The 68,739-nt window shown below is 45.9% G+C and overlaps 5 protein-coding genes and 1 long non-coding RNA gene across 9 annotated transcripts; 3 read left to right on the top strand and 3 right to left on the bottom strand.

Moving 5' to 3' along the window:
- Positions 1 to 16,116: 16,116 nt before the first annotated feature.
- Positions 16,117 to 32,202, bottom strand: LOC134509002 (protein spire homolog 1-like). The gene is given in 16 exon segments (XM_063321397.1): positions 16,117 to 16,361; positions 17,524 to 17,666; positions 18,079 to 18,106; positions 18,947 to 19,011; positions 20,356 to 20,487; positions 21,681 to 21,832; positions 22,381 to 22,456; positions 23,802 to 23,923; positions 24,381 to 24,510; positions 24,999 to 25,067; positions 27,175 to 27,336; positions 30,238 to 30,303; positions 30,578 to 30,703; positions 31,454 to 31,618; positions 32,120 to 32,167; positions 32,170 to 32,202. Coding segments are annotated over 16 exon segments (1,689 nt in total). The 3' UTR covers positions 16,117 to 16,189.
- A 2,374-nt stretch (positions 32,203 to 34,576) lies between these two features.
- Positions 34,577 to 40,566, top strand: NEPRO (nucleolus and neural progenitor protein). Its single transcript, XM_063351055.1, has 9 exons — positions 34,577 to 34,680; positions 34,838 to 34,992; positions 35,775 to 35,851; positions 35,962 to 36,093; positions 36,438 to 36,515; positions 37,444 to 37,805; positions 38,543 to 38,604; positions 39,039 to 39,289; positions 39,740 to 40,566. Exons 1-9 carry the CDS (start codon positions 34,590 to 34,592, stop codon positions 40,134 to 40,136), a joined length of 1,605 nt encoding a protein of 534 aa, XP_063207125.1. The 5' UTR covers positions 34,577 to 34,589; the 3' UTR covers positions 40,137 to 40,566.
- A 301-nt stretch (positions 40,567 to 40,867) lies between these two features.
- On the bottom strand, positions 40,868 to 44,049 carry TAF13 (TATA-box binding protein associated factor 13). The gene is made up of 4 exons (XM_063351070.1): positions 43,959 to 44,049; positions 43,675 to 43,753; positions 42,658 to 42,755; positions 40,868 to 41,748 (listed from the first exon to the last, which is right to left on the bottom strand). The coding sequence occupies exons 1-4, from the start codon at positions 43,983 to 43,985 to the stop codon at positions 41,578 to 41,580; spliced, it is 375 nt and encodes a 124-aa protein (XP_063207140.1). The 5' UTR covers positions 43,986 to 44,049; the 3' UTR covers positions 40,868 to 41,577.
- A 48-nt stretch (positions 44,050 to 44,097) lies between these two features.
- On the top strand, positions 44,098 to 50,761 carry LOC134522846 (uncharacterized). 2 transcript variants are annotated; one of them, XR_010073151.1, is made up of 5 exons: positions 44,098 to 44,263; positions 45,428 to 45,517; positions 47,526 to 47,658; positions 48,256 to 48,348; positions 50,630 to 50,761. It is a non-coding gene; the product is annotated as an uncharacterized LOC134522846 (long non-coding RNA). The 2 variants fall into 2 exon arrangements; XR_010073150.1 differs by lacking the exons at positions 44,098 to 44,263; positions 45,428 to 45,517 and having other exon boundaries at positions 46,025 to 47,658.
- Positions 50,762 to 51,411: 650 nt separating this feature from the next.
- Positions 51,412 to 55,336, bottom strand: GTPBP8 (GTP binding protein 8 (putative)). Of its 3 annotated transcripts, none has more exons than XR_010073145.1 (7): positions 55,035 to 55,336; positions 54,752 to 54,850; positions 54,110 to 54,240; positions 53,657 to 53,756; positions 53,113 to 53,231; positions 52,578 to 52,748; positions 51,412 to 52,010 (listed from the first exon to the last, which is right to left on the bottom strand). XR_010073145.1 is itself a non-coding variant. In XM_063351023.1 (7 exons), exons 1-6 carry the CDS (start codon positions 55,311 to 55,313, stop codon positions 52,664 to 52,666), a joined length of 813 nt encoding a protein of 270 aa, XP_063207093.1. In that variant the 5' UTR covers positions 55,314 to 55,336; the 3' UTR covers positions 51,412 to 52,010; positions 52,622 to 52,663. The 3 variants fall into 3 exon arrangements, 1 of the variants encoding a protein (XP_063207093.1); XR_010073147.1 differs by having other exon boundaries at positions 52,607 to 52,748; XM_063351023.1 differs by having other exon boundaries at positions 52,622 to 52,748.
- A 210-nt stretch (positions 55,337 to 55,546) lies between these two features.
- On the top strand, positions 55,547 to 66,372 carry LOC134508961 (cell surface glycoprotein CD200 receptor 1-B-like). The gene is made up of 6 exons (XM_063321263.1): positions 55,547 to 55,634; positions 55,734 to 55,826; positions 63,201 to 63,509; positions 64,276 to 64,521; positions 65,347 to 65,449; positions 66,273 to 66,372. The coding sequence occupies exons 2-6, from the start codon at positions 55,739 to 55,741 to the stop codon at positions 66,355 to 66,357; spliced, it is 831 nt and encodes a 276-aa protein (XP_063177333.1). The 5' UTR covers positions 55,547 to 55,634; positions 55,734 to 55,738; the 3' UTR covers positions 66,358 to 66,372.
- Positions 66,373 to 68,739: the final 2,367 nt, after the last annotated feature.

Below are 68,739 nucleotides of genomic sequence, written 5' to 3'. Positions count from 1 at the left end.
ATCCTACAAGCAGGTGTGCAATTCACTGTAACACTGTCCCAAAAGCTTAGTGACTGCATTTGCTGCAAACAGGGTTCTGGCCCGGGCCCCACGCGGTTCAACAGCTTGCCTGACCACAGGAGTAGAGATAATAGGGAACACAACATCAGGCATATTGCAGAGAAATCAGGATAACATTCATGTGCACCACTGAGCTGGGAGGAGTTGCAGCCATGGGGTCTGTGTGGAGGGGAAGGCAGCAGCAGATTTCAAAACAATCTAGATAAATTGGAGAATTGGTCTCAAATCAGCAGGATGGAAATCACACAAGAGCGAGCGCAAAATACCACAGCGAGGTGTTGGAACTCAAATGCAAAATGGGGACTAATTGGATAAAGAGCACCGCTGCAGGAAAGGCTCCAGGGATCGCAGACAAAAACTTAGTCAACACTGTCATGCTGTTTCAAAACCTGCCAGTCTCTTGATGGGATCCATTAATGAGAGATTCATCGGCCAGGCATGGGAGAAAATGACTGTGCTTGCTGTTGGCCCTGGGGATGCATCAGCTGGGGACACCGGGCACAGCACTCTCCAAACTGGGTAAACAAACTGGGGAGCGCTCCGAGGTGCAAGAGCAAGCACGATAAAAGCTTTAGAAAACATAATCTATGAGGGCAGATTGAAAGAATTGGGTTTGTTTAGTCTGGAGAAAACTAAGAGGGAAAATAACAGCCTTTCAGTACATAAGGGCTTGTCCTAAAGACTGTGGAGTCCAAGGGAGGAGTACGAGGAAAAATGGGATTTGTTTTCAGCAAAGACTTAGGCCAACAGAGCCAGAAAAATGCCTGTCAGAGATGGCTCAGGTGTAACGAATCTTGCTTCAGAAGATGAGGGCACCTACAGGACCATAACCAAGCACTCAGCGGTGTACTCCTTCCCCGTCCCGCTCTCCGAGTGAGCCTGCAGCGTTACTTACAGCCCATCTCTGACTTCCAGCAAGGCAAGGGAATTAGGTTATCCTGAGGAGAAAGTTTTCCATAAAGTGATCATCCATCACCCTTGCCTCCCCACTCTAACTCATCACGTCCCCAGGCCCCTCTGAACACCCCAAATTCTCAGTCGGTTTCCAAAGTTCATTTGTGCTCTATTATTTATTTCTGTGCAGTCGACTCATGAGACCCCAGCAGAGAGATCCAGGAGGTCTCAAATTGCCATGCATGTACTAAGTAACAATACCCATCCCAAAGACCTCACTGTTTAAATAGATGGGGCAGAGGAAAATTACTTCCCACTAAAAGATGTGGGGGCTACAGAGGGTGCATCAGGAGAAGCCAAGAGAAAGGGACCTGTTTAACCTGGAGCAGAGAAGGCTAAGGGGGAATCTACTTGCAGTCTTCAGTTATCTAAAGGAGGTTAAAGAGAAGACAGAGCCAGACTGCACCTGGAGGAGGCCAGTGAGAGGACAAGAAACAAGGGGCACAGGTTGCAACAAGAGAAATGCTCATTGGAGCTAAGGAAAAAAAGTCTTGTCTGGGAGGATGTTTCGGCATTGGAACAGGTTTCCCAGAGAGACTGGAAAATCCCCATCCTTGGAGATTTTCAAAACTCAACTGAACAGAGTCCTGGACAACACGATCTAACTTTGAAAATAGCCTTCCTCTGAGTGGGGGCCAAGGCTGGAGCCCTGCCAAGGTCCTGTCCCACCTGAGGTATTCTGTGACAGGTACACTGTGAATGCCACAGAAGCCACCTATGCAACTGAACCCTGCCACTGATGCTTCGTACAGCACCGTCTCTGCCACGCCGGACTCTCTTCATACAGGCATTTCTGTCCCTTTGCCCCATGAGCCTTTCTTTGGTCTTTATGTTCTGCAAAGCTGGATCCCCACTGTTTGCATCAGGCCTCAACCCATTGTAAAGCGCTATGTAATAACAACATGTCTTGATCGTGATTCACAACAATAGCTACCACCCAAGTTCTTGGCTCGCTGCGCAGTCCAATATCTAACGGCGTTCAGTTCAACCCAATATTATCTGCATCCCTCACCCCCTCCGACTCCGGCTTCAGAGCCTGGCCAGCGTTGAGCCCATGCTGTTCATGTTCGCAAACCCTAAGCACCCTGACTGCTGCTTGGAATGAAGAGGGAGCACTTGGAGATGAACTTTTAGCAGTGCAAGCTCTAGGGAAGGCTGAAGTCCTTGCTTGTCTGTCACTGATTTATTGATGCCTCCCTAATTGTGGAATGCCAACCATACATGGAGATCTGCAGAAAGAAAGGACTTGGCTTGAAGGAAAGAGAGGTCATAGCAGGCAAATCAGGCACAGGCACCAAGAAATGTTTTTGTTTTGTTCTGTTTTGTTTTTTTTCTTTGCTGCTGCAGTGAATGTAATAAATGTGCATCTGCTGAGCTGTTTCTACTGACAGAGTTTTCCCTTGTTCCAGATTTGGCCTTAACTCTTCTCAGTAATCCTGATTAGCAGTGATCTGCCCAGCAAGGGTATGTGTGCATGTGTATGAGACAGGGACAGACAGCGCTCATTTCTAAAGCAGACTTTTTGTTCATCTTCTGCCAGCCATTTTTTGGACAGAGGTATTTTTTCCCTTCATTCTTTTGGATCCTAATGTAAGCATGAATTTGAAAATGATCTGTAGAAGTAAGATTTAATAAGCTCACTGACATAGTCACACACCAAGAAGGGAAAAAAAAAAAAAAAGAGAACAAAAATCACAGACCTTTTCTCTAGACCTTCTTCTTTACAAAAGTGGGTACTTTTTTATTAAAAGTTCATCTATAGCAAACACTAGAGAACAACATTTGTAAATTTTGGAGAGTGTAATCTGCAATAGTTCCTCTTGTACCACTGTAACACACATCTTTTGCGCCCTCTTCTTCACTTTCCTCTCTTGAGATGGAGCAGAGCTCTGGTTTAGCAGCCGGCATCTGTTGCCTATTACAGCGGCTTAAGATTTTACCTCTGAGGAGCAGAGGGGGAGCAGACTGGGGTCCCTGTATGTAGCTGCACACATCTCTTCTCTGGCACTTCACTCCACACGCCATCACTCCTCCCTTCTAGATTTGCTCTTCCAGACCCTCCTCAGACCAGCCCTCTCCCCCATTAGTCCTCTTCATGCACCATGCCTGGGAGACAGATCCTGTTGTTTCATCCCAGTACCAGAGCTAAAGAGCGTTGATTTGATGGCACACCAGAGAAAATGTGCAGTCTACTTCGGATTAATCATACTAATCGAACATTTTGAATCTAGCCTGCTGTGGCATGGCTGCACGCAGCATCCAAATTAGGGTCTACAGCAGACAAGCTGTCGTTAGATTGAGGTTTCTGAGTCACGCTATTGAAGCAACACTCGTTGTGAAGCATTTTGTTAATAACTTTTGTTGCAGAACCTTATCCCGACAAACAGTCTGAAAATGATACCACTCATAATTGCACTTACATCTTGTAGCACAGGGTTATTTTGTCATTTATTTATGTCAAGTGGCTGGCGTTTTTTGCTATTTTAAGCCTTCTTCACTGTAATCTGAAGGCTTGCTCCTGTCCTGCTTTGGTTGCTGTAATATAGCTCTGTTTATCGAAGCAGGTTTTCCCCCAGTGCGCAGACCTGAAAGTTCAAGCCTGGGTTCTAGTTCGGGTATAGAGCAAGTTGGCTGACAGAAGTTCAAATAAGGTGGAGAGAGCAGGTCACAGATGTGGCTGACCAAAGCAGAGACTCTACACAACTTAAGACACATTGGTTTGAGTACGGCTGGTGCTGGGGAGGCTGTAAGGAGGGAACGGCCTCTTGCAGCGCAGGCGCAAGGAGCAGCAGCAGCAGCAGGCTGTGTGTGGCAAAGTCTGCGCAGCACCTTCCTGCACTAAACTTGGACCCAGTCTCTGGAAATCTCTCACATTCCCCTGGCAACAGATTCACTTTCCAAAACAAAATGAACTAAAACAGAATCATTTCCTATGAATGAAGTCGGGACGGAACATAAAACACAGGCGGGGAAATATATATATGTGACATACTTGAACCAGCAGAGAGAATGATTTCATCTAGCATCCAGCTGACTAGTAAAGAGAGTCAGCAGCCCCCGAGGAGAAAGCCATTAACACACAAACACGTTTTATGCTGGCCAAGGTGAGAAAGGAAGGGCTGTAGGTACTGAGGTGACAGCTACTTTAGGATCAAAGGAGAAGGCTGAGAGGAAACTATAAAACTTAACTTCAGATCTGGATGTGGGAGGCTGTGTGAACAGAGGGGAAAACTTAATTAAATGTGGCAAACAATGACTATTTTTTTCTGGGGAAGGAGCAGCGATGATTTCACTTCCAAGATACTACACCTGAGCAAACATTATCCAAAGATGGCTTGAATTAGGACTTTGCTGCCAGTATGGTAATACAGATCTAACCTTGACTTCAAAGCCTAAGAAAAGTAATTGCGGGGGGAGGCTCTAGTTTGCCAGCGGTGCTCAGTATCCCTTCACTCTTCTGCAGAGCAGCTGGAATGGACAGTTGCTGAGCATTGCTGAAGATGTGGCCATCTCATTCACGCCCATCATTTCTGACAAGACCAAAAGGAAAGAAAGAAATAAGGTGGCACCAGTGCTGAGGCGGGTGGCCCAGAACATCAGCCAGGTGAACTGTTATAGCTAACATAGCTCAGGGAGAAAACATGAGCATCAACAGCATAGGGTGGCCTACAGGTCACCAGATGTAGGCCTCATCACCATGACAAGTCTCCTGCAAACCATCAAGCCAGGAAGCAACCACCAGATTTCAACCACAGCCCAGGCTTTGGTGGTAATGGGGGATTTTATGCACACAGCTAGTTGCTGGGACAGGAAGGCAGCAAGACATGGTTTGCCCAAGCAAGATCACACCAGTGAAGAGAAAGGAAAAGGAGTACAAGAAAAGAACAGCTTGACTTAGACTGTTGCTGTTGACCTTGAGCATAAAGAGGTTATGTATAGGTAGTGAATCTAGGCTGGATTACTAAGAATTAGTATACAAGCATAGTAAAAGCAAGGAAAGTTAAAATCGGAAAGTCAAAATCAGAATGTCTTGGAAAAAAAAAGAGCTGGGGAATTATAGACTAATGAATTTAATTTCAATTACAGGAAAAATTCTGGAATGAATAATGAAAAAAGCTATTTGTAAGGAACTGGAATGTAATGGGATGAGTAACAACCAATATTAGCTTCATAGTCTAGTCTTGACAAACCCATCTAATTTCCTTTTAAAACAAGGAGACAGACCTCGCAGGCTAGTAAGGAGAAGCAGATGTCAGTATCCTGACTTGAGTAAGTCCTTCAACACTGTCTTGCATGAAATTCTCCTAAACCAGCAAGGAATGTGTGGTCTATCTAGTGCAGAGCAGACACAGAACTGGTACCCAGAAGTCTGTGAACAGGACTTCACTCTCCATGTACAGGAACCTATTCAACAGAGATGTACAGGTTTCTCTTAAACTCCAGTCTCTTGGTGACTTGGACTGTCAACCAGAAGAAGGATGATTAAATTTGAAGGGTGCCCAAAGCTGGAAGGATCTGCAAGTACATAGAAGACAGGATTAGACTTTAAAAAAACCCCAACGCAACAGCCTGACAAAATAAAGAGTCAGTCAGGGAAAAAAAAGAAAGGACACAGTAGGAATCCATGCAAGACTCCACACTGAGGAATAACTGACTGCACAAATATGGATATGGAACTACTGGAGCTGAGGTTTAGCGCAGATTAAAAACTGAACTGTTTGTCATCAGTGTCATGCTCTTGGAAAAGCCAAAAAAAGATGTGAGCTAATTAGACACAGTGCAGAAGAAAACAAGAATAACAAGAGGTCTAGAGAACATGATCTGGGAGGAAAATATGAAAGACTTGGTAAAGGTTAGCCTTAAGAAAAGAAGACCAAGGATAAACACATGTCTTTAAGGTCATGAAAGATTGCAGTAAGGGGAGAAAGGCACTGGTCAGTTCTACCTACCCAAAATGAAGAGGTTAAGAAATAATAACAGTCTTAAACTGCAGTAAGAAGGATTCGAACTTGATGTTAAAAAAATATTAGGGCAAATAGATGGAAGCAATGCATCAAGTGTCTGGGCATGAAGCCTCCCTAAGTGGACCTTCAAGAACAGATTGGATAGCTGTCAGGAATGACAGATGCATCCTGACTCAGGGATCTAGGGGAGGGAAACAGAGGTTTGGGGGTAGTCAGCACCTCTTCTGGGGGAGATGGACTGATGATGAGAGCTGGACAGGGTCCACTGTAAGTGGAGGGCCTTGTTAGGAGTAATCAGTGGGACAGGCAGGGCAGAGTACTAGAATGTTTCTCCTTCCCCCTTCCTCAGTCTGCTCCCCCAAACTTTCTTTCCTCTCTGCACAGGGCCTGTTTCCGCTTACTCCCCTTGCAGTCCCTTATCTGCAGTAGGTGTCACTGATCGTTTTGTGCTTCCCCAGCTGCTGCTGCTGCACGCCTGAAGAGCAGGAAGGGCCCCGTGCAGACTAACCTTGTCCCAGGGAGGTGGAGGATGCAGGGCCAGATGGGAAAGCACCGAAAACCCTGGAGGCTTGTGGCTCCCAGTGCCAATGGTGGTATGGGGTGGGGAGACACCTATTGCTGCTGCAAAAGGAAAACTCTTTGCAGCCAGCACTGCCAGTGGGGACAGGAACCGGGGGATATGCCTGCAGGGGGTGAGAAACTGGTGGTTTGCCTTCACACGTCCCCAGCAGCAACCAGCGCCTGTCTCCTCTGGCCTAAGGAAAGAGAAAGATTGCAAGTCTGGCACCCAAGGCAACTGCTCATGTTGTTGGTGCCTTAGAGCATGTTACAGATCCCGCTGACAGGATTTTCTCACAACAGGCAGCTATCAAAGGCAATCTGCATCTTTAGCCTGATCTTAACAAGGTTCTTCCCTTGGTTACAGAGCACCAATGTAAACAGAAGATGACTGGTGACCACAGGAGAGATAGGTTGGATAAACTGAAGACCAGATAATTGAAAGCTACCATTGTGTTACTTCTGTTCCACAAAAATCTGCATTTGTGAATGGATTTGCACTACAGGGAAGCATAGTTTTAGGAGTAGAAGATATTATAAACCTACATATCATCCTTGGATGGCACAGTAGGGGTTGTTAGGTGTTCATACGCACAGATAAGTTGCAGGCACACCTCTACTATCACTCACAACCACCTTTTCCTCCGTGTTCTCATTCTAAATTCAAATTGCACCCTATGCTCTGCCCTGACAACCAAACGCTTCAGGACCTCTTAATTGTGCTTTCTGTTATTTGGGCTCAGAATAAAATTTTTCCCCGCTGACATGATGGTATAGGCTCAGCATTTCAGCTGGCAAGTGGCAACTGAATCAGTTGGAACTGCAGGTTCCAGCAATGAATGAAAAGCTAGCCCCTTAAGTGTTTAACATTAATAATGACTCTAACGTTCAACAGAAAACTTAGGATACGATTTTCAGCTTGTGTAAATTGGCTGATTTAGATTTCATTGAAAGTAACAGTGCCAGCACATCAACTAAGCAACCTGGCCCTGTAAGCCCAAATAATCTAAATTATTTACTTTCAAAGAAAGATTGGTTCTGTTTTCTTTGCCTTTCGGGTGCTCACAGATCATTTGTTCAATGGTAGTCTCATGTGCGTTGCTAAATATTACTAATAATCATTTTGCATTGCATTAGCAACTCAGCAGAAATGCACTTGGCTAGTACATTGGACTTCTTTCCTGGTATGTTTTTACTGGCAAAACCCATCTCTGAGTACTTATTTTCATTCAGCTGAACATTGGTCATATACACAAAAGGACCAAGAGACATCATGACACCCTATGTATAGTAGACTATATTTCTATAGGTCAAATCCTCTTCTAGCGTCAATCAACATTAAAAATCAGTGGAGGTGCAATGATTTCACAGACATAGGAGCCAGGTCAAATAATCTTTGTCTCACACTCCTGCCTGATGGGCCATGCCCAGAGCACATGGCATAGCGCTGCCCCTCCTGCTTCACCTTAGGCACCAACACCATACGCTTTGTTACCATGCGATTCCTTAGTCTCGACCCCTGTCGGGTCCCCATCTCCTCTGCGAGGATGCTTTCCCCACATGCTGGGGTAAATAAGCGGGTTCAGCCAAACCCTGGTGCAGCCAGGGAGAAGTGACAAATGCTTTCTTGGTGTCAGAAGTGGCCCCCTCGTCAGAAATCAGAAGAATCATCTCCCGGTTACAGTAGCCTTCAGATACATTGATCCAACTTCAACCCCCAAATAAAGACACTGGGAGTGATATATTGGCTATTCTGTTTCGGTGACTGACCACTCGAGAGCAAGAATGCAGCTCCCAGAGGCGCGACACAAGGGCTTGAAGAGGTTGGCTGTATTTTCGTCCACTTAAAACTGGGAGAGGTGAATAGCTGCTGAAAGTGGGGAGGAGATTGATGGCTTTGGAAACTGCAAGGCCCTCTCCCTATGTGGGACAGCTTTGGTACAGACAGTCAGCTTCAAGCCTGACCTTGCCCTCCCTGACCTGTCAGTAACCTCAACACTGACCTTGGAAGGACCACACTTCTCCTGGGATAAGAACAGTTTAGGGAATAGGGGGAAAATTGGAGTGGTGATCAGGTCAAGATTATTTTATTTTCCAGGAGAAGACAGGCTATGAGGTATGTAGAAGCTTGATGGCCTTCTCATGCTTTGGTATTCATGGCACAGCAACCTCACGCTGCTCACACAGCATTAGCCCCAAACATGGTGTGAGACTGACTACCTCATTACGTTTCTGCTTGGAGCGCCTTTGCTGAGTCCCCATGTTCATCGCACTTTGGCTGCCATGACAGCAGTCAGACCGCATCCCTGATGGAATTTGTCGAGTCTCTCCTTCAAAAGTCATCGAGATCCAAAACAGGCTCTTTCCAGACCCAAAATATTTCAGCAGCATGAGCCCCAAACCCATCTTATTGCTCCCTGCTTCCCCCTGCAAGGAAATGCCCCCCTTCCCTAGGAACTGCCTCCCCCCTGCTTTCCCTTTCTCATAACCAGCCGTCCTCCACCGTCCTGTTTCTGTAAAACACTCAGCACACACGGCAGCTGAGGGGGAGGGACCGAGGGGCTGGTGGAAGCCACTCAGATTTCACATTTATTTAATAGCTGTGGCTGTGCTTGTTTGATTTATCTTCACACATACATTTGACAGATACGGTCTCATAAAAACTCCACAGAGCAAAAACACGAAAAAGGCCTGCAGCCATACTGTGTTAGCATGCAGCCTGGCTCCAGCTCCGGAGCTAGGCAGAGATCAAGCTCCCTGCAGCTGGCAACACCCCTCAGATGGGAAACTTTTGAGTTTGCAATACCCAAAAATGCAGGGTGCTCAAGCATCGCTGAACCTGAGTTCCCCAGGTATCTGGGCAAAAAATAAAAAAGGTGCTGATTTCCTCTTATTTTGAAATGTCCCACTGCACTTTATATAAATTGCTTAGTTCAAATAAACTTACATTTGGGTGGCTAATCTCATCCTTCCCCCAAATCCTGTGGGATACAGCAGTGTTCAGAATATCTGAAGGAAGCTTATGATTTTCATAGCTCTTCCAAAAAACCTCTCCCAAGTCACAGCGCTTAAAGAGTGAGCTTGCTTTACCCTTACCTTGCAAGGACATTATAAGCTTGATGTATTTGTATTGCTCCTAACGTTCCCTTAAAAAACCGAGGTCTCATTAAATGAGTTGGGTTCATACTGCCATGGTTCCGATAAACACATTTTCACTGGAGTGGAACTGTGCCTTTGTACAATTTGTGCATAAAGCGGCTACTATATAGTTTGGGATACTGGCTCCACAAAAGCACAACCAACTTTAACATATGCATATTTCACAGTGGGTTTTTTTTTTAAACAGGAGCACACCTGAAACTCTCATTTCCAGCGTCAAGAGAGGCAAAATGAAATAACTGTAAATGAAGTCACAAGCGTGTTAATGTTGCTCAAAGGTAGGACTCCAGCTGCATTCAGGTGGTGTTTTATTATGCGTATAAATAACAGCCCCTCCACTTCTCAGCGCTGGCAGCACGGTCTGGAAGAAGGAGCTCAGGGCCGAGACTGAAAGACCCTGTGTTCCAACCTGCTGCTGCGGTGGCCGCTTCGTTTCTTTATACATTACTCCCACTTATAAAATAAAGTTCTTCATACTTAACAATCACGCAGAGATAGGATAGATCTTGCTCTGTTAACAGAAGCGAATGTGAAGGCCTGTGTATCCGGCCCACAATTATCTTGGCTGGTTAAAAACACTGTAGAAGATTAGTGGGAGAAATTGCGACTGCTTCTCTGTGGGCAAATAAGGTACTTGTGGTTCTCCCTCTCATTAGGGATGGTTTTCCCCAGCTACAGAAATGTCATCTTTTCTGTTTTAGGTAAATAACTACGGAGGATGCAATGAAGGTTTGGAAGCCTCATGTTTTCCTGACTTTGGATAATGTGGTTTTGTTTATGGTTTTCTCGTCTATCACTGATCTCCTAGCTGCGGTGCGGAGTCAGTGATGCTCTTGGTGCCATACCCACCCAGTTTTCATAGTCACACTGAGCAGCGTCACCCCAGTCACAATCCATAGGTGCAGCTCAGTGGCTGGCAGGGAGTTATTTTCCAAAGGCGAGGAATTTCAGGCAATGGTTCCCTCTCTCATTAGGGACAGTTTTTCCCAGCTATGGAAATGCCGTCTTTTGTGTTTTAAGCAAATACCTAAGAAGTTTGCAGACACCCTGCCTTCATGATACACTCACCAGCTCTCCTGTTTTCCGAGGACACTAGACAAGGGTTGCAGATACTGCTCATCATGACCTGTCTTCTTCCCCCCCCCTTACTCTGTTGCTGGCAGATGAAAAACTTAATTCACCTTCATTAGTAGTTTCAAGGGGTGGAAGGACATGCTCCCAGACCGAGGGCCAGCTTCACACCACAGACTCCTCCTTTCTGGATTCTGCGCCACTTGAAGAGACATCACTTGTGGGCAATGTATTAATTACAACACCTGTTGCTGTACACATTGTTAGGCACAAGCACCACACACATTGGGCAGTGTCTGGGCTTGGACACTCAAAGCCTTGACCTGTGACAAACTGAGAGTGAAGACCCATGGTCTGATACGACTCCTTTCAGAAACAGGCCAGCCTTTGCCAGAGGTGGGACATGACAAGCTCCCTCAGAAAGCTGCAGGCAACATGGAAAGTCAGGTCCCTGGAGCACTCAAAGTGAAATAACCATATATGAGATCCGGCTACCACAAGGACGGGGACTGTATCTCCTACGTATAAACGCAGAAAAGGACCCACCCTCACACTGGCAACATTGCCACCGGTATATAGCATTTCTATCCCTCCTTTTTCATTCTGGATAGCTACAGAGCCGCAAGGAAGGTACTAACAAGCAGTTAAGGAATTCAGCCTGCTGGTTGGCTATGCAGGACTTGGGAGCTGGAGGGTGAAAGTGATGCATGGAAATTAAGTTAATTTTAAACCGCAGGCAAGAGAAGAGACTTGCTAGCAGTTACTTAAGAGAAGCTGCTGACTGTTTAAATACCATTAAGAAGATTAATGTCGGCCCGCAGAACCACTGAAAAATTAGGGCTGAAAGGGACCTTGAAAGGTCAGACCAGTCCATCCCGCTAACCCAAGGCAGGATCACCTAAACCTCGGACATCCCTGACAGATGTTGCTTAACTTGATCTTAAAGCTCTCCACTCCCCAGGCAGCCTATTCTTTATTAGCCCTGTCATTAGAAAGTTTTTCCTAACATCTAAATTGAGTCTTTCCTGCTGTGACTTAAGCCTTCTTTTTTCTTTTTTTCCTCTTCTCCATCACAGACAAGGAGCAAAGATTATGTCCTTTTATGTGCTTAAAGACTTCAGTTCTCTCCTCCTTTGGGTTAGAGAATTTCAGTTCTCTCAGGCTTCCCCGGTAGGTAATGGTTTCTGGACTTCCGCTCACTCTCTCTGCTCTCCGCTGGGCTGGATCCAATTACCCCACATGTCCCCTCAACTTATTTTCCATCACCTCAACACCATGACATAGCTGACTCGCATTCAGCTTTTGATCCTTTTTCTGAAGAATTGCTACTTAACCCATCACTCCCTCCTCAGTACTTGGGGAGTTCATGTTGCTGCTCAAGTGTACGACTTTCCACTTATCCTAATTCAGCTGCCTCTTGTTTCTTCCAGACCATTTCCCCAATTTGCCCCCATAGGTTTTAGATCGAGTCCTGCCCAACACCACATCTACGGTTTCATTTCATGCGTAAAATATGACGCCCTTATGTTTATTCTTCATAACAAAAGAAAAAACAAAACATTAAGCCAAACTGAATCGGATGCAGGGTGAAACCCCACTCAAAACCACCGTTCACCTGAACAAGAAGTTGCTGGCAGCAGCACCCTGGGTGAGGTTATTCAAGTAGCTTTGCACCTACTTTCTACACCAGCATGTTGTCCCAAATGGCTTCAAGCACCAAACACCAAACAACCTGGACATCAACACCAGGTTACTGCAGCCTGGCCTCTCTTGCTCCCAGCTCCACCTAACACCTCCTTTGGGGTTTGCTGTGTCTCCCTCCCAGCTCTCTTTGGCACACGCACCCTCTTTTTCCCCCTCACCCCAGCCACTCCTCGCCTCCCCACCACAGTCAGAGAATCACAGAATGGTTTGGGTTGGAAGGGATCTTGAAGATCACCTAGTTCCAACATGGCAGGGACACCTCCCACTAGACCAGGCTGCTCAAAGCCCGATCCAGCCTGGCCTTGAACACTTCCAGGGATGGGGCATCCACAGCTTCCCTGGGCAACGTGTGCCGGTGTCTTGCCACCGTCAGAGTGAAAAATTTCTTCCTGATATCTAATTTACATCTACCCTCTTCCAGCTTGAAGCCATTACCCCTCGTCCTATCACTACATGCCCCTGTAAGAAGTCCTCTCCAGTAGGCCCCCTTCAGATACTGGAAAGCCCGATGGGACCTTCCCTGGACCAGGGCTCAGGGGAGTGCAGCGGAAGAGACAAAAATAAATAAATAAATAAATAAATAAATATGGTAAAAATATCTTTTATTTCCCAGAAGTGGCGAAGGACGGGGCCCGGCCAGCAACTTAGCCCGTAAACCCGGCACCGCCGGGCAGGCTGGGGGTAACCACCTGCGCCCGCCCGCCAGACCCTCTGCCGCCTCCACGGGGCCCGCCGGCCGCCCGCGACGGGCAGCGCGGCCCGTGTGTGCCCCCTACCGGAGCGGCGGTTGGCTGCCGGGCGCGGAGCCCGCGGGAGCCGTTGGAACCGGCGGGAGCCGTTAGGCCGGGCGGGCGAGGCTCCCGCCTCAGGCTGCCTCCCCGGGGCGGCCGGGCCCTGCCTCGCTGGCAGGCGTGAGGGCGAGGCGCGGAACTTCGCCTCCTCCGTACCGCCTGGCTGGAGTGAGCCGCCCGGCGGGTCACTGCTCGGAGGCCCCCCCCCGCCGCCGAAATGAAAGGTGCCCCGGCTCAGTCCTGACCGCCCCCGGCTGGCTTCAAGGAGCAGCGGGCACAGAGTTGAGCCGGGGAGGAAACAAGATGAAAGTAATCTCGCCCAGGCAGATCTCCCTCCTCTGCTCCCAGTGCCCCGGTCCAGGCTCCTGCCGTTAGCAGTAGTAACAATGAAGACTACTTTTCCCATTTTCCAGTCATGATTCACTACTGGGATAGGGCTAAAGACTGCAGCTGTGCTTTAAGGGATGAGGGGCTGTGTGAAGGGACCCAACGCCAGAGCCCGGAGACGGGCCACTATCTGCAGCGGTGGGAGAATGCAAAAAGGATCCCGTGTTCAAAGACAAGTTTCAGCCAAACACAACACCAATAACTAGAATCAGTTGACTCTGAGCAGGCTCTGGTCCATATGATGAGAGGAACCAGCAAAAGACAGATCAAGTCCTGCCACACACTTGCAGAGGGAAGACTTTCCTCCAAACCGTCACCTTTCAGGGGCTCTGAATAGAAGAGGTTTTGAACAGTCACTTCCCCATCCCTGGGAAGTGCTGCTCTTGGTGCCAGATCTGTTCCATAAGGGAATCCCCCACTCTGCACCCTGGCTTCAGGCTGCCTGTACCTGCTCCACCCTGTGCTCCATGGTTCCCAAGTAAGGCCTAATCTCTGATCCATCCCTCCCAAGGGCTCTCCTCAGCCAGGGAAAGGAGATGGCCAGGCTCTTTTGGCTGTGTTTAAACAGATGCACATTTCCAGTAAGCCTGCCCCTACAAGCTGTCATGACCTGCCCTGGCCAGGAGCAACAGTTATGCGCCAGCGTTAAGAAGGACTAGGTGTCACTCCTGTACAGGGAACAGAGGTTTTACTAGCCCACTCAGGGGCTAATGCAACCAATATAGTAGAGAGGAGCAATGGGAACATGGGTTTTCCTGACAGCTCGCTAGATCAGGGACAGACAGGGAAGGTCAGGCAGCTCCTTAGCATCCATCCACACCTCCGTTTCTTCTGAACTGAAGGCATCTCCTCACCCTGCTCATGGTCACAAGGTAGGAAAAGGGGAAGCCAGTAAAAAGAGCCCATGTGGCAACACAGCAGATACGCAAGAGACAGAACTGCCTTTGCGCTCCAGGTGAACTGAAGCCTACCGTGGTGCCATACAGATACTGTCTCTCCATACTGATAACCGTCGCTCCATACCACTGCACCCAGGCTCTGAGAAACATTTTGGCCTTGCACATTAATCAAAACAGGCTGATCTCAGCTCATTTCTTGCTCTATCTAAACAACCTCACTCAGCAAGCACCCAAAAGCACCTCATGCCCCCGGCCCCACGCTGTGCCCATCATGCCAGCAAGCACAGCTGTGGCTTGGCTGCCATTCCCTGCAGCCTGCAAGGAGCCCACCTGCCTGGTATGGATGTGCCTCCCAGCAGCACCAGCGATTAGCACATGCAGGAGAGGACCTGGGCAGGCAGGCTGCACCCCTCCTAATTGACTGAAGGAAGAGGAACACTTGAACGTGCTCCAAAAGGAAGTACAAGCTCCAGCTTCCCCGCATTCATTTACTTGCGGAGCTTGCCCAAACCTGCAAGTAGGCACCAGCTTGCAGACAGGCAGTTTGGAGGAAGCAGAGTTAGGCCAGCACAAGTCAGCTGGAGGTATTGACCCTCCTGGCAGTTTGGATGCAGACCTTGGGGCTCAGCTTAAACATGTCTTTCTTCCCTTCTCCTCTATCTAGAAGAGCTGGCCCTTCCCAGCCATTATTTTCTTCAGCATGACTCATTCCACCTACAAGTCCATTGTATCCTTCAACACCCTGGATCCTTCAACAACCTGGAAAACACACCAGGGAGAACTCCATCAGAGCACCTACACCACTTCCATACAGGCAACTCCTGGGGAGAAAAAGACAAACTATCAAATATCCAATTTTTGGGTTTAAGCACACAAAGAATTTACCAAAACATTCTTTATTTTTCTAGAATGTCGTATGTTGTAATAGTCCAGTTTAACTTCAGGGAAAGTTTAAGGCCAATAAAAAAGAGCAAGAATTTATTGAGAACAACCATCTGCCCCTCAGGTGATGATGGCATTGACACATACTAGGTACTTCAGTGACATGCACCAGAGTGCTCTGGTAGCAAAGCACGGATTGCGCACAGATGAAAAACAAATCAAGAGCTAGCTTCCTGAGCAAGCAGACTGAGCAGGCCACCTGACAGCCATCACTACAGCATTGCATGCAGAGCAGTGAGTTTTAAGCGCTTTTTAGTGAGTTACCAGAAAAATACACGGTGATGCGATCACATAACCGAGAGGTCCACTTTCCAAGCCTCTCAGGAACAGAGGTTTTAGGTTAAAAGTTTGCCTGTTCTCATTACATAGGGTGAAGTCTGCTCAGCAATGAATGCAAACAGTGCCACAGAACAATGACAACTGCAGGTGCAAAGGAGGAAATGCTAGAGGCGTGATAGTGCTTCAACATTTATTTTTCCCAAAGACACAGACAAGAATTAAAACAGCTCTAAAAACCACAATGCTTTATAATACTTCACAATGCATAAATACTAACTGTGCTTCCTGCTTAGACTAGCCAGCAGGGCGGTCTTTTATTCAGGCCTTTATAGGTCTTTGTAGGTGCATAAAGCGGTTTCATTTACTTCAGGTACGGAACAAGTGACAGGAGAGATGTATGGTAGAGTCATTCCAGTTTGGTTCAAGGCCAGGAAATTCTCCTGAGAGGGATGCTCTGCTGCTGACTGGAAGCCATGTTCAACAGATACCGCTCACATCGCATACAGATGTCTGCAGTCAGCCAGTCTGCCATGGTCCCTGCGTAACAGCACAGAGGCTGTGCTAGGCAATGGGGTTCCAAAATAACAGGTATACTGGAGTGGGAGAGGGAAAAAGAAAAAGCAGGAAAGCTGACCCAGATTTCTGTTAGAGGGTACGGTGCTCTTCCACCCTTCCCCCACACCTGATCCAACACTGCTAAGTGATTTAGCTAAATGCATGAGTTCAACAGAGCAGTCAACTCCGCTTAGGAAAGCTACTAAGCACCAGAACAGCTTCACTTAAGACACCTTCTCTCTATTGACAGTATGTCAGCCAAAGACCTAACAGATATCTGTGGTTGTTCCAAGGTTATGGCTGCATCCTTATGCTGCAGGATTTTTTTTTTTTTTTTTGCCATTCTGAAGTATGGCAGTAATGCAGTCACTCAGACCTCTTCTGCAGCACCTGCATTGTAAGACAGACCAAACCACTGCCCCACACAGTTAACTTCAGTGGCCAAAAATCAGGGGCAGTGTTCACTACTGAAGTACAAGCCTTTGAACCAGAAATTGGTGTGCCTATTTACTTTGGCTACATTAAAGAATGGTTTCAGAGATAAAAGATACCTGTTCCCCCAGTGGAATATATAACTGATTTGGAAAGACGAGAACAGATAATGCATGTTTCAAGACCTACGTATTGCACTTATACCCACAAGGTCTATCTTTTCCACCCAGAACTCTTTTTGAAATAGTTCCCTTTCTGTGGACAAAAAGGAAAGGGTGTCTGTGTGTGTGGAGGGACTGAGAAACCATTTGTGGCATTACTCTTCAATCCATTATACCTCAGACCATTAGCATAGTTTATTTCTAGGTATAAAGGGGCTACTCCTGGGTTGTAGTGACAGACTCACAGCTGTGGGGGACAAAATATAATGGGGTCTCGAAATTCTCATATAAATTTAAGCTGTCACAAGGAACCATCTATATCTGGGCTAATATAGACACTTCTGAATCTATATCAGACACCTGATAGCTAAAAAGCAAAATGGATTTCAGAGAACCTACACGTCCTCACTTTTGGTCATCTAAAATCCACAATACTTCCAGAGAACTCTAGACTAGCTAGACCAGTGGCTAAACCAGTCGTTCAGCATAACATTCAGCTGACCAGCATAATACTACATATTGTTGTCTGCATGTTTGTATATGCAAGTCTACAAGTAGCTTGTAACATCTTTCAAAGTAAAAGCAGAACATCCCTGTCCCAGCTTACCCAAAACACTCCCAGTGCTCTATTTCATGCAGCAACTCTGAGCTCTTCTGCTCTTGAGTAGCAGGGTCCTCTTCTCTGGAGAGTCTCAAAAGTTTTAAGAAGTGAAGCGGGAGATGTATACACGTTCTGAAGGGCATGGACATCTAGAATCACAACACAAGTCACCTGAGTTCTCACGGAAACACATCCTCCTCCTTACCAGGAAAATTTGCATGGCATGCAATTGATTTATTGGTGCACTTAGAAGATAGATATTAATGCAGTGAACTTCCTGACCCTTGTATAAATAGACCACAGAGTAATCCCAACCTCTTTATACAGGACGAAAGAAAGAGGAACTAGAGTTGTTTTAGCTGCATGTGACAAGAGATGTCTGGGGCACGATGGCTCCTTTTGCACTTTGTAATATTCCCTCTTCTATTTTCTTGTCAACAAGCTAGAGGGTAGATTTGAGGTATCAGTGAGGTGAAGGAAAGCTTCCTAAGACTAGGTGAGGTGCAGGGGAAATAGAAAATGAAAAAAAACCTCATATGCTGTTCTAAAGGTTAGACTTGCCTTGATGCAGCAGTCGCAGCAGACAACACTAAGAGAAAGAAGTTCCCAGTATTATCATTTGATTAAAGCTCAGCAGATACCAATATTGCAGCTAAGGGTGACTTTCCCAAGCAAGTCTTAATTTGTGATTGTGGCACAATCACTTGATGGCAAAGTGAGCAAGCTTAGAATTCCCCTATTCCGTTTGCTATCCCTCTTATTTATGCTAGTTTAGACCATCTGAAATGTGTCAACATCCATAGCTTGAAGGCTTTATCTGCCAGTGCCCATTATTTTTCACACAGCACTACCATCAGACAGTTACTCAATTCCCAGTAGTTGTTTACTTGTTGCTTGTAATCAATTCAGTGCTTCACCACTGCTTCAAATAAATTTAAGTGAGCCTTACTGAGCCTGAAGTAACTCTTTTCCTCTCCCACAAACAGAAAACCTCTGACAAATAAGTGGATACAAGTAGGTCCAACTCCATTCCCAGTCACAGGGTCTGGAATTCACTTTTCCAGTCCTCAACAGAAGATTCTGGTGAGGAGCCTCTCCTGGAATGTGCTCAAGCCCTTGACTGAAGTTAAATCCAACATTTCGAGCAAAATGCGAGAGTGATCTCTGAAAGAAATTAATCTTGCACAGTAAATTTGGTTATTGCTAGCTTAATACTAAGAGTTAAAATTGAGATACCACTTCAGAGGCAAGTTTTTCCACATCCTCTGCAGCTGTAGACACTTCAGCCTGGCTTGTGCAGTAAGGCAAAACTGAAGGGCTCAGCAACCTGTTCCTATCCAGTACTGCAACCATTTGAATACTGAGTATTGTCAGTACTGTTGTTCTACTCTTTTCTCCCTCCTCATTCAGTTCTTTTGTACCAGCTCACCTGCTGCAGAGGTAACAGCTGTAAGGCCACTTAAGAAACATCTGCTTATGGCAGCTGAAACAGATCTGTGGAAAGGAAAGTTACTTGTGAATGTCAATGGGAAATATCTTTGTACCAACACCATCTACTGCCTGCCAAAGAGCAAGCACACAAACCAGCCTTCTAAAGGCTTTAGATCCACATACAATAACAGAGGTCCAATAAAGGATAGCAAAGACACAGGAATTAAAAGCTAAAAAGGCAAAAAAAAGTCTTACTTGTAGGCCAGTGTTTTTATGATGCAGAGGTTTGGGGCAGCTGCCAGACAACAGGAGTTTAAAAAAAGGCTCTTGAGAAAACAATAGCTGTATTGTGCAAGAGTGTAACAGTAGCTAGTTAAGAGAGAGGGAAGAAGAGAGACATTCTTTGAGGTAGACTGCAGCAATCCCAAAGAGATTAAGTCAGGGCAAATTTGAATCCAATCCTGAAGCAAAAAATGAGTCATAAGGAAGCTGATGAGTCGCTTGAACTTTTTAAAAGAGAACACATTCATACACAGCTGGCAGTCAGAATTGATATTATCTTGAGAAGCAAAGCTTGAGAAAGCTAAAAAAACTTCAGCAGCAAGAACACAAAGAAGGTAAGACAGCCATTTTAGAATAGGCAGAGAGCACGCAAGTTAAAGCAGGGTCAGTAAGTAAGATGAGAAAATAAAAACATGGATTTAGTCTCAGTAGCATCAGACAGATTGTGGAAGTAGCATAGCTCCGCTAGCAGAACCCTTTGGCTCTGTCTATACTGCTAAATAAGCGAGGGCAAGAAGCTGACCCCTAAGCCAAGTAGCACGGACTTCCTCGCATCTGTGTTGCAAAGGGCTTGTACTCACAATGTCTGCTCTGGAGGCTGCAACACTCCCTCTAAAGGGGAGGCTGAGTGAATAAGCCAGCAGTTCAGCAGAGTGGACAGCCAACAGTCCTGTGCTGTGGGTCATTCCCTGTCCCCCTCATCTCCCCAGCCTTTGAGTCCACTCAGCAAGGTGGTTTGAGTCAGCACAACTCAGATGTGGGAGCCTTAGTTAAGAGCCTTTGCTTCACTGTTTATCAGTACCAAATCCCAATTACTTTGTGATTTCAGAGCTGGCCAACATTCATAGCAGTCAGCTCTCCTAGAGTAGAAATAACAGACAAGAAGTATCAAGCAAAGGCTGGGTTACTTTCCAGGCAATTAAAATAGCTTAAGCTTGATTAGAAGCTATCACTGCACAGGTATCAAAAGATTTTTTTTTACAGCTGAGGGCCAAACTCGGATCAGCTGTATCAACAGGGTAAGTTGAGGCAGAGAGCACCTCAGTAGTTCAGCTCTGAGGGCCATGAAGCCAGCCAGCTTTTGAAAAGGCAAAGACAGCACAAAGAGAAGGAAAGGAAACATACCTTTGCTCTTGGAAAGACACCATCACTATCTCGGTGGAAGAAGCCTTGCCCTTCCAGAACCATCATTGCATATCTGGTTTCAATCAGCTCAGCAATGGTTGGTGATGGCCACTTGGTAGAAAAGGGACAGTCCTAATTGAAAGACAGAAGTTAAGCATCAGAGAAAGCTGAAGGAAGCAGGTATTTGGGGAAGTCATCCTCAAAACTAGGTCCCAAAAGGCTCAGGAACATTTGTCCCCAAAACTCAATTTTGCCAATGATGGGGGCGGGTATCAGTTGGCTCTTTGACAATAGTAGCAGAGGATCTTCTACAAGGCCTTTTAGTAGTTGCTATAGTTTGCGAGCAGCTTCCTGACACCTCAATTAAGGAAACAGGTCCCTTGGTCACCACAGTAGTTAATACCATCTCCAGAGCCAGTCTCTGCGGAATTCTACCCTTTGGTACAGACGACAGCACAGATGGCACCCTGACCCCTCCTAGGTACAGGATCCCCTTCCACAGCACAACGCTCTCTCGCCTTCTCTTTCCCAAGACCCACTAGCTCCACACAAATGGCAGCTATGGTCTGGTTGTTGACCAGGAAAGACAACAGTGCTTTTATCCCCAGGTGGGGAGCCCAACCCACCTGCATCCCCCACCACACTGCTGAACAAAGAGGTCATACAGAGTTATGGTTAGTTTAGAGACTTGCTGGGGATGGGGCAGGGAGGGAAACAGAAGGAAAGGAGGCAGCAAGGACACAACACACCTTACCTTGTTGGGGCAGAACAGGGCAAGGCCATGATTCAGAAGGTTGCGTGGAAACGCACAAACCCCAGCCTTGTTCCCACAACAGTCATTCAGAGCCTGACGACTTCAGTACTGCATACATTTAGAAGTCGCTGATACTGTGCTATCTACATTTTGTCAACCACTTGTTCCCTTTACTGCAGCTTAAAGAATGCTTGTGAATGTATCAGAATCTAGAAAGAATGAGGGGAGACAGAGAAAGCAGGACAATCCCACTGCCAACTACAGTCTGCTTGAGGAAACCTTGACAGACACTTTCAAGTAATGCAGTGATATCTTTCTCTTCTTGTACGAGGAACAACTCTATATCGTACCATTCAAACTAGGAAGCCTCCACAAGGACACTACAGCATCCAATATTTTCTTAAGCTGTCTCCAAGGAGACAATAATATCCCAACTTAAGGTCAGTATACAATATGGCCTAAGATAAAAACCACAGAACTTGCTTACTGCTTGCATGAGGATCAAGGTGCAAGCTCTGCACCATTACCAGATGTATCAGACTAGGCTTGCTAGCTGACATGCTGGACTTACAAGTTCCTTGCTTTGAAGGTCTCTCTCTAAAGATTTGGACCTTCCTCTGTAAGGAGGCAGCTGCTGTTGACCAGTATTCAGGAAACCATTAGGTTTAATGTCTCCTAGTGTGGGTGCACTCATGGGAGGACATGTGCAATTTGCAGCAAGACCTGGAAAGGAAGAGATAGATTTAGGGTGCAGAAAGCCAGCTGGCAGCTTTAAATATTCACCCCAAAAGCTGAATGCTCAAGAGCTCTACACTGCCTTCTGAAGGTAGCAAGGCTTACATCTCTCCCCCTCAACCCCCACCAGCCTAGATCACAAATAGCAGAGGTTACAGTAATTTGCTTGTCAGTGGGCAGTGATAAGAATTCATTAGCACCATTTAGTTTAATGAAATCAAGTGATCCACTTTCTACTTGAACATTCAAACCACTCATTTAGCTTTTACTGTGAATTCCAGTTAGGTCTTTGGGGACATGCTATCATTGTTTTGAAGCTGCAGGAGCTATACAAGCTTCAGTCAACTGCTGAGGAATGGTCTTCTAAGGACACCTCCCCAGACTCATTAGTAACTGTTGGAGCTCCTCCTGTAAAATGTCTTCAGGTGATCAGGGAGAAAGCATACAGTGAGCCCAACCTAAGGCTTTGGGAACCCAGCAGGCCACTGACTGTACTTTGTCACCTGGTTTAGACATGCAGCTAGAAGTACACTGACCTGTGCTGTTGCAGGATACTACCGATGACCTGGTTGAGGCAAGCCAGGTGCTGGAAGGCAGCTTGGGAGTGGTTTCCTGTAGACCAGAGGACAGGATGTTCTTAAGCTACATACAAGAGACACCAAGCCTGCTTCCTCAGAAGTGCTGCTGCTAAACAAAACCCAGGATACCCAGGACTGACCAGAAACATTCAAGGCTTAGCTGGAAGCGCAGCTGAGAGAGAAATCAATGTGGTGCATTTAGCAACTTTATATTTCAAGAGGTAATAGCAAGTTAATTCCCCCCACAACCAGGAAGCTCCAACTAAGATAGTGAATTTTCAAATGTATCTGTTCTCTCTCTCACTCAAGTTCAATACAGATATACTAGTCCCAAAGTTTCATCTATTCACGAACCAACTTCACAAAATCCTCCCTATACAACATTGGAACCATTTTCTTGGCTCCAACTGACATGTAGCAACACTGGCAACAGTTCAAGAGACTGTGCCCTACTAACCCAACTCAAACCCAATGCTGTACCTCAAGAACATTGTTCGTAGCTTCTCTAGAAAAGCAGAAAACAAATTTGATTATATTAGTCTCCATATGAAGGTCCTTCTATTATAGCAGTAATACATCAACCACAGGGTTCTCAAATGCTGAGCATTCCCACAAGTAGAACAGACTTGTGCAAATACAGTGAATATTTTCTGCTTTTATTAATTCATATCTGTTTTCCTCAGTTAAGCAACTGCATTTCAGACAGAAATGTTTACAGAAAACAGATTCCTGTTTGTATGCCAGTGCATCTGTGCTAGACATGATGTGTTAGAGCTTAAGTTCTGTTCCACAGAATTTCTGAATATGCTCAGGCTAAATCCCAGAACCAAGCAGTCAAGCTTTTAATATTCAAGCCAGGAGTTAAAGAACCCAAGGACTATGTATCATGGGTTATTGCAGAATAGTGCTCCTGAAATTGCTCCACAGGCAGAAAGAGTGGGAATTCACCAGTAAAGTTGCTTCCTGAAAATAAATCATGAGGTTTTCCTTTCACAAGCTCACATACCACATCAAATGCAAATATATCAATACATCTAGCATCAAATGCCTCACTGTAAGGTAAGAGTGGGAATAGTTCTGGCCCATATTGGCCAAACTCCCATGCATATCAAAACTTCTGCAGGATCTAGTTTTAAGAGACCAGAGCAGACGTTGGTTCTATAGGCTGCAGTCGTGCCACAAAAAGAAGTGTTTAAATATGGCATGAGCTTCTGTAGAGGAAAGGACTTCAGTGAACTTAATAGTTCCACATTTGTTCACTTTTGAGAGACAAGACTGCCCACATCAGGATTTGAACTGGCTGTTCCAGGCTGTGGATGTGCAGATCTAATGCCTGAAGTACTTGTGCCTCTCCACAGTCCTTCAGTCTAAAGCCTTACCTGAACTGGTCCCAGCTGCTCTGTTGTAGCGTTGACATTTTTAAATTTGGTACTGGGATCTTGGAGAGTTAAGAAACTATTGCTTGGAGATTTCAAGGCAATGTTTGGTGTCACAAGCGTTTCTGCAGGGGAGAGGGGGAACAAAAAAAACCCCACAAAAACCACAGAGAAGATAAGATATTGTGCTGTGACAAGAAAATGACTAGTTTGATACCCACACATCAGAATCTAAGATTTGGATGGACTTTGTCCTGGCAGTTACATAATCTTTTAGTTTTATGTGATGGTGAAAATCCTGTTCTCTCACTTAGTGGACAGAAAAATCTGAACACCCCTAAAAAAAAAAAAAAGAGTAAGCTGAAACATCTTTTGAGTCTTAATAAGTCACAAACAGATATTCTAGAAAGAACTATCCTTATGCCATACCACCTCTATCAACACAGAATTTGCATTCCCACCTCTCTTGAATTATACACGCTATGGGAAAGATAAGTGGGCTTTCATTTCAAAAGCTATCCATTATTTTCAGTCAACGCTGACTTCACTTGTATGCTTGATAGGTCACTTCATAGCAGGTACCTTTGGGCCTGCTCCCATATTCCCTTGCTGGTGATGACCAAAGCTTCTGTGGTTGTTCTGTTTCTGCCATGAGCTGTTCCTGACAGCTGGCCTCCCACGGCACATGCTCTTTCAGCTTCCTCTCCAGCACCTGCAGGCAAAGCATAGCACCAGAAAGAGCCAGTGGACGAAGCGAGAAGACCACTGGTGAGAGAACTATTCCTTCAGCAACAGCATTGTTTTACAAGTGCCTCTCATTAAAGAGGGCACTGGGCCTTGCACACAAGAGACACATGAAAGAACCTTTTGATAATGCATAGGAGAATACTTTAGCAACTCTCAAATTTGAAACTGAGAACTTCAGGAGTACTTTCAGGACCAAAAAATGTTCCAAATGGAAGAAGCAGAGGAGGAAGCAGGGAGACTGATCATCTTCATCCTATGAAGATTTCACCTCCCATTTTCCTAGCCCCGTGTTTTGGCAGGAGGGCCTACCCAAAAGTTAAGTGTGGTTAATATATCCCTCTCCGAAATCCAAACCAGTAGCTAAGACATTAGTTCTATATTCCTAGAAACTGTCCTGTCTACTCCCGAATTATCTTGTTTTGCTATCATTAGATACACCACCAGGTCACCTACAGGTTTTAGACAAGGCTTCAGAACAGCTACATCAGCTTCAGGGATCTTGTGGTTTTGCTCGATGATCACCTGAAAGAGCAGAAATGATGCTTAAGCAATAGTTATTTCTCTACTCCTGGTACACCCTCCCAATCAGTGGCACAGTGAATGAGTCAAGTCAGGATTTGGGAATGGGAGAGGTGGAGAAGGCATAACAAAACTGAGTTAGGAAGTGTAGAATGATGTTTACTTACATGGGGTTTTGGTAGAGACAGATTTGCTGTGGCAAGACTAGAGGCAATCAGCAGCACTGCACAGCCCTTTGGGGCTTGCACAAGAAAGATACAGGCTTCTAGCCCCAGCAGCTCATGAACTGCTCTGAGGAAACTGGAAAACATTGTACTCAGATTTTAATGTCAGGAGTGATCCTGACAAGCACCATGGTCACATCACATTCATCAGTGAGAACTCAGCTCCAGGGAGGAGAGTAATTGAATGGGTTAACAAGACTGTAACAAGAACTGTAGCAGCAGGCAGCTGTATGCATAAGCTAGAGTCCCAGAGACTGGCTTACAGCCCTACATGAACTACAAACAATAGCAAGATAGAATTGCAGGGCAGGTATTCATGTGAAGCAGGCTGCCTCCCTCATCAGGCCCTGTGCTTGCTGCATAGGGGAGAACTGACAAAAAAAATCAAGTTGCACATGTATGTCTTTAGCTGCCTTGTTCACTCGTTCTTACTTTGAGGCTATGCCATTTGCTTTCCCTGTGTGTACAGCTTCAGAACACGTGGGAGTGCAGGTAGAAAAACGCTACAGCTTCCCACACTAGCTGTGCTTTCATTCATTTGCAAATTGGACTACTGTTTGCTAGAGAAGCTTTAAAATAGCTTTGCAGATGGGGAAATTATCATTTAAGAGCCTTCACAAAGACCTGAGCCCCGCACTCTATGCTTTCTTCTAGCATTTCTGACCACTACTCTTCAAACACTTTTGTGCTTCTCCTTGACCACAGAAAAAAATATATAATAAAAGAAAGAAAGAAAAACAAAAAGACCCAGTTCATTCTGCCACCTTGAGTTACAGTTCTGTACTGCACAGTGAATTGATAAACAGTACATTGCAAGGAACACAAGTAGTTACGATATATTGTCTCCTTTCCACTACTGTTCATTTATATATCTGTCAAGATATCATATCCGGAGAAGTGTCACAGCCTTATCTGAAGTCTGGAGCCACAGTCAAGAAAAGCGAGAGCTGGGGTTTTATAAAGGTGCATGGTTTAGCTGAGGGTTTTAAACCCCCTGCACTCTAGCAGCACCAACAAGGAGAAAAAAAGGATGATGTTTAGTGCGGTATGCAAAGTTTTCACTTTTTAAAATATCACTCTTTATTACAAGTAGAGTTGTGTCTCATCTTCTGCCAAGATGTCTGTTTGCAAAGCAGGCCAATGCCACAAAACCGTATGCCAGTGTTTCAGATCTGCTCATCATTCCCAGCTCAAGCTGCAGCAAGCAAACAGCATCACAAGCCTTTAGAGGCACCCCAGATATTTTTGTATCTGGTCACTTTCACCAACTGTACATGTTGCTGGAAGCCCCCACCACTTGAGTCAGCACAGCAGCTGCCCCTGGAAGGGGCTCAGCTTTTTTTACCCTGACAAAACTCCTGCAGTAGCTTGTGTACACTGCCTAGAGGCCTCTACCTGAGGCAGAGCAAAGGACTTGCTCAAAAGTGCTTTTGCACTTGCACACATCCCACAACATCCAGGAAGGTGAGGAAACTAGCAAGAGATGCCAGGCACAGCTCAGCTCAAGGAGCCTGAGCAGACAGATGTGTCCAAGGTGGAAAGCATAAGCAGGCAAGGGACTGTTTCATGAAACTGTTGTGTGCAAGGCATCATAATTGCTCCAGGGAAGGGAGTGGTTGACCCCTGGAGGGGGAAAAAGTTTACCATCCAGCTTCATGAAAACGTTGCTGTCCGTGAATTAAAACGTTACTGGGAATGAAGCACTTGGGTGGACAAACAGGGTGATCTAATGTTGAGCTGCAGCTGAGAGGGAGACACAGACACTTCTGGACTTGGAAGTACCTTTGAGAAAGACAGGCTTTTGGAGAAGACATCTCAACAAAAGTTGCTTAGAAATGCAGTGGAACAGGTGGTTTCAGAGTTGTCCATTGATTCTAGTCACTCACCTTCCGAAGCGTGTACCTCTTGTGCTGAATATCATCCAAAAGTAATTCATAGGGAGAGCGGACACTTTCTTTTGGAGGCATGTGATGCTGTGGTCGCTCAGTGGCCTTGCGCAGCCTCACACCATTCTGCAGTTCCTGGATGACACTGGGCCACAAGGATGCCTAGGAGAAACCGGTGAGGGCCAAGTCAACCGCTGGATAAAATGCACAGAGCAGCATTCCCTTCCTCCATGTAATACGGCACACTTAGCAATTGAACATATTCAGAAACACTAAAGCATGTCCTTAACTCCCCCTTCAACTCACTTGCAGATCAGGGCACGGTACCGGAACAGAGAATTGCTTCTCTTTGCAGAAATTAATTTATAACAAGGGATCTGGGAGCTGGCTCACCAGGTTCATTCCCAAATTTTGTCATTAACTTTATGAATATACTTTAGCAAAACACATCTGCTGCTGCCAGGTAGCTAGACCCATTTTCTTGAATACCTACTTCCTGCAAATGCTCCAGGTGCCAGAGTTTTTTCATATTATTGGACCCTAGGAAACACTAGAAATGAAATCCCAAATCTTATCATTAAAATCCTCTGAACTTTCAGAAACCAAGGGCTGAGGGGCCCACAGACAAAAGAGGAAGGCAAGGAGAAAGGGATCTCACACTGTAACCATCACAGCAGTGTATGTTACCAGTTTCAGCCTGGAGACACAAGCTGATAACTCTGACATCTGCTCATCCTGTTCCTGTATTAATATCTGAGGATGCTCAGACATGCAGTATAACCCAACAAAAGTTAAAGACAGAAAAAAAAATAATCAACTCAATATCATGTTTAGACAACACTGTAATGGAAGTGCAAAGTCAACCACTTATCTGGATCCCAAAGGCAAATTGAGTAAGAACAAGCGATTGTATTATAAACAGAGAAAGGGAAGCAAAACATTTTAGAAAACTGCCTCAGAACAAAGCTTCTGACTTAGACTTCTTTTCCTTTTCCACTTACAGTATGAAGCATCTTCTCTTAACTTATCCCTTCAGATATTTTGGTATAATATCAGAAGAGTCTTAGGCAAGCTCTGACTGATGGCTGTCTTCAAGGAGATGGATTTTTTTGTTGGGTTGTTTTAGTGTGTCTTTGGTAGAGTCATACCTCAATTCCAGAAAACCAGAACTCTCAGAGAATGAGCATATACTAGCCTTATCTCCTAGGCTATATTTATTGTATAGGAGAACACACAAAAGTCTCTGGGCAAAGTGGTTAGTATTAGAGACCTTGGAAATAGCTTATCCTGAGCCATTTGCACTTTCTAAAATTGTATTTCAGATGGTGACAGAGCTTAACTGAAAGATATGACCTGAAGAGAGACTTCTGTACTGTAACATTGACGCATTACTTTCAGGACAAGAATTGCCTTCAGCTGGCCATTTCAGAGCAACTTGTACACCCAAAACATTTTTCCGGTGTAGGCGACATCATTATCACTCATACTTTTCTCTCCCTACTGACTGGATCACTGCAATTATTCTACTTGGGCAATCCCATGTATTGTCAAACTCCAGATAAACTTCCCACACCTGTGCAACACAATGCAAGATGCCACAACACTCCAAAACCAGTGAATTCAGTTCAACAGTAAGACAGCTGTGTTCCTAAGAGGTCTCACTTCAAGGTAAAGATTGTCTTGTGACATGTACAGATAAGGTCTGCTGAAACTGTACAACCCTGCACACCATCAGGCTGTGATCTCTGTTTCAGATGGCCTGTTTTGGAGCAATCAATGTGAAAAAGTATGGTCCACAGAGAGACTAGCTGCTTGGCACTGCTCAAGGCATCAGCTCTAATCTGTCGGATCCCAGTGAAGTTGGCAGCCTGCTTATTTTAAGCTCAAGAGTTTGTCAGAGCAATGCAATCAACTGGTTCTTAGGGACTTGGAAACTAGAGGCAGAGGATTTGCAACAGACATCCTGCTTTTGGAATTCATGTCTCCTGAAGGAACAGGGGCCAAATACACTGGCCTTCAGGCCACACGGCAAAGCCCATGTATTTATTCATGTATTCCCTGCAGAAAAGAGCTATAGCAGTTGATGAGCTTGTGGTTTGAGATAGCCTGCCAGTTTATTTTAATAGATCACAAAATTGAAAATATGCCCAAACACACATTTCACAAACATTTTCATACGAATAGTTTGAGCATGCTTCAAAGTAAGTGCTATTTAGACAAAGGGAGCGAGTCCACAAGTCTCTCGGGGCTTGCCGTTTGTCTCCACAGACTCCAGACTACAGCGCATTTGTTTATGCTGGGCAGAGCTCCAGCCAGAAGAGCTATTTGTTTCTGATCAAGCCCTGACTGTGTAGGGCCTTGAAAAGAACAGAATAAGTTGCTTTCTCTGCCCCAAACACACAGTCCGAGATCTACAGAAGGACACACTGGAAGGACAAGAAAGGCAGTGAGAAGATGGTAGGAGCTACATCTCCAACCTCACCCTCCATCACCTCTTTTGTTTGAGCTGCTGGAGCTGCACAACCACAAAGATGGACAGAGCTACTGGCCTTCAGTCCCCTCCAGCCCTGACCCAGCACAGACCCCACATAAGAGTGAACTTGTCCACCCCAGTACTACCGCCAACAGAAGAGTTTTCTGGGAGTTTTCAGCCCAGCTACAAGAAAGGAACAGATTGCTTTTGGCAGGTGTGAGTTCCTGCCAAGAGCTGGAGGTTTGGGGCTCATTTGCAGGAAGAAACAGCCTGAATAACTACTTGTGGACACTTATTCCAAAGACTGCCTCCAACTTCATTTTTAGAAGTGGTTTAAGTTGAACCACAAAGACACTCTTTGTGTAGAATAAATGTCCACATAAGGTTAACACATGAAGTAGTTTAACTTCAAGTTCACTCCCCAGCTTGCTTTACAGACCAGTCTTTAACTACTTAAGCTCTTGAACAACCTAAGAAGTTTTGTTTGTGTTCAAGCTGTACTTTTCATAGAGGAGTCAATGGAAAGCCTCAGAGAGCCAAGGTAGACAAAAAACCCCAAGCACCCATAATGAAGGAATTAAATCTCTCACCCAATGTTTTTCCTCCTTCTGAAGGGGATTTTCCACCAAATCTTCCACATCCATTTTTCTCAGACTCTGAGAAGCAAGCACACAAGGTCATTACCTTGCACTGTTCAGTGATTTCACATCTATCTAGTATAAATTACTGATGTTAATCTGAAAAGCACAGATGCTCCAAACACCCAAACCTTCAAAAGGTACTAATATGGTGCAGACAGTTGCTTTCACATCGTGAAAACAGACCTTCAGCTAGGTACTCCATTTCTAGTGCAACGGGAAGGTTACTTTAGAACCAAGTGAGTGGGTGAAGGCAGAAGGAATAACAGCTAAGGGGTGATCCCAAATGTACCTCTTTGGAGGTCTGGATAATGGTCACAAGCTTCTGAAGTTCCATATATTCAGTAAACAGACTACTACAGGTCACTTCGTAATGGTTGGTAGCCTCAGAAGGCCTGGACGAGTGCTCCTCGCAGGCCTGAAAGAAGTGCAGCTATTTAAGAGATCTTGAAATAAAAAAATATGGTAGGACAGAATAAAGCAGGATTCAGTTTTCTCAATCCATGGTTAAAAAACATCTTCCTCACAGCCCCTTTCTATCTTTTTTGTTTTTCTGTTGCAGATGCATAGGAACAAAGAAGCAAAATGTCCAGTCTTATACGTACAAGAATGTAAGTAGCTGTGTAATTTCTCTCTCTCATTCTCCATAAGGTGTGCTCTGGAGAATACCTGGAAGAGGAAGTCTCCAGTGCAGACAAAGCACAACAAAATGCAGCAGGTAGAGTCCCTTTTCCTGTTCTTTTCCCCTGCCCTGATCAGACTAAGGGATGGGAAGCTCCTCATACCTTTCAATTATGGCTGAGAGGAAAATATTTGTTTTAGTTGAGACATTCAATTCCCAACTCTTGCAGAAACTGAGTACTATGGACAAGTGACTTTTTTGAATATCCATAGTCTTCTAGGTATCCAATTTGGAGACTATGTACAGAAGGACTTTGTAGGCACAGCTGTGTCAGAGCCATGCTCAGTCTTCCTTCTTAATTCTTTCTCATAGTCACTTGTGCACACCTAAGATGGTTTTGCCTTTTCCCTCTGATGGGAAAGCCACGTGCTCCCTCTATGTCTTCCAATAAGATACCCAAATTTTTCCTGGAAATGGTCTTGCCCCTTGGTTCACAACATTGTTCCATCTAAAGCTGCTATATTTACTAAGTAGGAAGAAGGAAACCTTGATAACATCCTGCAGGGTGACTGCTGGTTTCATTGCCTCATCGTCCAGTTTCAACATAAGGCACAGCAATTTCTCCAAGGGATCACTCAGTTCTCGCTCCACTTGGCTGTCGATTCCCCAGTCCAGGGCTTCATAGATCACCACTCCCAAGAACTCCAGCAGCTGCAGACAGAGACCAAGGAAGCAGTGCAGCACAAAGTGTTGTGGAGAACTTCACAGTTGTCACTTCCCAGCCACGCATGTACCCTCCACTGCCCCTTAGGGCTGAGCACATATCTCAGGATGAGAAGGGCCCAAAAGGCAGCCAGATGCTCATCGCATAGCCTGAGATACTCCCTAAACAAGCTGTTTCAAGATTTTTAAATGGCACCTAGCCATTAATCTAGCACCTCTAAGTTCTCTATTATTAAGATAAAAAGACTGTGGGCTACTTCTCAGTAGGCAGCGTCTGTACACGTTATTTCCCAGCCCCATTGTCTTACTGGAGTTCGGTCCTAAGATTTTGTTTCACTTTACAGATTGCAGAGGACAGAGTCACTCTCACAGGGAACAGCAAATTTAAGCACCTTAATAATTTCCAAAGACATCCTTATCTCCTTACCTGGCCTTCTACTACAGTAGGATTATATCTGCACGTGTACGAAGGTGAAGACACAGGCTTACCTTGTCCTCTGACTGCTGAATGCTGCCAACATCTGAAAGGGGAAAAAAAGAGGGGATGGAGAGAAAGACAAGTGCATAGGCATTGATAAACAGCTTTTAGAATCCCTCTCGAGAGATAAACAGGAAGAATTCTTGTTAATAAAGAAACAAACCCCTCTGACTAAGGTCAGTCCCGCCTGGGGAAAGTAGGCCTATATTTGGGTACTCCTGGAAAGCAACACAGAATACTCTTATTATGAGCATTAGCCCCAAATTAACTGCTGCTGGATACTTTTTTTGTTTGCTAATAGGTATCTAACCACAAGGAAGTCACTGGATCTTTGTTTTTATTCTTTATTACCCGCTCTTGTCCCTGAAGGGTCGGCCTAGCACTGCCTTCTGCAGCAGTGCAACTAAGCAGTGCCTAAGACAAAGCTTGTTGCCACTTGCTGACTACATGTAGTGACAAAAAAGGGAAACTGTCAATCATAGATATGTCATGAGAGTTGCTGTAACAAAGGAACCATACGTTGGAAGATGAACAGAGCAGGGCATATAATAACATCTCAGACTATTTATTTCAAATCACATAAGTGGTAACAAACTTTCATCCCAGCTATTCCCTAGAAACAAATGACTCTCTAGAGCATTATTAGAAAAATTAATAGGCCGCACATTTGCATTACCACTCATCTGCAGTCTTTTGCAATGAAGTATAGGCAGCAGCATAGCCTCGTGACAACACACAGAGAGAGGAGAGGTAAAAAAAAATAAAAAAGGCAGGAAAAAGAATATCTGCCCACTTTGTCCCCACATTTCAGCCTGGAATAGGAACAGCCCTTGGCATGCACAGCTACCTACGCTCTTACCAGACTTGTGGTACACCTTGAAGGAAGCAGTACCATCAGCATGGATAAAGATGCTTCCAGGACCCTTTATGAACACAGAATGGAGTGGTGGGTGCAGCCCCATAGCCAGCTGCTCCATTTTACGGCAACACTGAAAGCAGATAGCCCAGGCTTGCTCCTCGCTTATAGGATGTTCAAAGCACCTCAGAATCTCGGCTAGAGAGACCTTTGTGATTCTCTGCTCACACCGTGGAGACTCCATTTTCACCTTTGCTTCTCATCACCACTCTTAGCCTAGGAAGCTGAACACCCTCCTTCCCAGGGCAGGCGAGTGCTCATAGCAGCCTTTTATCAGTTCTGCCTCCTGGTTTGCTCTCGTGCCTCTCTTCCCTACAGGTGTGATTATTAATGCCAATTTTGCTCTGTCTTTTTAAAGGGACGCCACTTTAATCTGTATTTGTGTAAGACTCCTTGAAAGAAAACAGAGATGATAATTGTGTACAAAATTCATTCTCAATTTAACTCTGTTGTTTCTAACGAATTCTAGCAAATATTTTAATGGCAATACCGATGTTGGCAGGTAAGAAAAGAGCACATTCAACTTCAGGCAGAGAGGGACAGAGGCAGGAAATAACGTCTTATACTCAGGGGAGAAGAACTCAGGGAAGACCACAAAAATTCAATCCATTTGATGGAAAACCATTCTGGGAGCACCAATACAACAATCAACTCCATCGGGCACCTGCACCCACCACAGGCCCCGCTCCTGCCTGGCCTCGACCCTTTGGCCCTGCCACAGCCCATCCCAGCAGCTGGGGCTGGGAGGCAGGCAGGCACCCAGGGCACGGGCTGCAAAGCCCCTCCTTGTCCAAAATGCCGATTCTCGCCACTGGTGTGAAGTTACCCGGCTTTTACTGCACTCTGGGGGCCGTGCATCTGCGATGACAGGGACAGCCGCATGGCTGGTGACGGGGCCGTCCCCTGAAGAACGCAGGGGACTTCTGGCTCTGAACAGCCCAGGCTCCCGAGGCAGGCACTGAAGAATTGCGAGGTTTTAGAAGTGTTGAATAACACCCATAATTTATATTTCTTTCCCTTCTCACTTATGACATTTTGGGAACGCAGCCTGTCAGAGTCAGGCCCTGGGCCTTGGAGCTGCATCCAGGCTGGGGTGCCTTGGTGTCACCAGATGATGGAGTGGGTGCCCACAGCCAGCACACCCCACACGGCCGGGGGACTCACGGCTGCCCCACGGCCTTCACCCAGCCCCGGGCATCGGCCTGGCCACGCCGCTTGCCCGGGACACTGAGCGGGCCTTTCCCGCTCCCGCCCGGCTGTGCCCCCGGCATCGGCCCCGCCTGGCGGGAGGGACGGGGGGGAGCCCGGGGGCTTCCGTCCCGCGGCTCTGGGATGCGGGGTGCCGGCACCCAGGCACCGCAGACCCCGGGCCGAGCGAACCCTGCGCCGCCTCCCCGCCCCCCCCACCCCGGGCCTGCGGGCCGGAGGTGCTGCCGCTGGGAGCGGCCCGGCCCCCACCCAGATGGTTTGGTCCGGCCCGGCTCCCCCCCTCGTCCCGCCAACATGGTCGCGCCCGCGTTCGAGCTCCCTCCTGCCCTGCGCGGCGCCGCCCCGCACCGGGGAAGATGGCGGCGCCCGAGGCGGCGTGGAACCGGCTGGACGTGCCGTGGCCCGCCAGTAGCCCCACGGTGGCCCTGGCGGACAGTCACCCTGCAGGTCCCTGGGGAGGGCTGGGAGGCGTCGTAAGGCGCGGCCAGGCGCCGTGCGGGGCGCCGGTTTGCGGCCGTCGGTCGGTCGGTGCCCGTCGGCCGCGGGGTGGGGGGCCGTCGGGGCCGAGGCGGTGGCTGAGGCGGTGTCTCCTTCCCGCCCGCAGTGAGGTGGCTGCCGGTGCTGCGGCGGCGGTGCGGCATGGTCGGCAAGCGGCTGTCGGGGAGGGGCCTGGCCGCCGAGGGACGCGTCCTGCGGGCCGTGCTGTACGTGTACCACAGCAGGCTGCTCCGGCACCGGCCCTACCTGGCCCTGCAGCAGGTGAGGAGCGGCCCCGGCCGGTCGGCAGGGAGCCGGCAGCGGGTCACCGGTCCCAGAGGGGCACCCGGGGCATCATCGTGCGCACAGCGTTTTGGAGCTGGGGCGTTTTTGTCGGCTGTGAGGCTCCGCACAGTTGAGTTGAGTGGATCTGCTGGCTCTGTGCAGCCAGTGCCATTTGAGCTTTCCAGCCATGGGGGGCCAAGACTCGGTCTCTTATACTCACACCAAGACCTGAAGTAGTTACAATTACATACTTTTTGAATGCATCAGCACTACAGAGATTTGATTTTCAATTAATTGTAATAATGGGAGGGGGGAAGAATAATCCTAGGCTATTCTATTAGGCCACGTTCTGGTTTAAGATGAAAAGTGAAGTGCTTACTCGTTTTCCAGTACTTTACTGGATTGTCAGTATCTTCAAATAACTGCTTTGAAATAAAAGAGGAATTTGTTCTTACCCTCGTGGTTTGTTTCTGTATTTCTGTTCTTGAAAGCCAATACCACAAGCCATTGTATACTGCTTGAGAAACCACACAGCACCAATTAACAATGGCTTACTCCAACTCTTCACTTAATTCCATGTTCGCAGTAGTGTGATAAAGGAGTCTTTTTCATCATAGTGCAGATATAGGAACGTACCAGAGCTTTCTGTCACACAAACCTGCTATTTGTGCTGTTAAACTGATAAGGGGAAGGTATCACTTAAGATAGTGATAGTTCTTAGAAAAAGACTCTCCCACCTCTTAAAATACCAGTCAAAGGAGCTTTCTTTTTTTCCCTAGGTAGAACAATGCTTGAAACGCCTATGGAAGATGAACTTGGTGGGCTGCATTGAAACTCTGGCAGGACTGATCCCCAAGTAAGTGTCACGATCCCATATACTGGATATATCCATTAAGCAGGCCTGCAGAACTAAAGGTGGGGGCAATGCTACATCACAACCATCTTCTCATCCTTGTATCAACACAGGAAGAATACACCCCAAGCCCATGCAGAGTGCTTAGTTCCCAGCCAGCCTATGCTGGAAACAGTGGCTCTGAAGGTGTTGGGAGGTTGCAAGCTCATTCTCCGTCTACTGGACTGTTGCTGTAAAGCTTTTCTGTATCCTTTTTTCACCATGAACACATTATTACAGTTCACCAGCAGCACCTCTTGAGACCAGAACTAGGTCTGCTGTAGGCCACGTATTGCTGATGGACTCAACCGTGCAATTCATATGTGCAACTTGGAGTTTCTTTGATAGCCAGACATCTTATTTTCAAGTTATTATGTAGGAACCTCAGGCTGTTGGCTGGCTGCTGCTCCACCCTTGAGCAACCCAAAGTTTGGATGTTTATCTCCCAAATTATCCAGAATATTCCCTTGTGAATTGCCTCTAGTTGGTGTGTTCAGCAAGTCTCATTATACACTGTTTATTTTTTATCCTTAACTGGTCTAATCTTCAGCTTGTCCGTTCAACATCTCTGCTCAGAAGAATTCATACTTTTGAACACTGTGGCTTCAGGGTTATTGAGCCGGCTATGGTTTGTGTGTTCAAAAGTCTGTCTTGTTTGTTGTCTGTTTGACGTGCCTGTCAGGGAGAAGGGCTTGTAATTAGGCCTTGTTGCTGAGTGAGCTTTATTTGGTTGGGGAGAGGAGGAGGTGTGTGGGGGGGTCCCTCCATCCTTTTTGGACTTGATTCTAGCATCTGAAAAGTTGTGTAAGTGGAGAGAGACCTCTTACATGCTGTTTTGGAAGGCTTTGTTCTTCACTCGTAGCAAACTTTATGTAGCACTAATAAAATCACAGTGTTAACGCCAGCCTGACATAAACATCTGGTAGTTCTTGCAGCAAGCAGTAAGTCCTGCCTCATGCTAGAATAGAAAGGTTGGGATAAAGTTCTGTAATACTCCTGAGTTTTCCAGGGAAATCATTGTTCTAGTCTCTCTCAGTACAGCAGAGCAACGCCAAGAAAGTACCTGCTGTCTGTAGCTGAAAGAGTAACAGCATTGTGTAGAACTCAGTAAAGCCTTTTTTGGCACAAGGAATCTGTCTGCCCAGTAAACGCAGAGCAGGCGATTGTATGGCCTCAGTGCTAGTACCGTTGTCCTGAGTTGGTACAGGCTGCTTTGGGGGGAAGTCCTCTTTGTCAAATGACTTGGATGTGACCTTAGAACCTGCTAAGTCCCTGGTGTGGTACTCCACAAAGTTCTAAGGAAGCAGAGGGGCCTCCTGATCAGGGATTTACTAGTCAAGTCACTCCTGTGATCTGACCTAGAAGAGTTCCTTAAAGCTCAGACTAATATCAAGGAAAGTACGGAGTGTAAAAAGAAGCTTGTCTTGAGGGGGAACAAGGAAAAATCAGCTTGGAATCTCTTCCATCAGTGCTTCCGCTTGAGCTGAAGGTAGTTATTCAGCGAGCACGAGGTTTTGCTAGAGGAGACTCCATGCCTTTGTGTCTTCTCTCTTCAGGATTCAGCACAGGGGTGTACTGCAGAGCCTCATTTCCTTGTATGGCGTATTGTCGACATCACTTCATCTGGTATCTGAGACCCAACAGATGCCTTATATCAAGGGGTTTACCTTCCCTTCTGATATCAGTAACTTCCTTGGAGTGAATGTTTCTTCTGAGGTGAAGAAGCAAAAGGCTAGAATGCTTACAACAAAAAAACCTACCAGCTGGCTGAAGAAGCTCTTTCCTACGATGCCAGAGGCAGTGTCAGAGGTGGGGAAAAAGAGACGTTTTGCGACCTGCACGAGTGCTCTGAAAAACCGTAGCATCCCATGCCCTGTGGACATCGGAGAGCCAGTTCTGGTGACCAGAGCCAGCAGAGGTAAAGCCTTGTGCCACAGTGCTACTGGTTATCTCAGAGACTGACCGCAGCTTTCTGCCCAACAGAGCCAAGCACTTTTACCCACAGAGTGCGATTCTAGTACAAACCCCCCTCTCCTGACCTTGGAAGAGGAAGTGAATGCTGCATGTACCCTTGCCTTTGTAAAGCTGTGGATAATTTCAGCATTGTGAGGCTTTTTGGTTTGTTTGGTTTTTTTTGTTTTGGTTTTTTTTTAAATGTGGTATAGCCTGAAGAGAAGCAGGTAAGGAATACAGTATACAGGTCCTGTAAATAGTCATTTATATTTTCCTGCCTCTATATAGATGGGGCCCAAGGATAGTGAGGGAAGCTACAAGCACTGTCTGTAATCTGTGCAAGAGTAGATAAGTTTCTAAGTACAGGATGCAAGTATCCTGTGCGTGCTGGTTCTGGGCTGTGCCCAAGTCCTCCCCTGCAGTCAGGGCTATGGCCAGTGACTGCAGGCGTCCAGGTGTTTGCGTGAAGCTTTTACACATGAAGCTATCTGTAAGTCTCTGCATCCTCTTCATCCCTTGCCAGCTGTCATGGGAGATGAGCGCAGCCCCCTTGAGTTTGCCTGGAAATGCTGAGTACAGGTGTGAGCCTGCTGAGGCGGCAGGAGATCTGAGCGCTCAGCAGGGCAAAGCACTGCAGCGTCTCTGTGCTAAGACTGAAAACTGTCTTTATTTCATAATAGGAACTCTCCTCTCTCTTTGTAGGGAAGCACCTGGGGTTTGATGTGAAGAGCTTGCTTAGACCATCCAGACCTCTAACACAACAGGTTTGTATGGTGCCATTTTACGTATTTTATTTTTTTTAACTTTAAAGACATTAACACTCAAAACGTGATGTCCCTGATGGAAAATGTCTTCTTTCCCTGCCTTATTTTTCCTTGTTCAACATCCCAAGTTGGTGTGGAAGCTTTGCACTGAAAATCACTACTAATTTCTGCTTAAAAATTTGAGCATTTGTTGGTATGTCAAGTGAAATGACCAGAGAGCAAGTCAGTAGTAGACAGGAATACAGGAACAGCCAGAAATTGTACTTATCTGCCGCCTCTTTTTGTATTCCACAAAACAAGACTGCTCTTCCACTTTTTCCTTAGGAAATAAGGCCTGTTCTCCCAAAAACCTTAGTGCTCTGCTCCTCTCCAGCAGAGAGGATCAGGCCTGTCACATTTTTAAAAGACTAACTGTTTCTGTTACTCTGTTTCAGGGTATAAGCATTGCATCAACACCTTTTAAAGCAAAATCAGCATCACTTTCCTCTCATATAGCAAAATCGCAGCATACTGGAGCTCTTGTACAGATGGTCCAAACAGCTTCGTCGTTTGGGGAACTGTCAGAGGCACTCAGAAAAGCTATTTTGTGGTGCAAAGGCAACAAATTCAAATCGGAATCTTATTTTCTGCGTAACAAGTTGTTGAAAAGTAATCGGTTGCACCATGTGGAGGCTCAAGGATGCAGGTAATTTTATGTGGGTGCGGGGTTTCCGGATCTGACACTTTACATTTTAATAAAGTATTTTGCTAGTGTAGAGAAATGCAGTGGTCTAACCCACTCTTTTTAAATTCAAATGGGATCACTAGTTCAGGTCACTGGATGCTCCGACATGAGCATTTTGTTTAGCTTCAGTCATTTGTGAAAGGATTTAAAAGGCTAACAAATGCATAAATGCTTTAGAAGGAGGGTGAAAATGCACCTTAAATCATGTGCATGTCTAATGGTAATGATTATCCGATGCAAGGGGTGTCATCTTTCTTCAGAATGCCCTGACTACTATTGTGCAAGGTGCTGTTGTATTTCCTTGGTACGACAAGGAAAATGGTAGAGAAGGCCAATAACTAAATCTCCCAAAACAAAATAACACTTGAGCAGCTGATAAAGTTATATTTTGTGCACCTTCCTTCCCTTAAGGTTGAAGAAAAAACTGTGCTGTGTCAAAACATCTGTCCGTAAATACCTCCTATATGGGTCACAAAACACACGCTGGCCAAAGCAGTACCTCAGGGCATGGTTCTGTCGAAGGAGGATCAAATCATCCACACGCTTGAAGAGAACTTTGAAGACTGTTCGGCAAAATTCTTCTCAGCTTTTTGGGGTCTGTGAGAACAGTGCATCCCCTGTGCTCCCAGCTTACCCGGATGGGCCTCCGTGTCGTGAAGGACGTTCCAATGCTGTTAGAGCCTCTGTCAGACCAAGCACAGCCAGGACCACTAAGCAGCTGCTGCTGGAAGGAAGCCCTGGCCCTGCGTGGGAAGAAGCTACTGAGAACATGGATATTGATTCTATTTTTGCAGCAATGGGTGTCTGACCCTGGACTTGCAAGGAGGAAAGAGATCAAGCCATTCCAATTATTTTTTCTGAAGTAAAAACCCTCAAAACCCTAACGGTGTCTTGGTAATTCACAGCCCAAATTCTGCTATAGAAGTAGCAATTATTTTATTATATTTTTGTAAACCAGTTTTTTTTTTTATGGAAGGGTGTTCCAAACAGCTGAATAGTCTTCATCCTTTCACCTAGCCTTGTCCAGAAACAGTGAGCTACCCCTCCTCAGTGTCGCCTATTGCTGGACCACATGTTAAGTACCAATAATTGCCATCTATGTCAGAAGGCTGCAGCTGATCGCCTACTGCTGCTTAGGACAAGACTTGCTGCTGCTTTTACAAGGAAGTAGCCTTATACCCTTCCTTCTCTGCCACTTGTATATGGGACAGCCTTAACTTGCAGTATTATTGAGGTTGAACATTGGTTATCCTTGTCCTGCAATAGGGACTTAACTGAACGTATTGCCTCTGAGCTGCTCCAGAAATAGGGGAAAGCACAGCTGTGGCCTGCAAACATGTTTCTTGCTGTCCTAAAATCTTTTTAACGTAAGTGCAATTTCTGCCTGTTTGGCAATGTAAGGCACAGCTACTCCGAAATATATTAACGAAGTGATGTTAGAACAAGCAACGTGGTTAGTGCTTTCTGACAAGCTCTTGCTTGTAACTAAGTCCCAAGATCAGGATCACCAGGAAATACTAAGAAAAAATTGTCTCAGAATGAAGAACAGGAATCTGCTTTATTGTAGAGCACCTGCCTAACAGGGGTAAAGAAAGGCTGTAAGTGCAAATAAATCTGTAATAGGTTAACTCAAATTTCTTAGGCTTAATATTGTTAGGAAACAAGAGCTTTACCGACTGGAACAGAAAAAAATATAAACCTTCCCAGGCAATTAAGTGCTAAAAAAAAATCTGTATTATGCACCTTGTATAAATTGGTCAATGTAAGTTTAGTTAGGAGTGGGCACAAACTTAACATGTTTTATTCAAAGAGCATGTACAGAGCAAAGAGCAGAAGTTCTCTGGCAGTTTGGCCTTGAAGACTTTGTCCAGTCAGCCAAGATCCATTGCCTGGGTTTCCTTTCTCTACAACTGAAACAGTTGTAGAGAATCACCCACCATTAGCCCTCTAGATCTCCGATTCAACATAGTCCTCCTTCAAACAGACTTCCTGCCATTACAAAAATCTTCAGAGTTCTCTTCTCATTTCATAAAATGGTATAAAAATACGTAAGTATACCACATACAATCCGATAACATTCAGCTGCTTCAATACTTTTCAGAAAAGACTGGGAGTGAGGTTAGACATCCCAGCAGTGATGTCTGTGACCACCTCCAGCCTGAATAACCCCTCCAAACAACACACACGACATTCCTTCCTTTTGGGCAGCAGGTGCTCAAGTAATGCCCCAGTGCACCCTGCGCACAGAATCAAGATCCATAGTTTGCTTCATCAAAGGCCTTTCTGGCTCGTTTCAGTTCTTCATTCATTGTTAGGAGGTCTTTAACTCTGGCAAACTTCCGGGGGTCCTTGCGGATTAGAAAGACAATGTCCTCAACCTGTACACGACCCTGCCGCCCAATGGACATGGCCTTATGTGTCTGTTAGAGGAAAAGAGGAAAGTCAGCAGGGTTCCTTTGCCCCTTAATTTATATATATATTTTGGTTTGTTTGGGGGTTTTGTTTTGGGTTTTTTTTTTTCATCTCCATTCTACTTTATTTCCTGTCTTATAATCAAAAAGTAAGCAATTTCAAGATCTGGGCATCATCATCCTAGTCACAAGAGAACTTCCCAGTAAGCCATGGAGTTACTGTTGCTCTGCTGTCCCCAGCTGCCTGTCACACCCAGCACATACCACTATATACACTAACAATAATGACATCAAAACTAAAGCAGATTATATATAGGACCCCCCCAGCCTGCAGAGTGTTTGATGATGAACAGCATCAGGCAGAACTTGGAAGCAGTGTGAAGCACCTGTATCACAGGACAGCTTAGGGCATTTTGATGAGGGAAGGCAAGGCCAACCTTTCAAAAGAAAAGGCATCCAAAACCAGTAGGAATAACATTTTTGAAAAAAACAAAGCAAACTTGCAAACAGTATCCAAATGAAGAGGGATGGCTTCGGGTCTCAGAAGCTTGTGTTTCTTTCATAGCAAAGCTATATTCCCATCTAATAAACTTTCAAAGCTGAGCCTTGTGCCTTGTCTTTTGTCAGCTGCACGTACAGTGATGCCACAGTGAACCTCAGTCAGCTGTGTATTTCCCCACCACCAACACAAATCTATCTGCTACTTAAGGACTTCAGACACTGTTCTAAATCCACGTGGAGTAAAATGTATGAATTTTGCCTTAATCTTGGAAGAGCAAAGTCTAAGTTTAGCTTTTTCCTACTAGCATCAGAGGTTTTGGCCTGGGATAATGCAGTATTTGAGTCAGAGGCATTAACCTTCAGAAGACTGAAGTCTTACTGAGGATGTTTTGATAACACTGTCTAGAGCTGACTTACCATTTCTGTGATAAACTCTATTACCAGGTCCTCAAGAATGTCCACTGATTCTGTGTAAGGGTTCTGGTCATCCCCGAATCCATACATCATGCACCTTACTGCAGAAAGAAACACTTAGCGTGAGGCTTCTTTCATCCATTCAGCGCTGTCAGCAGCACACATCAAGTTGGAGCTCACCAGCCCACGTGCTCCAGCCCCAGGATGGCACCTTCTCTCTTGGACAGGACAGTTCTTGAGCAAACGTATGGGAAATAAGGAGGCAGACAGAAACCAACAAAAGCCTAGTGCTGTATACGCAGAAAAGCTCATCTGATAACAGGCTCCTTAAATATGCATTTAGCCTACCAAATACTGAACACCGACTGACAGCATGACTGATTATTGGCACAGTTAAGTTCAGATGATCGTAGAATGATAAAATGGTTCGGGTTGGAAGGGGCCTTAAAGATCACCTAGTTCCAACCCCCCTGCCATGGGCAGGGACACCTCCCACTAGACCAGGCTGCTCAAAGCCCCATCCAGCCTGGCCTTGAACACTTCCAGGGATGGGGCATCCACAGCTTCCCTGGGCAACCTGTTCCAGTGTCACCACCCTCTCAGTAAAGAGCTGCTTCCTAATATCCAATCTAAATCTCCCCTTTTCCAGTTTAAAACCGTTACCCCTTGTCCTATTGCTACACTCCCTAATAGAGTCCCTCCCCATCTTTCCTGTAGGCCCCCTTTAGGTACTGGAAGGCTGTTATCAGGTCTCCCCGGAGCCTTCTCCAGGCTGAAATGATACATTAGCAATATTTTTGGGGGGTCTACATGATAGTTTTATGCGCTTCCAGCCAGGGCACAGAAGGAAAGCTGCCACTTTGCTAAGGAAAACCGAGTTTTGGAACACCACAGCTGCCTCCTCAGAGCTCCAGCTGTGTTTGGGACAAGGACACGGTCCCTCACAGCCGCAGGGAGCTCCGCCAGCCCCGGGGGCTCCCCGCAGCGCCGGGCGGGGGGCCCTGCCCCGCCTCCACTCACGTTCTTTGGAGAACAGCCTCTTCCTCTTGCCCTGCCCGCCGTCCAGGCCCCCGCCGGCTTCTTCCGCGTCTTCTTCAAACTACAGGGGCACAGCGGAGGAGAGGCCGCCATCAGCGCCCGGGGCGGTGGGGGGACCCCTTTCCTCTACCCTCCCACCACAGCCCCGGCTCGGGGCGAGGCCTAAGCCACCGGCCGCCCCGCCACCGGCACCGGCACCGGCACCGGCACCGGCACACCAGGGCGGATGCGGGCCGGGGCGTCCCTCTGCAGCGCTCCCCACTCACCGGCGCGTCCTCCTCCTCGTCAGCCATAGCCGCCAGAACCCGCCGTGTCGCTTCCGAGCCGGGGGGAAGAGCTTCCGCTTCCTCAGCCCCGCCCCGCGGCCGCCGCCGCCGCCGCCGCCGTGACGCCCTGCCGTGGAGGGCGGGGGCTCGGGCGGATCGTGCCGGTGCGCGTGGGTTTGTCGTCCGCTGCTCCGCTCGCGCCTCAGCGGTGCCGCTGCCCAGCACAAAGGTGGCCGCGGTTGTGGGCTCCCCGGCTCAAGAGGGACAGGGAGCTGCTGGAGAGGGTGCAGCAAAGGGCTACAAAGGTGATGAGGGGACTGGAACACCTCTCTGATGAAGAAAGGCTGAGGGATTTGGGTCTCTTCAGTCTGAAAAAAAGACGACTGAGGGGGGACCTTATCAATGTTTATAAATACTGAAAGGGTGGGTGTCAGGAGGATGGGGCCAGGCTCTTTTCAGTGGTGCCCAGTGACAGGACAAGGGGCAATGGGCACAAACTTGAGCATAGGAAGTTCCACCTAGACATGAGGAGGAACTTCTTTACTTTGAGGGTGGCAGAGCACTGGAACAGGCTGCCCAGGGAGGTGGTGGAGTCTCCAACTCTGGAGACATTCAAAACCTGCCTGGATGTGTTCCTGTGCAACCTGCTCTAGGTGACCCTGCTCTGGCAGGGGGGTTGGACTAGATGATCTCCAGAGGTCCCTTCCAACCCCTACTATTCTGTGATTCTGTGGTGCTTTCAAGGCCAGCGTCCTTTGCAGCTGCTTTAATGTCAGTAGGCTTTTAATGTAGTGTGTTTTCTTCAGGGGAAAAAATTGTAAAGTCTCATCCCCCTTCGTAGGTGTAGACCTTGGTCATTGTGTTGGGTCTCTGCCCGCAGTAGTTATCTGACTGCGTAGCCATTTCCCAGTGCAGACAAGCCCTGTCTCTCCCTGCCCGAGGGATGGTTTCAGGCTCGGGAAGAGCCATGGGGGTAGGGCTGGGCTCCTGCCTCTGCCCACCCCCCCAGTCCGTGTCACCGTGGGGGCTCCCATGAAGAAGCTGACCCGGCCCCTGGTGTGGGGTTGGGTTGTCCAGGTGCTCGCCTTGGCACAGAAAGGGGGGTTGAGGCTTTCAAGGAGAAGCCGGAGTACGGGTTGTTCACCTGGAATCAGTGACTTATCACTAGTGACTGTATAAACTAACTATAAAGCGTAGAGCTTTGACTTGAAGACAAATTCTTGTGCACTTGTAACGTGTTGAGTATAAATCTGTGTAGTTTACAGCTACAAAAAGTAGTGGATGTGCTATATCAAAGCTGGAAACTAATTTCTCTTTCTGACTTTTGTTTTAGGAAAAATAGCACTAGGGTGTCACACAGAACTCAGTGGGCTTTATTTTTTTCTGGTACTGGAGGCTGAAAGATTGCAGGTTGCTTTGTGGCAGGGTTTTAGGGAAAAAGGATCTCAACTCTGGAATTTCCCTTTCAGATCATCCCTGACTTGGGAAAGAACACACAAACTTTTGCTGATGCCTGGGTCTGCTCAGGAAAAACTGAAGATGAAACTTAACAATGTAAGGTAAGATACTGGCGCAGTTACAGCACAGAGTTCTGTCCCTGTCAGGAAAAGGATTCATGGGAGTAAATGTCTGTGTAATCTGCATGAATTCTAAATACTTAGGACTTTACTAGCTCTTAGACCATTTTTAAAAAAAAACAAAAAGTAAAGTATGAATAAACTTGTGGTTTTTTCTTCCTTCCCTGATGGCATTGGTACATGTTTTTGCAACATGCTAAAGTTTTAAATATGGGCTAAGTATAGGTAGAAAGGGAGAAGAGGACAGCTGGTTTCATTGCTTGCACATCAAACCAATTTGGCCTGGCTGAGACAAAAGACCGGGCTTTATTCTTCTCTCCGTTTTAGCACCATTTTGGGTGAGTTCTTTCTTCCCGCTTTATATGCATGCATATAAACATCCATCCATGCTTGGTGGTTGTTTTGAATTTGATCACGTGAATGAAGAGCATTTTCTTTCTAGCATGGTAAATTATTTTAGATCAATAAAATTTGAGATTATGCTTTTAATAATAACTAACATCCAGGAAAGGGAATGGATTTAGTCTTTTTTTTCAGTGAAGTCACTGATGGCTCTGAGAGCTGGAGCATGCGAAGGGCAAAGAGCTGGTGAGTGAAACTGTTGGCAGTTGTAAAGAGATAGAATTAGATGCTCTCGCTGTTCTTGATGGTGAGGGTGGGAATCCGAAAAGAAAATGCATTCTTCATGAGCTCTGGAATTAAGGAAACAGGAATGGATGTGTAGCCTTTTCAGATAAGTTTCGCCTTTTCCCAGCTGTCAGTACTTCACAGATTGGAGCACAATTGACTGACTATGACCAAACAACTTGGAAACTGAAGGTAATCCCCACAAACATGGCAGTTTCCCATGGCTGCAACTTCAAAACTGAATTTAATTCAGAGGATGGAGTTCACTCTTTCATCAAAAGCCGAACTTAAATCAATACGAGTGTGTTGGGGTAACTTCTGTGTACGCTGCTCGCTTCCCGCTGCAACTGGGCTTTCAGTGTAGGAGCCTGCGCTGGTATCTAGAAGTCCTCACTGGCAGTCCCGTGCTTGCAGGGGACCAAGCTCAGAATGACTTCCCCTAAGCCAAAGAACAAGTACAATGTCACTTGTAAATCCTCTTTTCCTTTCTATATACTAACACCTTACTTCTGTCAACATCTAAATAAACAATTTTTTTCTTCTTTTTTTTTTGTGAGGTATGTTTCTTGCTGTTAGCCTAAACTAGGTAAAAAATGTCAGAGGAGGGGCACGCAAAGGAAATGGACACAGATCAGTTGCTTAAGTAATGTGCTTTTCAGCTAGGTTTATAATAGAAGGGCCTACGCCCTATGCGATTTAACTTTTATTTGTGCTTAAGTTCCTACCTGTAGCTGCAAGGAAATTTGCATTCCTTTGTAATTTAACATGTAAGGCTTGAACAAGATTTATCCTCGTCAGCTTGGTCACCTGTTAGTGATTCTTAATGTCTTAAAGAAACTTTAATGTTGCCAACTCTTTCCCAAGGTTTGTTGGTATTGTTCCTTATTTTAGTTCTTCCGTCATCAAGTTCTAGAATTTCTGAAATTTCTGTTGTAACTGGGGGCTGAGTACCAGGTTTCCCACACCTTCTGTGTTTTTTTTGAAGGAAAGGAATCTCTAAATATGAGCACAACGTTTTTTATTGTCTTTGAGCACAAAGGCAGCTGTGGTTCTGAAGTCCTACTGAATCTACGTGGGCCTTGGTCTGAGTGCATTTCTTTTGCCCTGTTAAATAATACTTCTGGAATTGTACAACAGCTTACATCCTTCATAAATTGTTGTGAGCATTTAAGCTAGTTTTGCTGATGCTTGAGAAATACAAGTTTCTTATGCCTTTGTCAGGTTTTGCCTTAAGAAAGATTTTTGTCATGAAGAAATTTTTCCTTATAAAGAAAAATCCATTATGTCTCCAGTAGGAGGCTGACTCTTCTAGTGTAATAAATGCCTTGCTAAGTTAAGTTTGAACGAAAGTTTTTTTCTCTAGGAAGCTGAAGAGGAAGACGGAAAAGGTGCAGCTGAGGCACAGACACTGGAGAAACAATAACGTACTGGAGAGTAGAGCAAAGAGAGGGTCTTGATGAAGCACTGAAGGATCCCAAGGAATGAATTCAAGAAAAGTGAGTACAGCGCATTGCGGTGTCTGAGTCTAAACAGCCTTGCCTGAGGGAGCTGAGGGCTGGTGCCATCCCAAGACACCACATTCTGCACTTGCACCAGGAGCGAGGGCAACAGTCCAGCAGCGCTGTATTCATCACACAAGAACCAGTCGAGAATAAATTCTTGGGGAGCAGCACTAGCAAGAACAGTGCTAACATTTATTCTCCCCTGTAAACATGCCACAAGGTGCACAAATGCCGTCATAGATTATTAGAATACAAAAACGTGAACTAGCTTCCCTGAGAAAATCTGCTGTACGTTTAAGTAAACAGTTGATAGCTGCTCAATAATGACCTTGTTGAGCAAAACAGTTTCTGTGCTTATTTAAGAGATGCTTGTAAGTAGACCAGTTACAGCGGAAGTAGGTAGAGATCAAGTATTTAACAAGTGCTTGGACAGTGTGAAATTAGTGTTAAAATAAATCTCTGCATATAGGCTTAATGCTGTGGCTATGTCTTTGGAGCAGATCAAATTGCAGTTACAGAACCCAGTGTTAAAATCACTTGTGTAGGTAAGGAAGGGATGTTTGCTTTACTTTTTATTGCTGGTGTTTTTAGGTATGAACTGGCTGTGAATGCATCAGATGAGAATAAAAGGAAGTTACGGGACTGGCATGTTGTGGAGAGGGTGGCTTCTAGAGAGCTGTCAAGGTAAGTCACGCCTCTGTGAGAGGCACACCCAGGCTAACTGAATTAACAGTATTTTGATTCAGGCATCGCTGACAAGTAGGCCTGAGTGAAATCAGCCCTGTTGTACAAACCTTGAGAAATTGTGCTAGGTCATATCTTCTCAGGATCTTAAGGAATTTAGGTCATGTCTTATCATGGTACCAGCCTGAGCTGGGACCAGACAAAACTACAGCTGCTGGGGGTTGCACAGTTGCATGTACACCAAAGGGGAATTTGACAACACGTCAATCGCTTTAAGTATTTGCAGCCACCACAGCCCCCTGAGCTCTCTTACACAGCAGCAGGCTGCACGGCAGTGATCTCCCCTTGACACCTGTCAAGGTTAGTCCTTGAGGTTGAGAGATCCTTTAGCCTGCATCCAGTATCTACAGCAGGGTAAATGACATTTTATATTAGATCTAAAGTGTATTGCGTACAGGCTAGCTTAATTATTAGAAGTGTAGTAAGTAGTAGAGTGTTTTACTACTGTCTAATAATCATTTAATCGTTATTTAATAAAACCTTTTGGTTAATCCCACAACGATGACTTCTCTTAATAAATCACCTCTCAATTTATCATCTCTATTTTGGGATGTAATGCAAGATCAGTTTGCCTTTTCTTAGTTCTGTTCCTTTCCTCTCATCTTGTGGCCTATTTGTAGCATGGGACAAAGCCACAACTTACTCCTCCTTCCTCTGATTCTTCTATAAATGGGTTCCAGTCTTACTCTGTTTCCAAAACACTTAAGCAGGAGAGTGATGTAAGAAGCTGTTATGTTCCTCTGGGTTTGTCTCTGCTTGCACAGAAACAGCTACAACTTCTCCATTAAATACAGTATCATGTTATAGCTGGGATAAGCAGGTACTAAAAGTAATCTCAAGCATGAGTAGGGTTAGCCAGTCAGATGGACTGGAAATATCAGCTGCTGCTAAAATTTCTGTTTCCTCTCTCACCAGAAACTTTGATAGTTGAGGTAGCAGTATTTTGCTTCTCCTGTGCAGCCACCCCACTTAATGCAGAATGAATTGTCTATATTCAACACTTGGCATGTTCTGTGTTCCATGCTGTAACAGAGGGCTCCTACTGCAGTACGTCCTAGTTCTGAGCAGAGTTTGAAAACAATGCTGAGCCCAAGGAGCAAGACCTTGGACAAGATACAGAGTGAAAGAAGGCAATACTGAAACAACCTTCAAAGTGACCGTAAACCAGAGCTCTTTCTGCCTTAGTGCATGTTGCCTCTCTGTGTAACTGCCTCAGAGAGGCTAAATCTGAAATGTCTACCTGCTGAAACCTGCCCCCTCTCTGCTTTTTTAAAATAACCCAAGAAACCTGTTTAGGTTACTTTGCTAATATTAATAGAATTATTGACGTAGTATCTGGTCAACCTCCCCGCTAAAATGCATTCTACACCATACTGACTTCAGGGGACTTCTGCAAGAATACGGTCAAAATACTGGCTTTGCAGTGCCAGGGTTATGGTGACAGACTAGACCAGACACAGTAGAAGAAGAAAAAGGAGAAAGTACTGATGAAAGACTAGAGAGATGCACAAGGTAAAATCCTTTTCCATTGAAGCCTGTACTCAACATCACTTCTGTAAATGACGGGTGCAGGAGAGGCAAAGCTTTACAAGATAATGCTGGGTGCCTGCAGAGTGGTGTATACACTGCAAACAATTTAAGACATCAAAAGCATTTGAAACTGAATGGTCTCTACTGCTTCGGCATGCTCCTGGGCCCACCATTGCTCAATGAGTGGGGAAAAAAAACGGGGGAGCTCCTGTGGCCCTGGCCTGAGAAAGCACAGTTCTGCACTCAGCAACACAGCTGAGTTCCTTAAGGACTTGCCAAGAAAGTCTGCCAGTGCATCAGGCACCTGTCTACCCAAACCTTGTTCCCATGATGGCACCTAAATGTAAGTTTTAATGTTTAAGTGAAGGAGAAGACGTGATTTTACTACATTACTTGTCCGTCCTGGTTTGAGGTAGAACAAAATCAGTTTCTTTTCAGTAATCTTACTTTTCAGTTAAGTCTTTTCTAACTATGAACATCAGACCTTATCACTGCTAGAAGCAGACACTGTCTGAAAAACATACCGTTAATTTCAGAGAGTGCAGTTAGTAAGGAGAGAAAAATTGTTTTTGTTCTACCTTAAAAGAGAGCATCTGTCATTCATTTGGTGGCCATCCCAGCTTAAACCACAACACTGTCACAGGGGCAGCGATTCTTACATGTAACAGAACTGTGGTGTTCCCTCCTGCAGATGGCTGAAGAAAACGCAAGAGTCACTCCAGTATTTGAAGAATTTGTTAATGAAGATCTTTTGACTGATACAGCAGAAAACCCAGATGTGCCCAGAGGTTAAGCTGGTTCTTCAGGATAAGACTGGACCCACTGCTTCTAGTACAGCTCTAAGAAACTGCATGACCTTGCTCCACGTGGCTTCCACTAAGGACACCTCATGGCAGCTATACATACCCACAAGGATCATGGGGTCCAATTTGCCGTCTGCTGCCATTTCAAAGCACTTCTTATACAAACGGATTTACCAGACATACTGAATATATTTAAGTGGTTAATAAAAGACTTCCTAGCACTGTAAGGCGTTTTGTTCTGAAGAGGGACTGAAAACAGAACTGCACTTTCTTTTACACGTACAGACTTATTTTCAGAGGCTTTTCAGTCAAGGCTGAGGCCTTGAAAATGACACCCTTGGCAAGATGGGTGCTTTTGGAAGATCCTGGTTTTAAGATACTAAGAAAAGATTATTCCTGAAGTGTTCACTTGCACCTGTTTGATCTGTCTAGATACTACTGCACTTTTCCCTAGGACTAAGCATCCTATGGGCTGGTTTGCGCAGGAGCGCCTTAGGATTAGAGGTAAAATACTAGAGAATTACAGGTTTGATCTCTGCTAAGATGTGGAAACATCTTTCTATTGCATTCCCCACCCCACTTCCTACATGTATGCTGAAAACAGACCTCACCTCATGTCTAATCTTAGAAGAAATTCCATAATGAAAAAAACCACTAGCAATACCTCAGGGTGGTTCACAAAAGACCTGCCCTTTCTTGAGGTTTAAACACTTAGTGTAAGTAACTTTGACAACTGCATACACACATTTGGCAACGTTAAAGACATGACATGACAAGACCTATGTTTGATGTAGGCACTTAATAGCTTTAGCGTAAATGCTTTTGTAACAACTACTGCTATTGATGGCAGTCCTTTTTTTTCCAAATCTGTGCCTTGTAACAAGCCAACTTCAGGTGCTCTTATCTGCTGTGGGACACGGTTCTGCCAGCTGTTACAGTGCTCCTAAAGAGTATGGGACATCAGCATTGTGCTTCAGCTGCCAGGGTAAAACAGATGCAGATAATGGACAATGTGTCTCATTGCTGGCAATTCCTCTGAGCGCAGCTGCAGAACTTCACGCTGGATTTAAAACAGAAGGTAGATGCAGCACTGATGGATGATAAAGTGCAGAAGGAGAGAGTTCCCCTAGGTGTCAGTCATTTATTCCTCTCTGTTTCAAGCCAACAGTGATCAAAAAGCAGATCCCATTAAAGATGTCTCCATTCCTTCGTCCACCTGGAACAGGGAGAACCCGAGGTATGCAATCGAGGTGTCCTGTCACGCTGCACCTATTGAATGCATGATACAGAGTTAGAAAAGTAAAATATACGAGAAGTCCTAAATGCACCCTCACAGACAACATGTCTCTTTCCACTCTAGATGGCCTTAGAGCAGGCAGGTTGCACAGGTGCTAGTTTTTGGCCCCTACCATGTAAGCTGAGAGAAGTAAACCTCTGTATCATTTGATTCACCTTAGCAAGTACAGTTTGCTTAATGCTAGGGCTATAGTTTTTCTTTTCTAAACTAAATACCTTTTTTTAAATGATCCTACTAGCCTTATATCTCTAGTATCCTAAATATAGCAGAGGTTAGGCATGCAGTGGTAGCTTTTTGAACATTTAGCTGGAGGGAATGAAAATGCTGTATTAAAACTTAGCTTCTCTTTGGAAGTTCTCTTTGCTTTTTTCTTCTGAGAACCATCATGTAGGTTTTATAAAACAGTTTTGTAATAACCTGAATTCATTCATAGTGCAAACCTCCTGAACTGATGAATTTATTAAACAAAAAGCTTAGCCTTACAAATATTAATTTATCCAAAAATTCATACAAGTTTATCCAAAAATAAATTCTAGTACCTCGGGTTATTTACGACAAAAATCCACACCTCTAGTTTTGCTACCTTTTCTTCTGGATGAGCCGAGCAGACCAGGAGCAAGTCTTTTCAGCTGGCCTCTACAGTAGGCAGGTTTCCAGTAACATGGGCTACAAAACACCGTAGCAAGTGAACCCCCGAAAACTCCAGAGAACTGTGGAAACAAAGGTGTGGGTGTTCAGTGCCAGATGCTGCTGTGTCTTGGAGTAATGCAAGCCACTGGCTGTATTAAATTACATCTCCCGCAGTGCAGTACAACCTTGGTAAATTAAGCACTTCAGCTATGTAATCAAACAATTACAGCTTGTTATTGTTAACACAATTGAAAACGGGACTCCGCTCACTTGCGGAGGAGGGGGAAAGAGGAGGAGAGGGACATCTCCCCATCATCAGCCCACCCTCCATCCTTGGGGCACAGAGAAGTGCCACCTCTGGAGCGGACAGACCCATTTCAGGTAGTTTGCCCCACTGCAAACCACCACCTGAAAGGGAACGGCAGCAATGGAGAGGAGCTTTACCTGACAAGGAATAGCTGAGGAAAGCATCCCTGAGTTTTCTCCTTTACAAACTCCTGGATCTCCAATACGTTCTTTAACAACACTCCCCTGGAAGCTCGGTCAATTTTTGTTAACACCATCTGCATAGATCCAGAAAAGGAGGATTAAAAGAGGAAAACAAGATTATTTTGCTGCTAGCCTGGAACATCTGTAAGAGTCCTAGACCATCTTGCAAGGCAGGCTGAAAGCTCTGGGTCATATCCAAGGGAAAAAATGGTATAATACAGTTCACCAAAACACTTCTATAGCCTGCATAAGCAGTGGACCTTTTCAAGCTCCTCAAGCCGAGTAGTGGAAAAAAAAGCGTCCATTTAATAAATCTAGCAAAAATCCCTTAAATTCCACTTGCCCACCTCAACATATTTTAGGCCTATTTTATTAACGGGGCGGGGGGGGGGGGAGCTACTAGTTAGGTAGGTTAACTTGCATAAGCTCCAGTAGAGGGTATGAACCTTTCTAAATTATCTGTAGCTTACAACCAACATGAGAACAAAGCATTACCTACCACATAAGGAAGCCCAAAATCTTCCAGCATCTCTACTGCAATATGATCTGTTTTCTGGAGTCCTACTACACCATCAACTAATAGAAACGTCCTCTTCAAGCTGCCAGAAATACAAGGAACAGTAATCACCACCATTATTTCATGCCTGCTCCGCTACTTCCAAATTCATAAGCAAGAACAGGCAACATGGGACCTGGGGATAGGAAGAGCCAAGAAACGCCACAAATGGGAGCTGAGGGTCAGCATGGAGCAGCACCTCAATCTTTTCTGCTGTTTTGATCTGTCTAAGCGCGAATGAGTGACGCCACAGAGGTTCCCAGGGAAATGATGTCAGAATTAATCAATACTACCACCGGAAGCAGCTACCCCTCCTGCATTTTTTCACCTAATTACGTGACCGTGGATACCTGTCGGGCTTTCATTGCTCTGTGGAGGTAGAGTTAAGTCCCTTACTTGTGCCGTTCCTGCAGATAGGCCTCCACCATCTCCACAAAGTCCTGCGGGGCACGGTAGCCGTATCCTGGCATATCCACCAGAGTAAAGTACTTCCCCACTTTGAAGAAATTCATCTTCTTGGTGTGGCCCTGGGGAGGGGATTTAGGTAAGATGAAGGAAGGGTGCGTGTGGTTTTAAAAAAGCTGCTTTAAGCAGTGGACTAAGACATGACCCGCAAAACATCTCTGTACCATCCCCTGCCACCCTCCCCTGAGGAAGGCTGCAAAAACGCTACGGTTGCTTTAAGCTGCCGAGTCTCCTACCCTTGCAGTGATCCCACGTGACCATCCTTAAAACAGACTAAAAATACCTCCACGGGTCTCTGTGCTTGGTTCTCCCCAAAGGGCTTTACGGCACACCTGCTTGTCTCCTACGACTCTTCCGTCTGGCGTGTACGCCAGGCCTGGATGAAGAGCCAAGCTAGGTTCTTTCCACCTTTCCCTTTGCCGGAGAGAGGTCTGCACCAGCCCTGAGCTAGCAGCAACCACGGCTGGCGCGTTCTCCTGCTGCTTCAAGTTCCCCAAGAGCTTGTTTCCTCCTGCCCTTCTCAGCCCTACCTGGGCTGCCGCCAGCTTCTGAAGTTTAAAAATGTCCGCTTACCGGCGTTTTTGACACTCTGACCTCCACCTCTGGAGACAGGGAAAACAAGGCCCGGATTAGAGATGACTTCCCCACGTTGCTTCTGCCGATGAAGCACACCTGCAGCAGGAGAGGCAGAAAGACAGCATTTAGCATTTCTACACCCGCCCCGTCTCCCCTCACCCAACGCGCCCGGGCGGAGCGGGGGCTGGGGTGTCCCCTCCTGCTGCCGCTCATTCGTCACCCTCGGGTGCCTGGGGACAGCGACGTCCTTGCGCTGCCCCGGTCACCCCAAACGGCTGACCTCGGGGAGGGCGGGCGGCGGAGCATGGTCCATACGGACGGCGGAGCTGACGTAATCGATGGCGTGATGACGGCCGGCCCTGAAAAACCCTTCGGCGCGTTGCAGGGCGTCCAGGCCGGGTCGGAAGAGGCCGAACCGCGTCGCGTCGACGCCGGGAGCCAAGTAACGCGCCAGCTTCTGCAGCGGGAACACCACGCCGACGCGGCGGTTTCGCTCCAGCCGCAGCACCTGGGACAGGGCGGAGAGCGGCGGCGGCGACCGCGGCGGCAGCAGCATCATCCTCACGGAAGGCGGGGCGGGCGCGGGGCGGGGGGCGGGGGCCGGCGGAGAGGGGCGGGGCGGAGCGTACGCTCCGCCCCGCCCCTCTCCGCCGGCCCCCGCCCCCCGCCCCGCGCCCCCGGGGTTTGCGTGTTTGTCACGGAAAGTGCGATGTGCGTAGCTCGGGGGGGGGGGGGACCGCGATGGCTGGCTGCCGCTTGCAGGCTCGGCGGAGCGCTCCCAAATCAATCTACGAATGACCCGTGTTTGGTGCCAGATCGGTTTGAAACCTACCTCTTCCCTGACCCCTCCCCCCCCCCGCGGTGGTGCACATAACCGTAGGTAAATGGCATTGAAAAAAACCCAGAGGTATACACCTTTGAAGAATTACTTCAGGAATACTGCTGTTATTATTATTCTTTATTTTTTTTTTTTTTTTAGCGGTAATGCAGCAACCTGATTTAATTGAAATCGGTGGTGAATCTAGTAACAGAAAAACCACGCTGGCCGGAGATGATGCCCGTAACCACGCCGGTAGGCAGATTTCCATATTTCTACGCCAAACCGTGGCACGCGAAACAGAGCAAGGGCTCTTAGGTGTTTTTGCCTCGGCGTCCCACGCAGCTCACCGCTGCTGGCAGCAGACCTGTCTGCTTGAAATTACCCTCCAGTAGGGTTTTTCTTGAAATTTAGTCTGCTTGAAATTACCCACCCTGACCGGGCACGTGTCCTCTGGCACAGTACTCCCAGAACAGCCGGCCAGAGGCAGGAGGGAAGGCAGCGGAGAAACCCACCGGCTCGTTTAACAGGACATCTGCAGGCGTGATGATGTGAACGGAGGTGCTCAGTTCACAAGCTAGTGCCCTAGCCACTAATTAAGTCTCCCTTTTTAATGTGACAGTACCTATACAGGTGACAGGAACAAATTAAAAATGACACAGGACCTTCTGAATACATCTTATTTTAGCAAAGGGCTGGATAAACAAGAGCATCCAGTAGACCCACACCTAAAACTTGAAGATCAGAAGTGTGCATTTCAGTGGAAGGTGGCGGTGGTTTTTCTCCCAGACCAAACTGCAGTCTAGGTTCTCTGTGGGTAGACGGTACGGAGACTGGAAATGGCAGGTTACTGTGGTCAGAGCTGGTAAAATATCAACATTGAAGCCTGCTTTGTATCTCACCTGAAAGACTCTACTTCCATATATTACTGCCAAACATTAGGCGTTCAGACTAAAATTGCCTATGGCTCACGTCTGTGGCAGCATATGTCTCTTTTCAGTTGTGGGTTATATAGTTCAGATGTTACGGAATGACTACAAAAATAATTTAGTCAAAATTACAAACTCTGACAATCATTCCTTTGGAGTGGGAAGGAGGGATCTATGACCATCAACACTGACCTAAGTCCCAAAGAATTGTCAAGAGCACGGAGCTGGAAGGAATTACTGACACCAATTGTCTTGTCTAGTCTGATCTTGTCTATCCCAGCATCGTGTGACAGGTCAAACCATCATTCATTTCAGATACCTCTTGGAGAAGGGTAGCTGTGAGACTAGCTGGAGATGGAGTTCTGGGAGAGGAGGGAGGGCTCCTTGTGCATTTGGGGCGGTCGGGTCGGGTCCAGTGTGCCAAAGCCAACTGGGCTTTGAGCTTCATTTCCAAGAAGAGGAACTGAGACCAAATGTTGTCACCATGAAACATGCCAGAAAGGACGGAGTGCATGCACCAACCTTTCTGCTTTTTTGTAACGTAAAGAGCACACTGACTGCGTCCGAATCTGTGCTTTCTGCTAAGATACAGCCTATGTTCTTTCCCCTTGGAAGGTAGTTTAGAAACTAGAGTTAGTAGGATAGCCAGTTTTAAAGGCTAAATTACTTGTATAAAATACTAAGAAGCTCTGCATTTTCCTCTATGCAAACTATTCTGTTTAGGGGGGGAAAAAAAGTGTCTCTTTCCTCAAGAAGGAATTCAAAGCCATAAACATCTAAAGGGCTGGGCATTCTAAGACACGCAAACAAAAAAAAATTAAAAAATTATTAAAATACTCAGTAGTGGGAAAGTTTTTTAAAATTTCTCGAGTAATGTAATGGAAGAGAGAGGCGTTATTGTTCATGTGGTAGCCAACACTACTAGTCCTAGATGAAGAGTAATTTCCACCGGCTTCACAGAACTGAAATCCTCTTTTTGATATTAATTTCAAATTTAATAAATCTCTTCTATCTCTACCTCATCTGACCTCTGCTGCAGTGTTTGGTTTTGCCCTTGAGGCTTTGAGGAGAGGCAAAGAGCGGAAATCAGAATTAATTACGCCATCCATTTTCTCAGAGTTGCCCTTGGTCATTAGCACAGGAAACAGAGCTGTGAATATGCAGAAGAGGATGAAATTCTGCGTCTTAAGGGTGCTAAATCAGTTAGAAACCCTTTGAATCTGGGCTGAAAAAATAAAAATAGTGCCAATAACACCGGCTGGTGAGGACACTGACAAATGGAAAAGCTCCCCATGATTGGTGCAGGTGGGATGGAGAACCACATAACCATTACATCAAGAACTGATTTGAGATAAACTTTTGTTTCCTTAACGCTGGTTGCTACTATGGCCATGACCAGGACCATGGTAGCAGCAGGTAAATCTTGAAATAAAGGAATTGTTAAGGAAGAAAGACAGTATCATGTGCTTCCTCCCCAGTCTTGCTGTGCCTCGTGTCATACAGTGATTTTATTGCAGAGACATTCAGAATATCAGACAAAGCTATGTGAGAACCCTTCTGTACTCCACATCCTTAACCAGGTTTGTCAGCAGGGCTCCTGCCTTCATACAATGCATATCTGTGGTAAAACAGTGCAGTGGCATGAAAGAAAAAGACTTAAATAATGTAATTCCTGCTACAAATTTCTAAGCAAAGTACCAGCTTATGCAAGAACCTAGTGTTGCGTGGCTGAGATCCCACAACATACCTTTGTTGTGTTTGTAATAATAATCTGGAAATGTAATCTTATTATCTCAACGTTTTGAGATTGCCCTTTTTAGCATACTGAAGCTTTTTTGTGCGTGGCATCCGAAGGCTGTGGTGCGACACGATTCAGGGGTACTGGTGGCTCATGTGGGACACAGTTCTGAGTTTTAGGTTGTAAAAGCTGGTGGGGATGGTCTCGTTCTGTCCTTTGCAGATCTACAACACGTTTTCTCAGACTACAATATTCTTTAATGCTCTATCCTAAAAGCATTTCTGATGTAAGCGAAGTGTTTATTTGATAATTTATAAATCCAGTAATGATGCCTAAAGAACAAAGTTAAAAGCTTATCAAGAAGTTTTGGTTGGGACACGGTTGAGGCATCAAGGAATGTACCTAACCTTGAATAGGATGTGAAATGAAGAAATGTCTTATGTGTTCTTTTGCAGTTGCTGACTTAGACATAAGATAGCAAAAAATATAACCACTGGACCAAATTTGAGCCAAGAAGTGTATCCTAAACTAACCTGGGGTAATTATAATGCTAAAATACACACCCCTTTGTCAATAATGAGCATGCTCATCAAGTAACCTCCCCAAATGTTTTAAACATGAGTTAGATGCATATGTATAGTTAGGAGTGGTGAATGAATCATTATTGAGCAATCAGCTGCATTTTATCATTCCAAATATTGTGCCGTTTGAAACATGAGGTGTGCTGGCCGTTGTTAAATGCCTGGCACCCAATTCTGCAGAATTGAAATAAAAACTAGTATTTCGACTCAGTGTGTTGATTGGCTCTCGCACACCGGGTGAAGAACCCCCATTTAGGAACAACAGTAACAGCTTCAGCAAATGCCCTCCTCTTCACTCCCCAAAGGAAATGCCCTCATTCAGGAATTGCAAATGCTCCACCTAAAAGTGAACCCAAACTTATCACATCAGTACTAGAAAGCAATAATGAACATCCCTGAAAGTAAAATGTTTTGTTTTGAACGTGACACAGTCGATCATCCAAAAAACCAGCACTTACCTTTTCAAGGTAACCTTTTCAAGGTAAGTGCTGTTGCTTGCTTTGACCAGGAGATGGAGAGGAAAGCGCAGCTGGAGCCTGGGCCCCGACAAAAGCCCTCTCAGAGGGAGTGCGCAGCAGCAGCAGCAGCAGCAGCATGAAGCCAGCGTTTGCAAAACGGTGTTCTCCCCGCAGGCTGAGCTACTAATAACTTTTGAGCAACTACGTGTCAGCATGCTCTGCAACACCCAGGAAGGTAGCTAAAACCAGATTTGGTACATCAGTAACTGGGGGGAAGAGGGTGAGGGTGAGGTTAAGTCCATCTGCTATGGGTATCGTGTACATATAGAGCCCCTTACCAGGGCTCTTGCAGAATGGCTAAAAAAAGTAAGATAGCAAGAGAGAAACGACACAAAGGAAACAGGATATCGTGCAGTTGATCGTGGTACTCTACAACTTCAAGTAAAACAGGGTCTCAAAAAACACAAGCTAAGGAGGAAACAATCTAATACTGAAGGACACTTAAAACCAGTTCCAGGCTGTGCCAGAGCTGGATGGAGAATAACCAGATCCAGCAGCTCGGTAGTTTGGATCACCTCTCTGGGGCACAATATTACCATGCTGTCTGTCTCCAGCTCTAGTGTCAGACTGAGAGTTTGGGCTTCCAAAAAATAAAGAACCCCCCTCAACTCTCCCCCTGCCAAATCGCCCACATACAACCTTTCCACTCTTCACAGTCACGCAGTAAGTTGCTGTGCTATGTCTAGACTGTAATCCAAAGACTCAAAAACCAAAAGGCTAACTAAAGAAATATGAACATGGTGTTCATACATCATCTTCACTATCAGAGAGCAAGCAGAATCTTTAACAAAAAAACCCTAAAAAACCCAAACACAAAAATATTAGGCCTCACCCCAAAGATAACTGGACTAAGTTGCATCACATGCTGTAGGAAATTCTCCCTTTCCATTTACCATGAGTTTTCCTGTCTTAGTTTCTAAAATGACCCTAGATCCTTTCAGGTGCCAGGGTGCATTGCTCCCAATTAAACCCCAAGTGATTAGGACTCTGAAAGCGTCTGATTTTCATGACTTGGACCATTTTTCTTGCTGCCTCTGCCATTTAGTGCTAAGCTACATCACTCACAGATTCTATGGCTGAAATTATGGTATGTCTTGCACTGCAGGGATCTAAATGTGATCTTTGCGTCTTGGACCTGCCTCTAAACATGAGAAATGGTTGTTGCACTTAACCGCCAAACCACAGCACTGAACGCAGAAGCTGCATTGGCCAAGGCGCAGGTAGCTGTCTGAAATTGTTTGACAAAGTGACTTTTGGAAAGCATAACTGCAGCAACAACAGCCAGCAGAGACGAAGATTTCATTACATTGCTGCTGTTGACTTTTCTGAATACAAGGACTGTGAACAGAGGTTGCCAAACCTTCTTTTTGAACTTACACAGCTCTTCCTTTGAGTCACTAATGGGCGCTATGCCTCTTCTCAGTTAAATGGCACCCACTAGTTGCCTGCCTGCCAGTGATCCCCTCCATTCGTGGATGCCGTGCATCTATTTGACCACAGAACTGAAGACCTTCCAGGAACATTTCAGCACAGCCATGGAAATACATGAATCTGCCATGACAATAGTTGTGAGGGGAGAGTTCTTTTCTTAGAACCGGCAAATGGTCACCAACTCATTTCAGCTTGGTAGCTTCAAAGTTTGGGGAGGCTAACATTTTTCTGTTAAAATGAAATTCAGTGCATTCATTTCCAAGTAGGTTCATCTTATATTTAGGGAAGTGTCTTTGCTGGTATTTAATCACATGGGAAGACGGAGAGTGGTAGCTTGGGAATATGTTTTTAAGGACCTTGTAAAGATTAAGAGACTCTTCTGGCTCTAAAGAGAATCTCGCAGCTCACCACTGGAACGTCCTTCGGTGTTCACTTGTGTTATGTATGGGGGGAATATAATACCAGAATAGTTTGAAAAACAAACAAAACAGTGGTGCAAAAAAAAAAAAAAGCATCCTTGGCCTAACTGTCTATAGACATACTTTTATCAGCAAAACAGTTAAATGTAATATAAATGAGCAATGTACCTACCTACCTTCCCTCCCTGCAGGGAAGAAGTGATTCCCAGTGCCCTTTAGAGGAAAAGGTCTTAGGCTGTTAGGTATGTGGGGAAGAATAGGGTAGGGAGGAAAAGGAATTTGTTTTAAGAGAATTTTTGGAATATGTTGAGCATCCTTTAAGTGGTAAGTTGAGAATATCCTTCCCGCAGTTCCCAATGATAAAATTCTCACTGCGAGATCAGAACCAGACATGAAAAATCACACTACTTAGACTTCATGCAAGTTCTGCTATAGAGTTTTTCTTCCCACAGTAACGCTATACCGAAGGCCAATGGTCAGAAAGCAGATAACAATACCATTTCCTCTGTGTTCACCAATTCTCGGCACAGGAAGCTCTGTGCTAGGAAGAAGAAGAACCATCTCTTTGTAGCTGCACTGTGGGGTACCCAGGAGCACAGGAGGAGCGGTAACTCTGGCTGCTGGGGATCACTGGCAGGGGATGATGGGGAGCTCACAGCACAGCGGATGGTGCAAGAAACACACATCGCCCACAAATGCAAGAGCTACTTTGAAAGGTGTCAGGAAGGCCACGTACACCATTGTTCTGTTCACCATCACTGCGGTCACAGGAGCTACAGGTACTTGTGATGGTACTTTGGTACCAACTCTGTTAAGGGCAGAGGAGGAAAAGGCAATCTATCAGAGTGATGTTTACTCCGTTCTTCTCTGAGAACAAAAAAATCTAGAGGAAGGGATCTTTACAAATTGCTGAAGGAAATTTTTTATGCAAACCCGATAACCTGCAGATCAAAACTTTTCTAGCTGCAACTAGATCTTTTCAGTTGCCAACCAAGAAGATGTTGAACTTAGGCTTTTCAATGATGTGATGAAAACTGGTAATGATTTTCTTGGAGTATGATATTTTTCGTGATAATTAACAGGCTTATTAAAAAAACTGTTTGATGGGAGGTTTTCTGGTCAGTCTGAGTACCCTATCAGGCTTTACCTTTAGGTATCAATAACTTGTCCTGAAAAATGAAGGATACTGGGATTTTATGACACTACATTCAGATGAAAGTTGTAATAATACTTAATGGGAAGGTTGTTTCCCCTTTACAAACTTACTTAAATACTTAGAAAAGCTAATTCCAAAAATGTGGAATCTGAAAATGCAGCTATAACCCTTCTCCTCCCTACACTACATTGATTATGCAAAATGTTGTTTGTCTTTCTTGTTTGTTTTTGTTAGGACAGGTGAGGCAGGTCACAAGGCAGTGATCTTGAGTCTGTCAGGAATCTCTGCATCTAACAGCAAACAGGAATGTGTTTTCTTTCCAGTTAAATGTCGTAATTCTCTACTATATATTCTGTCATCACTATATCAGGGAAACTGGTTCGTATAAGCTTTGGAGCAGCAGGGCAGAAATTGCCACCTGTGCTTGACCTGATTAGGAGGGCTGCTTCTATCAAGCACAAAAGTAGGGTGAATGTCTTCAAACTTTCATTTTTCTGATGTAGTGGGCTGTGATACTGAGGTAAAAGCAACCTGAGAGATCTTCCCAAATAGATGGGCTCTGCAGCTCATTCCAACTCTGCTCCCTAGTCATGTTCTTAATCCACTGTCCTAGGGAGAGGACCTTACAGAAGGAGGGAGTGAAAACAAGGACAAATGTATGAGAAGGCAACCATGAATTTGGTGATCTATTCCCACCTAAGAAGAGAGACGCAGCTCAGGCTGGTCCAGACAGGGCCTTACACTAGTGTGTAACAGTGCAGGTATTTCTCTGTGAAGCACAGACCAGAACTCCAAGGCTGTGAGTGACTTCCCTGGGATCCTTCTCAAATATCCCTCTCCTTCTTTCTCTCCTTCAGGGCACAAGAGAGTGTCAGTGACAGTAGGTAACAGCTCTGTGCTCATCTGCTCTCCCAAACCAAATATGACTATGGCAACATGGAAAATAAACCCCAAGGCTGGAGGCCCCTGCAGCCTGGGATACAGGGCTGACCAGAACAAGACAGACAGAACAAACTGCAGTGAGAGCATCAACTGGAAATTCAGACCAGATCAGGATCCTACCCTTGAGATACAGCAAGTGGGAAGAGCCCATGAGGGAAGTTACACCTGCGAAGTAGTAGTAGCAGAAGGGATTTTCCACACGTCATACTACCTGACTGTGCTGGGTAAGGGACTCCTTCCTTATTTTACAGTTCTCCAAAGGACCGTGGCTGGGCCCGGACATACAAAGGGACATGCACGGGGATGCACCAGGGGAAGCGTGCAGTAAGAAGTGGAGGTTTCTTCCTGGGATAAACTTCATGCATTTCATTGATAGCAGCTCCATCTCTCCCTTCTCCTTATTTCCCAAAACTTCTCTTCCTTGTCCCGCCCCCTTCTCCACTGCCTAGTTAGAAATGGCAGGTGTGAAGCAATATCCAATATACCAACAGAGAATTCTGCATATGCATACAGTCATCCTGTGGAATCAATTGTAAATACACTAATTTAAGAGAACTAAAGCATGTGAGACTGACACTTCCAAGTGCTGAGATATTGTACTGAACAGGGGATGTTCTTTTCCAGACAGTAAGAATGGACCCATTTCCTCTTATGCTGCCATTCAAATACATTTTAAAAAATGTGTACAATGGCTGCTTAGGTCAAAAGTCTAATTCAGTCCTGCATTTGGGATAATTGCCTACCGCAATGTCCAGGGAAACCTCCTCCATGGCTGTGGTAAGCCACCTGAATGGGGGAGAGTTGTCCAAAAGGAAAAAAGAGGCACGATCTCTGTCTCTTGTGACTTGGGCCCATGTCACTGTAACGGGATTGCACCTCCTACCTTATTCTCCTCTTTTCACTCTGTTCATTTTGGGTAGAAAACAAGAACATCCTACCCCAGCTGCAGCAAACTCACTCCATGTATCTCCTCCTCCTGATGCTTTGCAGTCCCCCCGAGGCTGACCCTCTACTGTGATGATCAAGGGAACCCCGTGTGCGAGGCAGCGGCAGGGAAACCGGCTGCTCAGATCTCGTGGGTCCTAGAGAACAACTCCACCCCCAAGGAAGAAGGCCATGACGACGGGACAGTGACTGTTCTCAGCAAGTTCACAGCATACAGCACCAATGGGACAACCTGCATTGTGTCCCATCTGGCTGGGAACTGGAGCAAGTCCATAGCCTGTCATCCCACAAGTAAGCTTCCCCCTGTGCATTCAGCGTTCAAAACCCTATTTAGCCCTCTGCTCATGGACTAAGACAAACACCAGTGGCACTGGCAGGATTGCAGCAGGAACCATGCAGCTGAGCTGGTTTCCAGTGAGAAATTTGTCAGGAGGGGGAAAGATAAACAAAAGTGCTGTCAGTCCCCTGTAAAAGTCCTGTAGAGTGCTGTAACTTCCTCTGTGAAATTCTAGGAAAGGAGAAGTGGTCTTGCCTTCCACCCAATAGAGCTGGATGGAAAGGCAGGATTATTCAGAAGTTTGTGACACACAAAGATGTCTATGGTATCATCACCTAGATCTACGTATTGTGATCCAGTGGTACCAGTATGTCTTGCTAATTGTTCGGTTATACGTAGGTTGTGACAGGAAGACTGAAAGCTACCTAACAGCTCCAAAGTATGGCTGGTAGGTGAAGGCTTTAGGTGGTGAAGTTGAAGACCTTGCTGGGAAATTGTGTGCAACCATGTGTACTTCACTGAAGTACTTGGTTGGAAGAGAATCAGAGGTGAAATTTGCTGGGATGCACGCGCAAGGATGCAGCTGGAGCATGGGAACGGGTAGGGAGGAGGATCTAATTAGTGCCTGTAGAGCAAAAGACAAGGGTCCTCCATCAAGGGCATGGAGGGACATTGTGTATTGCCAGCTCTGTGCCTGGTGCTGTGCTCCAGCTACCTTAGGTCATCCTCTGAAGTAGAGCACAAAGAGAGCAGTATCTAGAAGATGCCATCCTGATGGAGGCACAGGGTAAAAAAAAAGTCTGTGAGATGTACCTAAAGCAGCAACTGTTTCTCTTTAGAGAGTAGTACACGGTTTCTTCACTGTGTCATCAGCCTTGCTAGTCTCCTGAGCCTCCTGTTTCTGCTTGCTGTTCTTCATCTCTACACCTTCTGGGACAGCAGGTACGTATGGGACATGATGCACACAAACCCATTTGGCCAGTCCTGGGGAGGTTTAGAAGGGCTTCTGGTACTAACTCATGTCATGTGCGGTCACCTCAGTCTGTCAGAAACATGCCAGTTCAGCCCATGTCAATAGAGGTTTGTCCAAGGTCTACATCACCACAGCTGGGGCAGAGGGGGAGGCAGTCCATACATGAGCACTAGGGACCTTCTCCCTGCTGCCATACCTGTTTCAGAAGCAAAAATACAAAGGGAATGGTTAGGTTTTCCCACCCAACTGAGGGATCTGAACAAAGATTGCCAGGCTATGAAGACTAAAGAGGTGGCAAAGTATCGTTCAGAGCTTGGAGACAGAGTTTCAGTCCAGTCTGTCCTGCTGAAAGGAAGCCAGAGAAGGCAGGGCCAGTGTAGAAATGCAGGCAGTATCGCACGAGAGCAGAACAGGCCTGCTGCTGTAACTGCTCAGGAGTTCTGGCAGCAGTCTGGCAGCTTGGCCGCATACTCTATCTGAGCTAGCGGGTCTGTCACAAGGTGCAGTTGCTGCCCAGCATCACAGTACAAACACGGCAGGGGCAGAACTAGTTACTGTGCTCCAGTCACTTCAGCTCCACGCTTTGCCAGGGCTCTTGGCACCTCTCCATTTGGTGCTGGCTGGAGCATGGCCAGTCATGCTCATGTGACAGTACAGATGTAAAGCCTTATGTTCTTTTGTTCCTCTATCAAATGAAGGGAGGAGTCCTGTTCTTACATTCCTAGAGCCCAAAACCACATTCCCAAAACAGCCTCGTCCTCACACTTACAGTATTGGTGTCTTGTTTCCTAGGACAATGAGAAAACAGTACAAGCCAAGGCCTCTTCCATCTGCAGAGCTGTCTGGGCCTCGTTCAAACTCAGCACCTGAGCAGTGATGAAAGAAACTCTCAGTACGCCTCAGTCAGCAATGCGACTTGTGGCAGGGACTTGCCAGTCTGACCTGGACATCTCACCAAAGCGTTCCGGAGAAAGAAGCAAACATCTGCAACGCAGCTGCTGTAACTGTGCAGAACTAGGGCATGCAGGGCAGATCCTACCTGACCCTTGTCAGCTCTGTCTCCCATCGTCTCTCTGGTGCAACTTTAGATGCTGTTGTCACTCATGCAAGTATCAATCTTTTTTTATGCAACCAAATCTAACATATTTAGCAATAGGAAATTAAGTCATGTTGTATAAGATGAGGTCACACCATTTCAAATACATTGTGTTCTAGTATTTAAGTGTCATGTCTTACAGGATAAAAGAAATCCAAAGACATTTCCTTGCACACTGATAAGCAGCAGCCTTCCCAGTATGATCATGCAGGATTGAAGCTAACTTTGAGCAACTCTCATTTTCACCATAAGCATTTTAAAGTGTTTCACCAACAGCTACAAAAATGGGAGAGAGAGAATAACTGAGCTTAAGCAGTTATTGCTACTTGGAGCGCAGAAGTTACTGCACTCCTGAGATCTAAGCCTCACACCCATTTACCTCTGTGCACAATCCAGAGACCTGCAGCCCACACAACACAGCTCTCTCACATTAATTTCTTTAAACATATCTTACTGGTCCTATCACAAGGGAGCCCTTGAGTTTATTCTTTCACTTGACGACGCACTGCCACTACTAAGCCTCTAAACATAGCTGTGTCTCTTCAGCATTTCTTAACTTCTATTCTGAATAGATGTGAGCTGAATACCACTATGCACCCAAAATTTCAAAGGAAGCGCGGGTATTTCAGACCTGTCTCACCCTCCATGCTCAGCAGAAATACACGTCTCATCGTTGTTCCTGTACAGAAAACTCTATTCCAAACTGTCATACATCTGGAGATCTTTTCCACTTGCTACAGTCATTCAGTTTGCTACATCTCCACAATGCCATGTCAATGATATTCCTGTGAGATGTCAGCTTACTTAAGGGCAGAAGTGGGAAGGCACTGCAGGAGCACCTTTGCCAGGCATGCTGCCCTGTGATTCTGTGTTTCACATGCCCAGGTTGCAGAGCTGTTAGGCATTTCTACCCTCTTCACAACCTTTCCAATCCCAGACTGAATCTTTTTTATTCTTCTTTTTCTTCCCCCCTCCTCCCCCCCCTTAGCTATTCGTGCATTTATTTAATTTCTTTGAGTATCAGTGACACAGAATAGTTATCTAGCTTTATACAGAAAAGGAAATGCTGTGTCACGCACTCTCTCCCTTCTGCAGCTTTTCTACCACTACCTTGCTGCCCCTCACCCTTTCCCGGTGCAGCTAATAAACCCTCTAAGTCACTGCCTGGGGCAGTTTGTGCAGAATGACACCTGCAGGATGCAGACATTTATTCTGCTGGCACAGAAACTGCTCCTTTCACGTTATGTCTGTCTGTTGTCACATAAGGCTGTTTGGTCACAACAGAGTCTGAACTCTGCAGAGCTGGCAGACAGTGCAGATGAACTCAGAGACAAGATCTAGAAGAATAAACAATTTGGAGGCTAACAGAATTACTGCCAATTCGTTGTGGCAACCTAACTGCTTTATCAAACGGCCAGCAAGCAGAAAACCACACTGACTTTAGTTGATATTTGCAGCTATCCTGATAACTGAGTTTCCACAGTGCACATCAACTGACTGCACGCAAGCCGTACTTGCAGCAGCTAAGCAAGCGTTCAGCACCTACACATACAAACCTATAGGCAAACGCACAGCTTCTCCACCAGTGGTCTCATTTTATGTTAAAACCATCTGCAAGGCGGCAACTCTGCTTGGCTCTACTAAGTATATTACAGACAAAGGGAGTACACAGAGAAGACCCATCTTCCTTTCCTCTCTTCACGAACTGCAGGCCAAGTCAAATTTTCAGAGATACCAACAGACATGCCCCAGGTTAGCAACAGCCCACTGGCGTCAGCAGTACACGGGACATGTTCTTGTTGAGCTCTACTTACTACATTTCTTTTCCTTTTCTCCAGACCGGTCAGCTCTCCAGACAGAAAGAAAAATGTCTCACATCCTTTGTTGTAGTTTATATTCAAAAGGCTCAGAGTCTCTCTAACCTCCATCAGGGATAAAAGAGATCAAACTTGCATAACGGAGTCAACAGGGTTGGGTAACCAGCCCTGCCCCTACTCCTTGGTCTATTTACTCTCAAAGCCATCAGAAATCCTTCTTGCAGGAGTGAGGATAAAGCAACCTAAGCTTTCTGTGGTCATATTTCAGCCCAGTCTCCTGGGCAACTACTGGAGCAACTTTTCTTCCTTTCTCTCACAGGGCACCCCTTCTTCTTACTGGTGTGTT

This window comes from Chroicocephalus ridibundus, chromosome 1 (assembly GCF_963924245.1).
Source record: "Chroicocephalus ridibundus chromosome 1, bChrRid1.1, whole genome shotgun sequence".
NCBI classification, from domain to species: domain Eukaryota; kingdom Metazoa; phylum Chordata; class Aves; order Charadriiformes; family Laridae; genus Chroicocephalus; species Chroicocephalus ridibundus.
Note: the sequence above shows the minus strand (reverse complement) of the source record. Positions and strands in the feature narration are given on the sequence as shown.

What these genes read in the sequence shown, in the direction of transcription:
- NEPRO (XM_063351055.1), top strand. Translation starts at nt 34,590, where the DNA reads ATGGCGGCGCCCGAGGCGGCGTGGAACCGGCTGGACGTGCCGTGGCCC. An exon ending in GGCGGACAGTCACCCTGCAG is followed by an intron (nt 34,681 to 34,837) that starts GTCCCTGGGGAG and finishes TCCCGCCCGCAG; the next exon opens with TGAGGTGGCTGCCGGTGCTG. An exon ending in GTGGAGGCTCAAGGATGCAG is followed by an intron (nt 39,290 to 39,739) that starts GTAATTTTATGT and finishes CCTTCCCTTAAG; the next exon opens with GTTGAAGAAAAAACTGTGCT.
- TAF13 (XM_063351070.1), bottom strand. Translation starts at nt 43,985, where the DNA reads ATGGCTGACGAGGAGGAGGACGCGCCG. An exon ending in ACGAGGAGGAGGACGCGCCG is followed by an intron (nt 43,754 to 43,958) that starts GTGAGTGGGGAG and finishes GTGCCCCTGTAG; the next exon opens with TTTGAAGAAGACGCGGAAGA. An exon ending in TAGAGTTTATCACAGAAATG is followed by an intron (nt 41,749 to 42,657) that starts GTAAGTCAGCTC and finishes TTCCTCTAACAG; the next exon opens with ACACATAAGGCCATGTCCAT.
- GTPBP8 (XM_063351023.1), bottom strand. Translation starts at nt 55,313, where the DNA reads ATGATGCTGCTGCCGCCGCGGTCGCCGCCGCCGCTCTCCGCCCTGTCC. An exon ending in TATCTGCAGGAACGGCACAA is followed by an intron (nt 53,757 to 54,109) that starts GTAAGGGACTTA and finishes TATTTCTGGCAG; the next exon opens with CTTGAAGAGGACGTTTCTAT. An exon ending in CCTCAGCTATTCCTTGTCAG is followed by an intron (nt 52,749 to 53,112) that starts GTAAAGCTCCTC and finishes TTGTTTCCACAG; the next exon opens with TTCTCTGGAGTTTTCGGGGG.
- LOC134508961 (XM_063321263.1), top strand. Translation starts at nt 55,739, where the DNA reads ATGCAGCAACCTGATTTAATTGAAATCGGTGGTGAATCTAGTAACAGA. An exon ending in ATACTACCTGACTGTGCTGG is followed by an intron (nt 63,510 to 64,275) that starts GTAAGGGACTCC and finishes GATGCTTTGCAG; the next exon opens with TCCCCCCGAGGCTGACCCTC. An exon ending in CATAGCCTGTCATCCCACAA is followed by an intron (nt 64,522 to 65,346) that starts GTAAGCTTCCCC and finishes GTTTCTCTTTAG; the next exon opens with AGAGTAGTACACGGTTTCTT.